General features: G+C 34.5%; 4 protein-coding genes and 1 non-coding gene across 7 annotated transcripts; 3 read left to right on the top strand and 2 right to left on the bottom strand.

Annotated features, from left to right (window-relative positions):
• Positions 1 to 18,373: 18,373 nt before the first annotated feature.
• Positions 18,374 to 18,494, top strand: LOC132268052 (small nucleolar RNA snoR111). Its single transcript, XR_009469193.1, has one exon. It is a non-coding gene; the product is annotated as a small nucleolar RNA snoR111 (small nucleolar RNA).
• A 4,357-nt stretch (positions 18,495 to 22,851) lies between these two features.
• Positions 22,852 to 33,723, top strand: LOC132316093 (uncharacterized). The gene is made up of 11 exons (XM_059814605.1): positions 22,852 to 23,448; positions 24,965 to 25,157; positions 25,261 to 25,346; positions 25,904 to 25,988; positions 26,462 to 26,540; positions 26,701 to 26,831; positions 26,959 to 27,045; positions 27,224 to 27,336; positions 28,663 to 28,793; positions 31,416 to 31,529; positions 33,207 to 33,723. Exons 1-10 carry the CDS (start codon positions 23,399 to 23,401, stop codon positions 31,526 to 31,528), a joined length of 1,068 nt encoding a protein of 355 aa, XP_059670588.1. The 5' UTR covers positions 22,852 to 23,398; the 3' UTR covers position 31,529; positions 33,207 to 33,723.
• Positions 33,724 to 34,543: 820 nt separating this feature from the next.
• Positions 34,544 to 36,732, top strand: LOC132316091 (uncharacterized). Its single transcript, XM_059814601.1, has 4 exons — positions 34,544 to 34,919; positions 35,372 to 35,645; positions 35,739 to 35,938; positions 36,218 to 36,732. Exons 1-4 carry the CDS (start codon positions 34,651 to 34,653, stop codon positions 36,546 to 36,548), a joined length of 1,074 nt encoding a protein of 357 aa, XP_059670584.1. The 5' UTR covers positions 34,544 to 34,650; the 3' UTR covers positions 36,549 to 36,732.
• LOC132316092 (protein MAO HUZI 4, chloroplastic) lies at positions 36,731 to 43,859 on the bottom strand. Of its 2 annotated transcripts, none has more exons than XM_059814602.1 (6): positions 43,519 to 43,859; positions 39,605 to 39,833; positions 37,703 to 37,803; positions 37,335 to 37,463; positions 37,098 to 37,186; positions 36,731 to 37,011 (listed from the first exon to the last, which is right to left on the bottom strand). In XM_059814602.1, the coding sequence occupies exons 1-6, from the start codon at positions 43,561 to 43,563 to the stop codon at positions 36,864 to 36,866; spliced, it is 741 nt and encodes a 246-aa protein (XP_059670585.1). In that variant the 5' UTR covers positions 43,564 to 43,859; the 3' UTR covers positions 36,731 to 36,863. The 2 variants fall into 2 exon arrangements, with proteins under 2 accessions (XP_059670585.1, XP_059670587.1); XM_059814604.1 differs by having other exon boundaries at positions 39,758 to 39,833.
• Positions 43,860 to 44,749: 890 nt separating this feature from the next.
• Positions 44,750 to 50,447, bottom strand: LOC132316089 (caffeoylshikimate esterase). Of its 2 annotated transcripts, none has more exons than XM_059814599.1 (9): positions 50,282 to 50,447; positions 49,955 to 50,148; positions 48,467 to 48,496; positions 48,026 to 48,152; positions 47,792 to 47,938; positions 46,140 to 46,270; positions 45,920 to 46,057; positions 45,588 to 45,686; positions 44,750 to 45,221 (listed from the first exon to the last, which is right to left on the bottom strand). In XM_059814599.1, the coding sequence occupies exons 1-9, from the start codon at positions 50,325 to 50,327 to the stop codon at positions 44,997 to 44,999; spliced, it is 1,137 nt and encodes a 378-aa protein (XP_059670582.1). In that variant the 5' UTR covers positions 50,328 to 50,447; the 3' UTR covers positions 44,750 to 44,996. The 2 variants fall into 2 exon arrangements, with proteins under 2 accessions (XP_059670582.1, XP_059670583.1); XM_059814600.1 differs by having other exon boundaries at positions 49,955 to 50,145.
• Positions 50,448 to 57,290: the final 6,843 nt, after the last annotated feature.

Genomic DNA, 57,290 nt, shown 5'->3' with positions numbered 1-57,290 from the left:
AACAAATGAAACAAGTATAAAGTAATTATTACAGTTATCCAAACATGGTAAACATGTAAATCATATTTCAAGGGTGATGACTTGCATTCCATATACTATCGGCAATATAATCGCGTACAATATCCATTGGTCGCGAGCGAGACTGCGACACATTAGGTTGAACATCAACTTCATCATCTCCAAAACTTTCATCCATCATTGCCTCCACAGTTGCATCATTAAATATTGGATCCACATGCGCCTCCTTTCTTATAAAGTTATGAAGTGTGCAACAAGCTAAAACAATAGCAACTTGAGCTTCAAACTTATAAGGGGGCATGTGCTTCAAGATGGGGAATCTCATCTTAAGCATCCCAAAACAACGCTCAATTATATTTCGTAATGACGAATGCCTGTGATTATAAATTTCCTCTCTACCTTGTGGTTGCCGATGAGCTCTACGGTACTCTTGGAAGTGGTACCGTTGGCCCCTGTAGGGAGCCAAAAAACCCGGTTGGTTGGCATACCCGGAGTCAACCAAATAATATTTCCCTGCCATTTTACAAACTATAAGGCACGTTTGGGAACCATGATATTTAAAATAAGTATTGCAAAATTATTAGATAAATGACATATACCTTCTGGAGGCATTGGGAAATGCAAATCCTCATTATTAATTGTCTCGTTCAGTATCTTAGAATCATTAGCAGACCCCTCCCATCCAGCTACGACGTACGTGAACATCATATCAAAATCACAAACAGCCATTACATTTTGTGTGGTATCCCCCTTCCTACCACGAAATGGTATTTGCTGGTCCACAGGCACGTTCGCATGGACATGAGTTCCATCAATTGCCCCAACGCAACCCTTAAAAAAAGGGTGGTATTTTTTTGATTTCCTTATATGGTTAGGAACTTTGGTAAAATCTGGGGCGACAATTATCTGTTTCCCTAAATCACAGATTTTTTGTAAAACCGCATGGAAGTATTTTGAAATTGTATACGTAGAGTGTTGAAATCTTTCTGCGACCACACGATTCCTTTCATTATGAGCTAAAGTAAGCAACAATATGCCAACTTGTTCATAAACACTTACACCTGTTGAGTCTTTCAACCCTAATGACTTAAGCTCCCCACACAACTTCAAAAAAACAGGGGTGGACATCCTGAAATTTTCAAAACATCTATTTTCATGTCCATGCAATATCTCCATTATATATGCTTCCCCGGTTAAAAGTGAATCCCTACAAGGTCGTTTCTCGTAATGTTTATTATAATAGTCCAACATGCATGCCATTATGATGACACACTCATTCTCCTCATCACCATCATCATACAAGTCAATTATTGTCCTAATATCCATCTGTATAGTACAACATTTAACACACATTATAAATTACAATAATCTCAAGCTTTGTTAAACAAAATAAAAATTATTAGGGCAATGCAACAACTAAAATCAGAACAAGTGAAATATTCATATTGTCATTACACTGAAACTAAATAACATATCAACGAATGTACTTAATATTACAATCACCCAAAGTCATAGCAAAAGATAATAACAAATAAAAGCAACGCACAGAAAGTCATAATATGTAGTAATACAGTCATCCAAATTCATAATAAAACCAACACGCCAACTCATACTCCATTGATCCAACCAACCCTCTTCTCATCCGGAAGGTCATTAAGAAAGAAATCCCTCCAAAGTTCATCATTACGTAACATCTGGGTGACCTTAGCATATTGTTTCATATCAACGCCCTCCAACTTATTAAGAATGTAACAACATAATTTAAAATCACCCTTTGTCTTATCTGGAGAATTTACTTCAACCTGCCCAGCTTCCTGCCCTGTTTTCATATTCGATGATGAAGAAGCGACTATGGCCCTTTCAATTCGCTCTGTTTTCTCTCTACTAGCCTCGTTCATTTTCTCCATGACACGATCCATTGTGGAGGCAAAACTCTCTCTCCTTAGTTTCTTCCCACGAGGGTCAGGAGAAGGACTGAACTCATGACCGCCTAACTCAGCAAAATCATCATTAAGGTCAAATGACGATTGTGTGCCTTCATGGTGTGCGGGGGTTTGGTTGAGAATGGGTGGACTGTAGGAAGTATGCACATGTGCACCTGTAGCGTGTGTGCCTCCAAATACGGTTGTGAGCTTATCAAAATGATTGCATGGCTTCTTTCGATACTTACCATATTGGGAATTCACCTACAAATTATTAAATTACTATTAATATTAATTGAAGTATAATTTATTGTAAAATCAACATAATTTATTTAAAAAACTAACCTTGATCAATCTAGTCCATCTTTCATTTTCAACTACAACCATGCCCGTCTCAGCATCATATCCCACGCCTGTTTCTCCTAACAAACTCATAAAGGCTCTGTAGTCTACCCTCAGGTGGTTGAATTTGCTCTTAAGTTGTTTCAGTTCATAGTTCTTGCCTGTACGCCTACTCAAGCCTTTCCGTATATTCTTCCAACCATTTGGAGTAAAAGTTGTGTTATTCCGATTACCGCCATAAACTTCTTCCTCCATACAGATGATGAAAGCTTCAAGATGGGTGGCATCCCATACTAGTTTTCCATCATCGGTATTCTCTGTAAGGTCCTCTATTTCTGAGTCCACCACATTGTCAGCATTGATATCCATCTAATTTTAATAAAAATGTGTTAAAAGGGTCATTAACAACTGTAATCTTAGGCAATAACATCGTCTTAACTACACAATTATCATGACGCCATTAAATGAAAAAACAATTTGAGTTGTGATACTGACATAGTCCGATAATTAGATACATTGTATTATACTCACGTAAGTTGGGAATGATGTCATCGGATATACCATTTTTCTTTCATATTTATCTCAACATTAAAGCAAAGATATATGCCTTTTTGTCTAGGCCGAGACTCGAACCTCAAGTTATACAACTACTCCAAAAGCAAAAAAAAAATAATTGATCTTTCATTGTTAAAGTGTATAAGATAGAATCCAAAAACATTATACAAGGGGTTGGATCTACGAATCATGTTTTTCATAATCCTTATTTCTCAAACAATTGCGAATTCCTCAAAAATAGGGTACAAGTCCTTGGCATATCAATACGGTTCTTGGGCCACTCTCTTGAATTATTGGAGCATGGTTTACTTGAGGTAAGGTATAGTTGTGGTTGGTTAGTGATGACTGCAAATAAGCAAAGTAATAGGGGTTAAAAGTAGTGACTGTTAGTAGTCATGTTATGATGAAGCATTCCTTTCATGTTTGGTTATGAAATTTATACAGGTGGTGGGTGAGGTGTGATGATCCTTGATGCATCTCGATCTACAAGGGTATATCATTGGTCATTGCAACCTATCGTCTGCAGGAACAGAATTTTTAATCCATTTCGACTTTATATTTATGTACAACTACTCAGCTGGACTTTTTGTATGGTACCTTATCTTTTTATGGACGATTTTATTTATGTCATTTGGGATTTGGTTCTACAAATTTATAGAATCGAACAACTGTTTTTGCTTCTCTGAGAACTAAGTTGTAAATGGAAGTTGTTACTTGTCACTTAAAATTATTGTAAGATGAAGGCCAAAACACAACTTGTTCACGGATAATTTTATCAGGAGTGTTTCTGTATGTGTAGATTTTTTCAAACTAGCAATCTACCAATAATTAACACAAAATATGAAAAGTGTGATTCTAATCTACCCTTTCATACATGTATACATGTGCCCTTACATTATTTATTTATTTTTCATTAGGGAAGTATTCAAACGCCTCCAACCTCTCCCATCGGATTTTCTGCACTTTTGATGCCCATCGGATAAGTTATAGTAGTGTAACTTTAAATTGTTGGGTTACAGGGCTTCGGCCCTCTATAATTTGTACCGGGGAGAGATGCATGCTAAGATTTAGCTAAGGAAGGGAAAAAAAAAAAAAAAAATTACCAAATCAAAGCGAGTTAGAAGCTTGATACAAGAGGGTTGGCAGTTTGATGGTCCGCCGAAGCCACAGTACAGTATAAATAGAGATACAAGACGGCAGAGCTTTACAAATCAGGCAACAAGGTCCTAGCCATATAATTTTTTTTTTCAGGCAAACAATAATTTTTCATCACTGAAATTTAAAAATACATTCTGAACACTATATTTTGAAGTCTTTCCATTAGTAACTTGTTTCATGATCACATCAGATCTAGAAATATAAACAAGAAGAAGTAAGTTTGTAAAATTGGGGGAAAAAAAAAATGTGCTGTTGCCATGTATGAAGGAACTGTGTCTCACCTGCTAAGGAAATGTTCTGCAGAGCTTTGCAGTCTTTCAACAAATTTGGAGGTATCTGGACAGCAAGAGATGCCAAAAAATCAATGCATAGCTTATACATGTGTTGTTACCTGAGTATACTTGCAAAATCCAAAAACTAATAACAAGTGACTTGAAATATGCAACACTACTTCAAAACGAAGATGCATGTGAAAGACCAGGGTTCAGGTTGTCAAACCCAAATGTAAGTCATGATAATAGGCATGGAGATTTTAGATATGAAAGTGTACAGTCTATAAAATGATTTCAGGAAACAGGTTAATTAAGGGGACGAAAAAGATTTGAACAGTACACTTTAATCTGAATACCTGTTTCACATTATTATTGTCTAAGCAGAGTGACTTAGGTGAACAAGATTGCAAACTGCAGAGGGAAGTTCGTCAATAGAATTTTCTGCTAAAAAAAGATTCACAATAATTAAAATGAGTGAGAAAAGGGGTAAAAAGATAAACAAGCATGGTATATCAGGAAAAACAAATAAATTGATCACCAAGGTTCAGAGCAAACAATCTAATCCCTAAAATTTCATGGCCGATACGAACCTCTGAAGTTTCAGAAGGCAGGGGTCATGTTTTACCAATGAAAGTTGAAATAGTTTTCCTATCAAGCAATTTATCCAAAATTCTTGCAATAAAACTAAAGAGAATGTATGTAAAATGGAAGAATGAAGGCATAAACAACCCCGGCTTCCATCTACTACAAAGAATTTGTAACCATCAAGAGAGAAACTCATATGAGACTTGCTGTCTCGATGCTAAATCTCAAAATTGCAATCAAGATTAATGGATAATTTTATCAGGAGTGTTTCTGTATGTGTAGATTTTTTCAAACTAGCAATCTACCAATAATTAACACAAACTATGAAAAGTGTGATTCTAATCTACCCTTTCATACATGTATACATGTGCCCCTACATTATTTATTTATTTTTTATTAGGGAAGTATTCAAACGCCTCCAACCTCTCCCATCGGATTTTCTGCACTTTCGATGCCCATCGGATAAGTTATAGTAGTGTAAGTTTAAATTGTTGGGTTAGAGGGCTTCGGCCCTCTATAATTTGTACCGGGGAGAGATGCATGCTAAAATTTAGCTAAGGAAGGGAAAAAAAAAAAAAAAATTACAAAATCAAAGCGAGTTAGAAGCTTGATACAAGAGGGTTGGCAGTTTGATGGTCCGCCGAAGCCACAGTACAGTATAAATAGAGATACAAGACAGCAGAGCTTTACAAATCAGGCAACAAGGTCCTAGCCATATAATTTTTTTTTTCAGGCAAACAATAAATTAACTCACCTGGTGTCGACGATGAAGGTAAATAGACCGAGAATCGCCTGTGAATCCGAGAGTGCAGAGAGCAGCGGCGAAGCTTGGTTTGCCGGAAAACGCAGAGGTCACAAAGGGGAAGTTTATCTTCAGATCTGCATACACAGTGGAACACCGACAAGTCTGATCTTGATTATACATGTGAGTAAATTTAGACAGAACTTGCAGACTCGTTTTAATGAAGAAGATGCATGTTTGGAACTCACCGGTGAGAAGACGTTGTCGAGAAGCTTCGTATTTACATCAATGGTGTCGATTTCAACCCAAGATCTCGGAAAGCTTCAGTACCTCCCAAGGGTACACTGTGAATCGCCTCAGTCGTAGAGAGAACCCTAGAACAAGATGGACCGAATTGATGTATTGTGTTCTCAGTGTTCCAACCAGTTGGGCTATTGTTCTAAATAATACAGTGAAAAGTGGGCCTTGCACAATTTGGGAACACTTTGGAACATGATTTTTTTGTTCCGGAAGTTGGCCCAAAAACTGAATTTGTTCTACAACTGTTGGACACAAAACAGCCCACACCAAACAACCAAGTTTGCTCAATAGTGCCCATTTGTACTGTAGGGAAGGGCATAGAACAAGATGGAACATGCCCCAAACAGGGCCTTAATGTGATACAGTAAAAGAGTTGTGAAGCCCACCCAAATTGACATCACAAATCTATCTTTTATATATATATTAATTTTTTATTATTTTTTATATATGTATTGTTTCTTTCTTTTGTATAAAATAACTATAAAATTTTATAACTGTCAAATTACACTAAAAATAATTTAAATCTGGGGTGCTGTCATGGTGTTTACCATCCCTTTTATTGATCTTTTAAACCAATCATATTAAGATTATTAAATAATGTATGTATTTCATAATTACTAAGAAATCTCATTTTTTCCAACTCTAACCTGCTTCTTAGTAGTTGTGAAGTAGAAATGAGACAGGTAGCTTTTATATAGGCATCATTTGCCTGACGTATTACCACTAACATCCTTCCTAAAAAAATCTATTTTAAAATATACTAGATATTAACCAATACTACAAAGCTCCATGCAATTTTAGAATTTTCTCTAATCCACTAAAGAATTCTCCATCTCTCCCCAATTCTTCCGTGTATATTGGGGCGTGACACAACCACAACCTCCCTTCATTTTAGGGGATGGGACAGATGGGACAACCATTGAAGTCAGATGACAATCAGAGTGTCTTGAGTTTCTATTTATATTTTGCCCCAATCATTAAAAAAAAAAAGAAGTTTTTAGGGGCACTTTACATATTATGTCATTAGTATATCATTAGTATAACGTAAAATTGTACGTGTTCGGACTTATAAAAAATAAATAAATTATATGGTGTTTGGAAAAGATATTAAGCGTTTTTGGTATTAAAAAGATATTAGACGTCCGTGGTGTTTGGAAAAAAATTTAAGTGTAACAGACATACCATGTTATTAGTATGCTTATCAAATAAAAATGCATTTAATTCCCATGTTAAAAATAAAAAAATAAAAAAAACAATATTCGCATTCCATTTTTCTCCAATTGCATTACATTTACTTTTTTTATTTTAAAAGAAATGACAAGAAGGTCTTTAAATTCATTAATGCACTATCTCTGAATTTATAATGTCATAACTACCATTTATATAACTTTATTTATTTTTTATCTTCTTTAATTTATTTACTATTTTTTCTAGAGGTCCTCTCAAAGAAAATAATTATTCTATACTAATAATTTAATTTTTGATTACCAAAAGAAATAATTTATTTCATAATGACTTTATTATTATTTTTTTTTATACAAGGATATTTATTCAACAAATTTTACTTTTTTCGGTCCAAAGAGGTAATTTTTTTATTTTTTAATTTTTGATAATTTTTTAATGGTCCTGTCAAATGAAACAATTTATTAGATAAAAATAACTTATTATTATTTTTGTTGGTCTTATCAAAAGAGATAATTTATTCAATATAGAAAAAAAATAATAATTAATTCTCTTCTTTTCATACTTTTTTTGTTCTCTTTTGGGGATCTTGACAAAAAAGATAATTTCTTTAATAAATATTTTTTTTTTAGGTTTTTTTTTTCATGTCAAAAGAGATAATTTTTTTAATGGTTACCTTTTTTTTTTTTTTTTTTTTTTTTTTGGGTTTGGTCAAAAGAGTCAATTTATTCAACATAAATTTTTATTTCTTGGTCCCGTAAAAAAATTTTTAATTCAATTATTCACTTAATTTTTTGTCTTGTCAAAAAGAGACATATAATAATATTAAAGATTAGATATAAGGAGAGAAAATCTAAAAAGACAGTTTTGTCATTTAAAAAGTAATAATTATTTACTTGTAAAGTTAGAGTTAAAATTACAATTTTATTTAATAATGGTATTGCAAACGTTAAAAAGTAAAGTACGAATATCTCCTCCCTATAATTATATTTGTAGAAGATTTTGACACCGATTGCTATATAATTCTCCTTGTGATATACCTCTGAATTTGCCATGTCAGGTGGGTCCCAAAAGCTAGTGGGGCCTCATGCGCTTATTAGGCCATGTCAGGGCCCATTGTATCCTTAGATTGAAGCAAAAAAATTTGGCCCTGCTTGGATCAGAACTCTCAAAACAGTTTTCTGTTTTGAGAGTTACCAAAATCTGAAAACTACCTTTTTGTTCTACTTAAATCTATTTTCACATAACAGTTTTTTAAAAACTGAGAACTTAGGGCCTGTTCGGAGGCCCATATCTGATATTGTTTTGGTGTTTTGATTTTAGTTTTGGGCCAATATCATGTTTGGAGTGGGCTGATATGGTATTTAACAGTGCCAAAACATTATCATTTTTGGGCCAAAACCCATATCAACATTTTGGTGATATATGGCACTGTCGGTGAATTGTTCTGAAACCAAAACCAAACCAATCCTCGTTTATACTGTAGCGGTGATATCATGTATATAAGGTCGCATATCAGATTTTAGGTCATTTTTCAGCATCGTTTCTCTCTCTTCGCGTAGCTCCCTGAAAGGCGACTTCAGTGGCGATCCAACCTTTTCCACCACCGATCTGGCAGAGCTCCTCCACCAGGTACGTCATTTTGTGTCTCTGTTTGTATCTATAGATCACATATATCTTCGCTTTCGAGATTTACATTTGGGAGGTCCTCGTGTTCACTTTCTCTCTCTAATATTGTGACAATCAGAGTCTATATTGCGTTTCCAAGTTCTGATCTTTATTCCAATCATGTTGTGAGTGTTGTAATTTAGGGCATTTGTGTCCAGATCTCAAGTTTCTCCACCACCGATCTGGCAGAGCTCCTCCACCAGGTACGTCATTTTGTGTCTCTGTTTGTATCTATAGATCACATATATCTTCGCTTTTGAGATTTACATTTGGGAGGTCCTCGTGTTCACTTTCTCTCTCTAATATTGTGACAATCAGAATCTTTATTGCGTTTCCAAGTTCTGATCTTTATTCGAATCATGTTGTGAGTGTTGTAATTTAGGGCATTTGTGTCCAGATCACAAGTTTCATGAGAGGGTTTGATTTTAGCCCTGTTTCTGGGTTGTTTCTTCTATCAACCATTGTTCTGATATAAGGGTTTATATGTCATCCATCGATTGTGTGTGTTGCAATGTGGAAGCAATTAGAATGTTGACTGAGTTAATTATAACTATCGATTTTAGCGATATTTTCAAGATCTGTTCTTGGTCCAAATTACAATTTTGCAAAGGATCTGTATTATGTATAAATCAACCTAACAGGCTCTTATATCATATCAGGCTTGATCGTACATTAAAAAGCAAAATTAAAATTGATACTAATTCTACATTTTTAGTTTCTATTAAAATTTGAATTAAAATTACAATTAAATTCGTGTCCTACTACTATTATCATTATTTTTATTTTTATTTTGAATACTAATTCTACATTTTTAGTTTCTATTAAAATTTGATATTTTTTTTATTCTAAATATGTTTTTTAAAAAATTTATTTTTAGAATCTTTCACGTTTGTGTGAAGATTGTGAAGTATAAAAGAATTAGAAAATGGTGAAATATTAGAGAGCTTGCAGTAATTGATAATGTTTTAAAAATAGATAGATGTAAATATGTAAGTAAAGAATGTGGAATGTTTTGGAGAGTAAATGTCAATAGTTGTTAGCTATCTATTAAGAAGAAATATGTCTATAAATATGTCACCTTACGCTTTATGTATTCATGTGATAATAACTCTTAACTTTGGTACATTTATGTTACTGAAGTACACAAGATGGTCCAACATTGAATGTCAACTATTTTTTTTAGTCACATAATATAGAATAGATATTCAATAACTTATACACCAGAAACTTAATAACACTTAGCATATACCAAAATGCATCTTATCTACCAGCCAAAAAAACTTTAAATTCCTGTGCCACTATTATTATTATTATTATTATTTTGAACACTAATTCTATATTATAGTTTCTAAATATGTTTAAAAATATTCTATTATAATCTTATTGATATTTAGTTAAAAAAAAAAAAAAAAAAAAACAGATTTTATAAAAACTAATTGGGTATTTTGGGGGTATAATAAATTTTTTGAAATGAAAAAGATAAATTCTTTAAATTTTTTTATTTTGAAAAGTGAAAAGATAAATTCTAATGAACTTGAAAATGAAACTCATAGATAATTCTTTTTAAAAATAATTTTAAAATACCAAATGAGTAATAGCCAAGTTGGTACAAACTTGTCTTTCTCAAAGGAGAGGTCACTGTTCAAGCTTCAGCAGAAGGTGTGAGTTTGTTTTATCATTCAAAAAGTTAAGGTTGTTAGCGTGATATTTGTGATTACATATATCCTCAAAGTAGTAAAAAAAAAAAAAAAAAAAAAAAAAAAAAAAAAAAAAAAAAAAAAATTGAATATCCTCAGATTTAGTCTTACCTTTTCTTCTTCTTGTCTTTCTTTTCTCGATCCCTAGGTCTCTTTGGACATTCCAGGTGACCTTTTCAATTTTTTTTTTTTTTAAATTTTTCCCACAGTTAATATAGCAAGTGGCTTCTTTGTTCCTACAGTGTTCTCTATCCTTAGAATTGCCTTTCTTACTAGATTTTGAGTTGAATTTAGATTTCTACAGATTTTTTTTATTATTAATTTTTTTATAGTACTAAGCAGGGCAATATTGTCCTCTGTTTTACTTCTAGAACTATTACTTGGTAGACTCTTCCCTTGGAGCTTTCTGGTAATTGTAATAATATCCTTTGAACAAGGTACATATGGAACCATTTTTCTTAAGACCTTTCATTTTTTTTTATCATGATAAATTAGAGTGAGGGAGATTCAAAAGAGGGCAAAACCATTCAGATCGCTCTACCAACTAAATTGTTTGAATGATCAATTTGTTGTATTATATTATTTAAGGACAAATGGGAGGACAAAAGATTCGACAAAAGGATAAAATTTAAACATTCATCAACTTTTAAATTCTCAAACTTAGGATGATGAAATCTACAGCCAATATATATATATTTTTTTAATTTGTGCATTATATTGGCTAGGCCCCGCCAATATTTTAATGTATGCTTCACAGTTCTGTAAACATTCAAACCAGTATAATTTAGACGACTTGAAAAAGAAGAATAAATACAAGTAAATCCTAGAATAAAATTTAAACTAGGGAATTCAAATATCAACAGAAAATGGAGTTTCACTATTATCTTTCCACAAGACCATAACCAACAAAAACAGACCCTAAATGTAAAAAACAGAACAAGACTTGAGAATACAAGAATTAGAGTACTAATCTTGATAACAGAACAACTTCCAGCTACAGCACCAAGAAATCCAAACAAAAATATGATTGTTGCCATCCAGAGGTATGACTTCTGTGAAATGTACTTGCAATAATATTTCCCTGAAATTTCGTAAAGAGATAAAGACAGTACCTTGTGTGTTGTACTGCTATATACCACTTTCCTTCACCTTGCTCTTCGTGAGATGAAGTGTTTTATAGACAGTACATTTTTTACTTATCATTGACGTGTTGAATTATGAGTCAAAACACAATTCAATATACTAAACTGTTCAATTACTTAATAATAATCAGATGGACATGAACAATGACAATGTTGAGCAATACCCATCAAGAGACATTCATTCTCTTGATGGTGACAATGGTGAGGATGTTGTAGTTGTTGAACAGGCCGATGCCGCTGTTTGGTGTAATGCCCATCAAGAGAAATTCATGCTCTTGATGGAGGAAGAGGTTGGAAAAGGAAATCGTACAGGCACGACTTTTAATCCAAATGGGTGGACACATATTGTGGACGCAATGTTATTAGAAACTGGAAAGAAGTACACGAAGGACCAATGTAGACAAAAATTCAATAATATAAGAGCATTGTACAAAGATTGCAAACAAATATTATCTGAGACTGGTGTAGGGTACAACAGTGAAACTGGAATGATTAACTTGGAAGCTGAAAGATGGGTTCGATTGTGCAAGGTTAGTATTTCAATACGTGTCTATTTACCATACATACAGTAAGTAATTAGTGATTTAGTATTAAAATGGTTTGATGAACAATAATTGTAAGTTGATAACGTGTAGGTTCTCAAGCATGGAAAAAAAATAAAAAAACAGGGGTGTAAGAATTATGAGCAGATGGTAAGGATTTTTGGGAATACACATGCTACTGGCAAGCATGTTCATCCTTCTACAAAGCCACCCAGACCTCACCAAGTGCTAACAATGCCTCAAGTGGCAACACATGAAGCTCAAATTCATAACATTGAGGGCAATGTGGGCATGACTGATGTAGAACGACCTAATGTAGAAGGACCTATTGACCTCAGTCCTACTCCCAAACCTATAGCTAAGAAACAGAAGAAAGAAACTTTTTCAGAAACAATGTCTTTAGTGATGGAATGTTTGACTAATATTGGGAACGCAAAAGCTGAAAAAATTGCAAAAGCCATAGCAGAATCATCTTCTAGTTGTCAACCATCTCGATTTACCGAAATGCCTGAAGTGACATCTCCCAGTAAAAAAGAAAAAGAAATGGATCCCCAGCTTGAAGAGTGCGTCAAGATCGTCAACACATTAGTGGGGATTGATGATACCCATTATGCTAAGATCATAAGGATGTTTGGTGAGGACAAGGTGTGGAGGGATATATTTCTTCGCATTCCTGATGAAAGGAAGGTTGGGTGGGTGATGAATCAGCCTCTATGATTTCTTCGGTATCTTACTTTTATGTGCTTTTGGATGACTGTTTTATAACTGCTTTTACATTACTGTTGGATGACTGTAATGAATTTTTCTTATCTACTGCTTTTACATTATTGTTGGAAGACTATATTTAATTCCTCTATCTACTGCTTTTAAATTAATGCTGGAAAACTATTTATGTTCTACATCTATTGCTTTTACATTGTTGCTGGATAATTGTATGATTTGGTATGTCTTTTCCATTTTGCTTCATTTTTGTTACAATAACTGCTTCTGTTTATTCTTAAATAGGATAGTAGCTATGGATATAAGGACAATATTAACCATTTATGATGATGATGATGAGGAGGAAATTCTTGTATTGATCGCAGCCGTATATGAGTACTATTATAAACATTTTGATAAACAACGTTGTAGGGATTCCATGTTACAAGGGGAAGATTACATATTCGAGGTCTTAAATGGACATGAAGATAGGTGTTATGAAAATTTTCGGATGTACCCCAACACCTTTAGGGCATTGTGTCGTGAGTTGAAATTGTTAGGATTGAAAGATTCAACATTTCTAACGGTGGAAGAACAAGTTGCAATTTTCCTACTTACCGTGTCTCACAATGAAAGGAATCGTGTCGTTGCTGAAAGATTCCAACACTCTACATCCACAATTTCATATCACTTTCATACTGTATTAAAGTTAATTTGTGAGTTAGGGACTAAGATTATTGTTCCCCCGGATTTGAATGAAATTCCTAAAGAGATAAAGAACAATCCAAAGTTTTACCCATACTTTAAGAATTGTGTAGAAGCCATAGATGGTACTCATATCCATGCTGTAGTGCCAGTTGACCAACAAATACCCTTTCGTGGTCGAAAGGGTGATACGACTCAAAATGTCATGGCCGTGTGTTCATTTGATATGAAATTCACATACATTCTAGCAGGGTGGGAAGGGTCTGCTAATGATTCGAAGATTTTAAATGAGTGCATTCAGAATGAGGATTTCAATTTTCCATCACCACCCGAAGGTAAAAATATTAAGTTTTCATATTTGTGCATTTTACATTACAAATACGTTAACTTTAATACTTAACATACTTAATATGACAGGTAAGTTTTATTTAGTCGACTCTGGGTACGCCAATCAACCGGGGTTTTTGGCCCCTTACCGAGGTCAACGTTACCATATGCAGGAATATCGTAGACATACTAGAGGACCACATGGTAGAGAAGAGGTGTACAATTTTAGGCACTCGTCATTGAGGAATATCATAGAGCGATGTTTTGGGTTGGTAAAGATGAGATTCGCTATATTGAAGCAAATGCCCCCTTATCACTTTGACACTCAAGTTCTTATTGTCATTGCCTGTTGTACATTGCATAATTTCGTAAGATCCCAAGGTGAATCTGATGAAATTTTTGATTCTGAAACCCCTCAATCTTCACAAAATGAACTTGATGTGGATGACGATGTTCAGGTGGTCAGTGCTACTAATACACAGATACGACAGATGGATATTTATCGTGATGGTATTGCCAACCTAATTTGGGAGCACTGTAATCACTAATTATAAAACTGTCTAATAGTGTGTAGAATTAAAATATGGATGCCTGTAATAACTAATTATATTACGTAAATTAAACTCAGATGCTCCTTATTTATGGATAACTGTAATAACTAATTATATTAGGATATCAAATATTAAATGCTTTAGTACTTGTAGGCGCACTTATGTATAGGCTTGAAGGTGAGCGACCACAATGTGCATGTGGTAGAGGTCCTATGCATCTGTATAGGGCTCGAACTCCAAAAAATGATGGTCGACAATTCTATAGGTGTCCGGCTCGGGAGGTATGGTCAATTACTTTTAGGTGCTATTTCTGTTACTGTTTCCTAATTGTATAATTTATATTTCTTGTAGTCACATATGAATGCATTTATGTGGGTGGATGAGTTGCACCAAGGTGCACAAGTTGAAGAACAGGTTCAATCTGACTTGGACAGAGTCATTGCAATGATTCAAAATAAACAATGTAGACAAAAGTACATGCTCTTCCTAGGTTGTGGATGTCTTGCTATCACAATCATATTTATTGTGATTGTCCTCTTGTTGCTCATTATCGTTGTTATTGAAAGATGAAGTTAGATAAACTTCCATCTTTTGTAATATATGACATGTAATATGTATTTAGTTAATTTCCTGTGTTTCATTTGGTATGTAATATATACTTAAATGGTATATTTTGAACTACGTATTAGTTGTTGTTGTGTTATCTTCTCTGTCATTTTGGGAGTGAGCTTTAGGGTATTTGTAAAATTTGCTACTGAGGTTATTTACACTCTATTTGCGACATTAGAGAAAAAAAAAGGTTAGATATATCTTGATTACTACTTCTAATTATTTCATTCCTACCGTGTGTTATTTTGTTTTTCTCTAATGTTGTTCATGTCTTTTGTTTTGCATGAGGTCATTTACACTTTAAATTTACAACTAAGCTTGAAAAAAGGTTAGATATATCTTATTTATTACTTCTAATTATTTCATTCCTACCGGGTGTTATTTTGTTTTTCTCTAATGTTGTTCATGTCTTTTGTTTTGCATGAGGTCATTTACACTTTAAATTTACAACTAAGCCTGAAAAAAGGTTAGATATATCTTATTTACTACTTCTAATTATTTCATTCCTACCGGGTGTTATTTTGTTTTTCTCTAATGTTGTTCATGTCTTTTATTTTGCATGAGGTCATTTACACTTTAAATTTACAACTAAGCCTGAAAAAAGGTTAGATATATCTTATTTACTACTTCTAATTATTTCATTCCTACCGGGTGTTATTTTGTTTTTCTCTAATGTTGTTCATGTCTTTTGTTTTGCATGAGGTCATTTACACTTTAAATTTACAACTAAGCCTGAAAAAAGGTTAGATATATCTTATTTACTACTTCTAATTATTTCATTCCTACCGTGTGTTATTTTGTTTTTCTCTAATGTTATTCATGTGTTTGGTTTTGCATGATGTCATTTACACTTTAAATTTACAACTAAGCCTGAAAAAAGGTTAGATATATTTGTTTACTACTTCTGATTATTTCATTCCTACCATGTGTTATTTTGTTTTTATCTAATGTTGTTCATGTGGTTTGTTTTGCATGAGGTCATTTACACTCCAAATTTGCAGTTTAGCCTGAAAAAAGGTTAGATATATCTTATTTACTACTTCTAATTATTTCATTCCTACCGTGTGTTATTTTGTTTTTCTCTAATGTTCTTCATGTGTTTTGTTTTGCATGAGGTCATTTACACTCCAAATTTGCAGCTTAGCCTGAAAGAAGGTTAGATATATCTTGCTTGAATTAAATTTGTGGACGGTGTCCCTTGTTAGTTGAATTTTGTGGGCGGTGTCCCTTATTGAAATAATTTTGTGGGCGGTGTCCCTTATTAAATGAATTTTGTGGGCGGTGTCCCTTATTGAATTAATTTTGTGGGCGGTGTCCCTTGTTAAATGAATTTTGTGGGCGGTGTCCCTTATTGAATTAATTTTGTGGGCGGTGTCCCTTGGGTTTATTGTGTTTTGAAATTTTGGAAATGTCCATTTTTAAGGGGAAGTCATGCCGGATTTTTTTTAAAAAAAATAATAAAATTTTAATTTAACTCTGCTTTATATTTTGCTACTATAGGTAATGTCTTGTTTTACATTCAAATTCATTTTTTGCTACTACATTGAAGGACATGGCAGTAAGTTGTAGGCAGTGGCACCAGCGGGATTGATAGGAAGCATTCTCTAGTTGCTGCAACTCCAGAAAGCTAGTGATCTCTAAGTTAATCAAATGGAGGCCTATGCAAGTATAAAAAAGTGGGTGTACATTTTATGGAATGAATATTAGTGATCTCCAATTATGTGTATATTTTTTGTAAGTGTAATGAAGTGTGTGTGTACTTTCAAATATTTTAAAGGAATGTCTAGCTTCTTATATGTGGAAGTATATATGTGAATGATGCAACACTCAAGTTCTTAAGATTGTGATGTATAAAGCAAAACTATACGTGGAAGTATATATGTGAATGTCGTTCAGTCTTGTAAGAGGGATCTTCCTTGATTGCTTACTTTTAATCTTTATTCATATTTATCAATTCTGCTTATGGTTGGATATTGTATGAAATATTCACAAGTCCGTTATCAAAATAAATACTCAACAAAAGGGGAAATGGTCTTATGACTAAACAAAAAAAAATATTACCAATTTGAAGGACCTCCACTGCAAAATTTCAAACTAATCTAAGTGAAGTAAAACTATTTACAAGCTTCAATGTTCACCAAATTTCAACTCTGACCAATTCAAGACGATTAACGTTTTGGCTTTGTTTCTTGTTAGTTTTAACTACAAGGATCTCTCTCTCTCTCACATTCTTCATGAATATATATATATATATATATATATATATATATGAAACAAAACAAAGTTAAATGGAATGCAAGCCAAAAGAAAAAGATAAATGGAGTGCAAAGATCTACTCTCATTAAAAGATTATTACAAAGTTAGATTTGTAATTTGGTTGCCATTAATCATGTTTATGCAGATTTATTCATTATTACAAAGTAGTTTGGTTGCCATTATACTTGTAAATTTAACAAAAAAAAAATTTCCCAACTCTAATGCAGATTTTTTTTTTTTTTTTTTTTTCCATAAATTATTTCAAATCATAAAGAAAAATGGACTATTTTACATATAAACTTATAATTGTATTCATATATATAATTTTTCAAAACAAAACAAAACAGTCTTTACCAAACAGGTATTCTGTTATTGATTCAGAATTTTTAATAACAAAACACTATTCTCAAACGTGTTTTGTTTTTGAATTTCTTAAAACGCATGACAATACCAAACGCGTTATCATGTTTCTGATATACAATTATTAAAAACAAAACAATCGTTACCAAACATGGATCCGATTTCTACTAAAAACATACCAATACCAAAACAGTTGTTTTCATATCGTACCAAACCATAACATATAACGTTATCGCCATCCAAACGGACCCTTATAGTATCAGTTTTTAAAGAACACCTTTTGCTATTTTGGGAGTTTTTGAAAACAGGGAGAAGCAATGCGGAGAACACTGTGCACTTAAAAAAAAATACGGAAGCGGCTCTCGGACATAACACCTTTTACGCCTCTTCCAAAATGGGCTCTATAACACCTTTCTTCTCTCTCCTCTCTACGGCTTCTCTCTCCTCTCCACCGCTTCTCTCTGCAAGATCGTTGCGCGCACTTTTCTCCTCTAGATCCAACTCTTGCTCATATTTTGTTAAGGTAAAAACAAATCACACTCCTTTTTTCTGTACCAAGTTTTTTTGGTTATGGATTTTGTTTTCTTTGTGGATTTGGTTATAGATTTGGTTGGTTGGATGAGTATGGTATGAAGATTTGATTGTGTATTTTGTTGGTTGTGTGAGTTTTGCTGTGGATTTGATTTTCAGTTTAGGGATTTGGGGTTTTCAGTTTAGGGATTTGGTTTGCAATTTAGGGATTTGATATGTGTATGTATAAATTAGTCTACACACATATATATACATATATGCTCCCCTTTGCGAGATATCGTTTCAGTCGTCATATAATCAGATTGATGATTCAATTGTTGCTCGTCTACATTTTCTTAGACTTTCATTATTTTCCTTTTTTTTTCTTTTTTTTTTCTTGATATTTCTATTTTTTAGAATTGAAATTGTGAAAAATCGATGAGAGATAGTGCAGATGATGATTCAAATTATTTCTTCACTTTGAACCTATTGGAGAGAAAATATCTTTCCTTAAGGATTCTGTGTATATGCTTATGCACTTTGAATCTGATTGTGGGTTCATCATATCTTTCAATTTCTAGGGTTTCTCATTCCTTATTTCACCTGCTTCATTTTTGCCTCGTTAACCAAAAATGTTTATTTCCTAATTAAGGAAAAGAAACAATCCAACAATATCCAAGCACTATGCTTAGCGGATCATAAATCAACTAAACATAACAGTTCCCCCCAACAAATAAACTAGAAGACCTTCCACCGTCTATTTTGAATCGAACAGAACTATACACTCTGAATAGTGCAGCCTAAGACTCAATTAATCATAGGCTTAGCCGCTCAGGTTAAGGAAAGAAAAAGGTAGAAAGAAAAGTTGTATGGTTTGTTAATCAAAAGGGGCTACAAATTGCTTGGTATAGAAAGTTTAATGGCTGGGACTAAAATAAATAGTTGCCAAAAATATTAAACAACATATAAATAAGCAGAAGATGAAACTAAGAATCTCACAAAAAAATTCCTTTACACTCAACCCTTAAAGTCGAAAACAGAAATTACAGAGCATCACATTCTCTCATCAACTTTAATTCAACTAAAGGAGAGAAATAAAAAAAACATATACATAACCTGTTGTAGTGCTACTACTTCTACTAGGACAAAGATTCCATAAAACAAATTTTGACCATCAAGACTAATCTAAACGCACCATATAGTAAGAACCACCGCCCCTACCATCCAATAACAGAACAATAAAACTCTAGAAATCACAGAAGATTGTTGATTTTCTTTTTCATCCTCTTTTCATTTTTGTTCTTTCTCACTTCCTGTAAAAAGGTGAGATAATTTTGTATTCTTTAATGTCTTTTTTTTCTTTGATAAGTTATTCTTTAATGTCTTCAGTGGTGATCATATGTTTTGAGTCATAATCTGACTGCAAAAAATTGACCTCTCTCCATCTCTTTGGTTCAAGATTTGGTCTATTTATTTTTCAAATGATTTTTATGTTTTTTTTTTCCTTTGTTATTGTTTTTTAATCTTTGCCTTTGACATTGGCTAATCACTTGGTTTTGGATGTTAAATTATGGTCTCGAGAGTTGAGGAACGCCAGTAGAGATGGTTTAGTTGATTTTGTTTGTGGTGCAATATGCAACAATCATTGTTTGTTGTGTGAGTTTTGTTGCAGATTTGAGTTTTGTTTCAAAATCCATGAAACTAAGAGAAGTGAATGAATGAGAAAATGAAGGCTACTAAGGTTTCAGATACAGAGTAAGCTTCAACATGCAGGTCACCCTATATTATAATACACACACACACACACACACACACACACACATATATTATATAGTTTAGTTATAAAGTATGTTAATTACCAACACATGTATGGTCCATTAATTCCCATCTAGAAATAATTTATATAGAGTTATACTGTAGATGAAGATTAGGCGGAGCAGGCCGACCTCCCAGCATCATTGTGGTCGAATCTGATTAAACATAAATGGATAATCAAATAATCGGAGATGAATTAAGCAAGCACACTGAATGAACTGCTACGTCACCAATGAAAATGCAGCCTCCTTTGACAAGGCTTTCAAAGCAAGGTGGTTTCATGGCCAGTTGTTTTAAAGAATGAACATTTCCCCATTTTGAGGTACCCAACCCTATGACTGATCACTAATAATGGCTTCAAAAAATATGTAGAATTTTATGTTACTTGGTATGTAAATTTGGACTGAATCTGGCGCTTTGGTGAGGCTCGTTATTTAATTTTGATCTTTCTGAGAGTTTGATTTTTAACCCCATTCCTTTGTTAGATCTCTTGTTTTCCAATTGGATTCAAACTGTTGAAGTCCACCCTAATTAATGGGCCTAATTACTGTTTGGTTGCCGAGAAAACCAAGGAAATGAGTGAGTTTTATTTATTTATTATTGTTTTTTTCTTGAACATCATTGACTCTGCTAAGCAATGCGAAATAGTTATGTGCTAGATTTGGTTGCTACCTTGGAATTTTACTGGTGTTTCTAAATATTTAAAGCTTGTTTGATTCTTAACTGTTGGATTAGCATTATCAATTTGGATTATAAATTATGTTTAGAGGTAGATTAACTTTATGGGTATGATATATATTTGAGTTGTGTGAAAATCTTTTATTGCTTATAATTCTTTGCCTAATGCACAAATAAAGGATGGCATCTCAAATTGCTGATGTCGAGGAGTCAGCTCTGTGGTCTACACAATTAGAGAGATGTTTTGTTGATATAATGATTGAGGAGGTCAACAAGGGGAACATGCTATATGGGATATTTACTTCCAAGTGTTGGAAAAAGATTAAGGAGGAGTTCAAAAACAAGACTAATCACGCTTATAATGTGAAGCAACTAAAGGCAAAATTTAATCGATAACGTACAAAGCATCGTGAGTTTTCAACACTTCTAAACGAGACAATTGGGTTTGGTTGGGATGCGGAAACAAACACTGTGACTGCTGATGAAGAAACTTGGCAAACATATTTGCGGGTAAAATATGTATTTAATTAATTATTTTACAATAGTTAGTTTAATTTTTGAACATGGTTATTCCTAACAATCTTTATATATATATATATATATATATATATATATATATATATATATATATATATATTTTCAGGCTCATCTAATGCTAAGTGTTTTCGCAAAAAAGGTTGTGAAAATTACAAACATTTGGGAGTTCTTTTTAATACGTCAACTGCTACTGGGCAACTTCACTATGCATCCACTCAAGATCCACCTAATACAGACGAAGAACGAGAGTAGGAGGATCAATTTATGAATGCAGGTGTCCATGTTAGTTCAACTGCTGAAGGTCAAGATGATTCAGATAATATTCTAGTTAAAGACAATAATCCTCATCGTCGTAAATCCACATCCTCTGATCGTCGTGCAAAAAAGGAGCATAAAAAAGATTCCATTAGTGATACTCTTGCTTGTATTGTTGAAGCTTCCAAAGCAAGGACTGAAGCTTCATTAGCTAAGGCAGAGACGTATAAGAAAATGAAACATACTCAAAAGGCAACTAGCCCAGACGCATACTCTTTAAGTAATTGTATTGAATGCCTCGAGGGTCTTGATGAGATAGATGATGACACATATTTGAAGGCAACTGAAAAGTTCAAGGAATTGCACTACAAAGAATTGTTCATTAAGATGAGTATTTCCAAGAAGTTTGCTTGGTTGAAGAGCTTGGACTGACTTGGGTGGTTACTGAATGCAGGGTTTAGTTTTTGGTTGCATATGACTTGAAACACATATTTGGTTTTATGTGTTATTGAACAATTTCCTTATGCCTTATTTGATTTTTTTTTTCTTTTTTCCCTATGCATATGACTTTATGTTATATTCGTGTGGGGGACAATTTATTATGTTTTATGTTATGAAAACTTTGTTTTGTTGTACCTTTTATTATGTTTAATTTATAATGTTTCATGTAACTCTTTTATTGTATTTAAATTTAGGAAGAATGTATATGGAGTCCCATGAAAGGGAAACAAAATATAAGCACCAAAGAGAACCTCCATTTTGGAGTTATGCAGAAAGAGGATTGTAATTAAACTTGATATATGTATTTATGCAACTATTATTAAGTTAAGAATATTAACTAAAATGAATTTACTTCCAACACTTATTTACATTAATAGTTAATATCAATAAAAAAATAAGGTACAATAATATTTTTATTTATTTTCTTAGTTCAGAAAACTATTTTCAAAAACTCATACAACCAAGTAATTTTATGAGTTTTTGTTTTTCGGAAACTCTTTTGTAAATTCTCTTAACCAAGCAAACTTGAAATCTGAAAAAACTAAAAACTGTTCTCTAAAAATTGTTCTCGAGAACTGTTCTCTGAAATGCAATCCAAGCATGGCCTTTGTTTCTCAACATCTTTGACTCTGATTGAAGTTAACAAAGCATTTATCAAAGCTCGGTAGTAAAAAGACAGTTGAAATGAATCACATGTGAGTAGTAAAAAGCAACAGAAACACAAGTTTGGTTTTTACTCCAATTCTCACAAGCAAGACAAATTATTTATTTATTTTTTATTTGAAATGTGGAAAGACACAAGTTTGGTTTTATCTCCAATTCTCACAAGCCAGACAAATTATTTATTTATTTTTTATTTGAAATGTGGCAAGGAAGACTTGTTGAGTGCAAAATGTGGCAAGGATTTTTGAATACACAGTCTGCAATGCGATAATGGGCATGGAGGCTGTTATAGCATGTTAATTGTATTGCCTTCATAAGTTTTATATATATATATATATATATATAATCGTCCCCTCAGTATTTAAACTAAAACAATTCACGGTCTATTGAAAAGGTGAGGATCATTCTACCAGCAGTGTCACACACTGGTACATCGTAATGGACCGAAGAGAAAACGTCCATCAAATATTGGATTTGGATGGATCTCTGAACAATGGTATTTCAAGCCCAATGTCGTAGCCATCAGCAGCAAGCACTGAACTGGATCAAGCCCGTTTTAGTTGGAATCAATGCTCGTCCCCAGAGACCTAAGATGGCTCAAGATCGGCCCTTCCAGGCCCATTCCTGAACAGTACACGTTTAGTTCTTTACTTGGGAGGTTCAACTCGTGTAGGAACTCTTGTACCGGAGAAGAAAATCAAAACCATTTCTCACTGAAAATTCATCGATATATATACATATAATGCCTATATTATATATATAGCTTCATAGAGATCGAAACTGTGGCGAAACTCGATTGTTTCGAAGATGATGCAGCCAAAGCAAATCTCTGATGATCGAGGCTCTTCTACATTTAGGTAAATCAGTACCTCTTCCTTTTTTTCAATTTGTGCATTACTAAAAACCCTAATGCCAACTTAAACCCTCTGTTTGATTCCAAAGAAACTGCAGAAAATAAATTGTAGAAAAAAAAATCAAAAGTTTTATAGAATAGTAATTGTGTTAGGTTTAGTTGAGTAGAGGATTTTATTATGGAGTTGAAAAGATTTAGAATTTGGAGTTTTTGTTTTCGCCTTTTTAACGCTTATTAGCAATCAAACTTTCTGGTTTTCATTAATATGCTCATTAATTTGCTGGTAATTATGTTGTTGGTGCATTTCAATTTTTTTTGGGTTCGTGGCACCTTCTTGAAGGACGATAATGTTACTTTTTCTGTTTGGTTAATTAGAAACTGCAGGGAAAAGAAAGTTGGAAGTATAAGTGTAACAATTTCACCAATTGAAAGTTGACATTTTCTTTTTTAAAGGAACAAAAACAAAACACTCTTTGACTACACATTTGGCTAGTTATTGCCCTTTTTGAATAAAAGCAACATGAAATATGGTATGTTGTTATCTAGAGGTTATCTTGTTTGGGTGTTAATGCAGAATGATATTGTCCTCTCCATCAGCAAACCTAGAAGAACACAATAACATAGAATTTTTTTCTTCAATTCTTTTCCTAAATCTCATTTAGTGTAGTGAAAACTAAAGGACTACAGGGTTTTAGCATCAGTAGAGATGTGTGGGGCAGAGCTTATGAATAGTCGGGCACGTATAATAAATAAGTAATGGTATGTTGTTACAAGGTCAATTTGATTTGTAAACTGAATGGAAACTTACTCTTTTTATGTATGATGTTTTATATTACCTTCAGCTGGTTAGAATAAAATCCCCAACCTTGAGATAGATTAGCACAGACTAACCTCATCATGATTCATGTGTTGGACTGATGGTAGACTGTGTAATTATGCTCTTTCATGTACCAAAGCCATGCAAATTTGAGGTAAAGTTGTGTTATCACAATGGAAAAACTGCTAACTAGGGCAACTTCGGTTGAGTAATCTGTTTCCCTGGAAAATAAAGTGTGGGATATGATCCATTTTTCGTAGGGTTGATATTTGCCGGCTCACTTGGCCAAATAGTGTGAACTGTGTGATCAAATTGTTTTCCTTCCTGTTTAGTGTTGGTGGTGGCTGGTTTGTGGTTGAGAAGTTGACTCTTTAGAGTCACTCGATAGTCTTATTAGTTTTAATAAACTCATGCCAACCATTGATTCACGTCTTTGAGTTTGTGTTGCTGCAAGTGTTGACCAATTGCCTTATGCACTCTTAAATGTGATTATGTGTATTTGTAATATTATGTGACAAATTATATCAAAAACAATTTTGGAATGACATATCACAAGGCTGGTGAGCGCTATCATTTGTGTAATTGTACACTAAAATAGAAGCCTTCTGTTCAGTGTTCTCTTGAATCCATATCCACTTATTTTCCACCTGACTTGTCCTTAATATTCTCAGTTGTTCATACTAATGCTCCTGTTACTATGTAGGAACACTCCTTTGCAGATAATCCATATTATTGGCAACTTCTTGAGAATATGGTCAGTTTACTCCATGTACCGCTACTTGTCCCAGACAGGAGCTTCAGTTGTACTTTTTATCTTCAGTTGTCTCGTTCCATCATCAATCCTATTTTTATTTTTGCAAAAGCCTTGGAAAGGCAGGCCGCTCTCTAATATACAGGTTGAATGCATGTATTCTTTTCTATAATGAAGTGAACCGTAAAATGAAGAGTAAATTTTTATGATTTTTCATTACATATTTTTTATTGAAGGCTTTGTTTCAGGTTGTACCCTCTATAATAAATGGTGTTATAACAGCTCTATACTTCATCCTGTGGGGAAAGGGCCTCAAAGCATGTGGGCCTACAAGGTAGATCTTTTATTCATGAAAAAGATTCCAACTATATTCTAAATACGTCAAGACTTGTTGAATACTGTCTTCTATCTTGTTATATTTTTATTTTTTTATCTAGACAATAAAATCCATTTTATCCATTTGTCAAAATTTAATTTTCTTGTTTTATATAATAAAATTATGTGGTGCAAAAAGCAGAGAACCAGCAGTAAATGATGGAAGAATAACAGATAATGCAATGGTTAATGAAAAAATGATGACTTCTAGATTTTCAGTAGGACCAAGACAGTCTCTCTATAGAGATTTTTAAAAATAGATAATAACTTCCACGGTTAAAGTATTTATGAGTTCTGCCTCGTTACTTCCTACTTGATATGGTCTAGGTCCCCTTTCTCAGCATCCATTTTCATGATATATTTGGAGGCTTGGTCATTGACATTCTACCTATGTTTCAAATGAAATGAAGGCTATTACCTAGTTCCTTCTTTTATCTTGGGAAGGATGGGTTTTTCTTTTTTTTTTTTTTATAATCCAATAGCCATTGTTGATTTTGATTTCTTATCAAATTTCAGGGCTATTATGGCAGAGTATTCTGGTGCTGTTCTTGGGGTACTATCTGCAGTATTGTATGGAAGGAGGGGCCATCTCTGGAAAAAGGTCTGTCTTAGATATGACAGATTTTTTGAGGTTTCAGTTTTATCAGCCGCTTGCTTTGACTCAAAAAGAGTACAGAGATACTGAATCTGAGTGAATCCTACAAGAAAATTTTCTTATTTTAGTATCATGGATAGCAATTAAGCATAGGGTTTGCATATGACGTTCCTATTATGATTAAGAATGGTGATGCCTCTGCTTCAAAAGTCATTGTCCATATCAATGCTTCATGAAACTTCATTTAATGCTTAATTGAGACGCGGGTGTTTTGTACTGATAGCTAATTTAATGTTGCATTGTCAAATGCGTTGTCAAGTTCTAATTTTGACTATAGCACTTAATTTGGAACTGATGAATGAGAACTAATGCATTTGTTCTTTTCTGTCAATATACATAGTTGAATTAAAAAGACAACATAAATTTTCTTTTTTCCTTCTTTTCCTTAATCAGTTGGGTTTTTCCTCATCTTTAATCAGCTGGGTGGACTCATTGCAATGTTGGCATCTTTCTACTTCTTCTCTGAAGGATGGGCCATAGCCACATATTCTCCACTCAATATCCTTTTGTACATTGAACTATTTAGTTCCAAGCTATAAAATAGGCGGTTGAGGATAATTATATTTCCTTTTTCCCCTTCCAATCTTTCGCCAGTTTTTTATTATTCTAAAAAATGAGCTGATTTTCTTGTCTGATAATTAACTTAACCAGACAATACCATTTAGCGATCTCCCTAATACTGAAGTTCAGACGGAACACGTTTTGGGAATGAAGGAAATGGCAGTTCCCATCTTTGCTGGAATCTTGTCAGCATTGAGAAGGGTGATTGCAAGGCGAGTTTCACTCAAGGTATTGACATTTGTCCATATACAATTATCATGTGCTCTTGCATGTTTTTTACCAGAACATTCTGATCAAGTACTTTAAGTTACTTGTTGACATCGCAACATTTAACTGTGCCATTCTTTAATTACAGAATCAACTTAAGAGGCGACTTAATGCTATAACCATTGCTTCTGCAACCTGTTTTCTCTTTCCCGTGGCCATGTGGGACATGATTATAGTAAGTTTAGCTCTAGCTCTTATGAATTCTAATCCAACATGTAAAAGTGCTTTAATTTCACTAGTAGTATATAATTCTGAAAACCTGTGTGTGTGTGTGAATGTGTGTGCATAACACTCCACTGGGTTTTGGTTTGATTGATGATACTCGTGTCTTGTGCTCACATTGAGTACTTCAGGGATCAACTGGTGGGAGCAGCATGGAGTTGCCCTTTTCTGCTTGGCCTTTTTTGAGCACCATTCTCTTTGGAATTATATTCATATTTTATGTCGACAGTATTGCTGAAGAAAGGTACCACTTTTGGCCTTATTGATCTGGTTTTGCTTGATTAATGGTTCAACAATTGATATTTAAGCAGGACAGCAGATTTTTCTTGGATGCTAATGCATCACAATTAACCTCCCACTTCATTCCTATCAAGATAGTCAACTAATCTGTCAATAATAAAATTTATTTAATTTGATGGTCAAAAGTTGGATATTGAAAGTTTGGGAGAATTATGCCAGAAATGTTTGCCAGATTATAGTGTCTATGTTGTATTTTTATACACTGTTGCTCCAGAGCTAAATGAGACATTCCAAGTACTCTCTTTTCTTTTTATTTTTCTTCTCTTTTATCTTGTATAAGTTGTTCTGTTGGCTCAAGTAAGAACCAACCTGATAAATCTTTATTGGAATGATTCATTCATATAGATTTTTAAAAAAGAAATATGTCTTTGTTATACCACATATTTCTTTATAAAAAAAGGAGCTGGCCGAAAAGGCCAGCAAAATGGGGAGCCGAAGGGCTCCCCCATTCACACATTTCCTGGTGTGGGACCCATGTTTGAGTTAACAGGTCCCACACAACCAACTGTGCGGATGGGGAGCCCTTCGGCTCTCCTTTCCGACAGCCTATCACTGCTCTATATATATTAGTATTTGCCATAATTTTATGATTTTTCTGTTTCGAAGTCAATGTTCCCATCCAAATTCAGTAAATTGATTAACTCTAAATTTATGACAGTTTCTACCTTGGGGTTTAAATGTTGACAAGAGAAGGACTGAAGGAGAAACACATTATGATTGATTTACTTTACTTGAATGAAATTATTGTACAATATATTCTTTTTATGTAAATCCTTTTGGTAGTAATCTAACTTTGGACAAGTAAGTTTGCAGGCTATAGAACTCCTAAATGACCCTGATTCTCTCTCCTGAAAGAATGAAGGGAAAGTGTCAAATTCCTATATATATATATATTCATTCTTGCATTGTGTTGATGCAATTGCTGCCATTTATATGATGACATTCTAAAAGGTGCCATTGTATCAATGTGGAGAATTGATTTGAAAGCCCCTCGCCCCGATCCCGCGGATAAGTAATTCCTCCAACCCCACTTTGGTACAAAATGGTCGTGTTTTGCCATGATGTCATCATGTTCACATTAATCTTATGGATTTGTTCACAAGGTTCATATGCTCCTCGTGCATCTTTGATTGCTTAACACCACCACCACAACCACCCCCCCCCCCCCCAATTATTTGTATTTGAGTATGGTTTGATTTTCAGAAAATATTATGACCATGGAATCAGCCTTAGGAGTGGAATAACTGGTAGAGCTTTGATCTCTTTGTAGATTGCATATGGTTTTCTCTTCTCCAAAACATTTAATGGTTGCTGGAGGATGCATCATTGTCATGGAGATTGTATACAGAATGGACTTCTCTTTACCAGGCTTTCTTATTTGCTCCACCATATTGGGCTTTGGTATGTACAAATCCCTTTGTTTTTACACTCTTCTTTATTGATTCTTATTTGCTCCACCACAAACTGTACCTTATTTGGTCTTTTCTAATTAGATAGTTGGGTAGACCTCATATATTGTTCTTGTGGGTTGTCTTTATTATTGTTGGCACCTCTAGATTGGCCTGGTTTGGTCAGAGTGGAGTTGCCATCCAATGTGTCGATGCTTGACGTCAAACTTGGGTTTGAAGACTCTAGCTTAGGTCATTGCCGTAGAGCCTATTTGGATTTACTGCTGAACCACTTAGAACGCTTCTATTTAAAAAATCGCTTTTAGATGCCTTTGCTAACCAAAATAAGCACTTTTAGATGGTCGAGATTTTAGCTCACTAGAGCTTTCGGTTGAAGCTAAAGTTTATAGATTTTAAAATTGCATTTTGGGTAGAGGATCTATATTTTAGGTAACTGTTTTTTCTTAAACAATTTTATCCCTTTTTATTTTTTATAAAGAGAATTTTATCCCTCTCTGCACATGCTTGTTGATGCATAAATGCAAGAATACTTCATTAAAGGGCAATATCATAAAATTAGTAATATAATTGCTTTAATCAATATTGCTACCAAACAAATTAAAAGTACTTTATATGATGCATCATCACCAAACACATAACATGCTTTTTAATGACGACAGTTTTATGACAGCTTCACTAATAAAAGCACTTTCTCCGTTTCAACAGCATTGCCAAATGGGCCCTTACAAGAGTAATGGTGATTTTGTTGTTTCTGGGAACTTGTTTTAAAAAAAAAGGTTGTCACACCGCCGCCCCCCCCCCCCAAATTCCCTTCTCTTTTTGGTAGATTTTTTAAACTAAAAATGAAAATTAGTTCCACTTCCATTATTAGACTGTTAATCTGCTATTATCATAGTACATGGCATGTAGTCTGCTTCATGAAATCATATTTATTTTCTCTCTTATGTATCCTTTTTTCCCCCCTCTTCTCGGTAATAATATCATTTCCTAGAGTTACATGTATTGGCTGTGTATAAAATACAAAGTTCCTGGTCCTTCACTTCACAACAAGGTTTGTGGAAAAAAAAAAAAAAATTAATGAATGAAGACCTTAAATTGCAATGACAAAAATGAAACACTTTCACGCTGGGGCTGACCTCAACTCGGTTAAACACGACAAATAAAAAAAAAAATAGGACTATCCTTCATATATTTTTTTGTACTGCTGTAAGTAGTTAAGCTACATTTCTAAGCTCATATATCAAAATAGAGGCAATAAGGGCACCATCTTGGATCCTTGGATTGCGTTAGGATTAGCATCCACCATAAATAGTACTAATTTCCCTTAAATCCTCACAAGGTTACCCTTTTACTAGTTATATAGAGTTCCTCAACTAATTAAACTTTGGGCAGATAGGTCATGCCACCACTTTTGAAAAGTCTATATCAGCAACCACTCTGCTTCTCCAGTGTCAAAACTGGAACTATTAGTAAAGGATAAGTGGAGGATTATCAAAGAGAAGGAGCATCACAATGTGTACAAACTTCTAGCATGTGCATCCATGTGTGAAGAACTAGAATTGCTAACTAGGAAATTTTTTCAAAATTTAAGGATGAATTATGGAAGTTTCAATTTTTGTACATTTACTTTTTAAAGCAACATATATTTTGAAACATCTCAAAAAGGAAAGAGGAAGACACTTACCTAGTGAGGGAGGTAGTAATTGCATTTGACTTTGAAGAGCTCATAGGAAATATATTCAACCTGTGTCTAGTTGTGACCATGTATTACAGGAGCTGTGGGTACTTGATGCCCTTGCAATGCCAATGGTGAGAGAACCCCAACAAAAGTTACCAAATCGAGAGATAGTATCTCGTTGCACTTGATGATAAACCAATATGCTAATGCAGAAGCATGAAAATAGATTATATTACATGTGAAACTATTAAATTCTGTTTTTTAAGTAATATGAAGTTCCATCATTTAGTACTGCTAAAAGGATAAATTTTGTATTGCTCCGACACATTACCCAAATTTCGAGTGTGAGCTATGGTCATCATTTTTCTAAATAAAAAAGAAATAGAAAATTAATTTTTATTTAGTTATTTTTTGAGAGTATAACTCCAGACTCAGATTAAATTATAAATTGACCACTTTGAAACGAAATTGATTTTCACTAAACCAGTAATCTGCTAGTTATGCAGGTTTTCTTTGACTGTCCAGTCACAAGCACACCTGTCGAGTTGGGATAAGAACTCTGTAGAAGTCACAGAATTATTTATTTGATAAAAGAGCATTGATGCGAACTATAGTCTGATGAATCATTCCTTCAGTAAGCTGATGCTTCAAGCTTTCATTTCAAAATTATTAAAATAACTTTTTGGATAAGTACCTCTTTTAGTATATGTAGCTCAGGATTAAAATGCTTTCGCTCGGCTTTATAAAGTTTCTTTTTCTAATTATTTGTTTTTTTTCAATTTTCTTTTGCCTGTTATACTGGTTTATGGATACCTTTATATTCTTGATTGAATCAGCATACACGTGATGTAATGATCTCCATGTGCACTTGTCAATTGTTGCCTCTGTTGTTGAACTGAACTTGGCTTATTGGTGAATCTGAATCATATTTTGTAGGGATATATGAAGCAACTTCTTTGGAACGTGTTGGAAAAGATTCTTTGCAAAAGTCTGAACGATCAAATGGGATTTTTGAAGACCAAATCCAGATGTCCAGACTCCCAACATGAAGTATGTGATTGATTTCTTGAAAGTTAATAGTTCGACATCTAATAATAATATAATACACACACACACACATCTTTGTGATTGTAAAATTTCTCAAGTTTGGTTTGGGCACAATCTAGATGGAGGTTAAGGAAAGCTAGATATTGATCGTGGGATTTGATTTTAAATCATTAGAAAAATCTTGGTGATGAGGAGAGGATCTGGTTTTAGCATATTAAGATATCCTAATGGAGCCCTATCAAAGAAGATTTTTCATCATAGAATGTAAGATCTGTGGATGCTATATGGGTTTAAAATAAGTTGAAAGATAACTAGGCAAGTCAATCATGGAATAAATGCCATCACTTCAAATTTGATCACAAAGAATTTTCATAATGAATTTTTTATAATATTATTAGCAATTAAGAGTATTCAAAATGGTCCTAATGGATGATAACCTAATATGAATCTATTTCTGCCTTAAAACAAGCACAACTTAATTAGCCGCTGCTGCAAAATGGGGAAATCATTACTTACTCCTAACATAGAACTAACTAAATGCTGGACTTTTAATGAATAAGAATTGAGGGGGGTGTACGTAATATAAACTGTTATTATTGACATCTTTGCTCATTGTGGATTTAAGTAAACCTGAATGAGAGGTTCCGAAATATTCATGTGTAGATGGATTCCATGTCAACTTTCAATATGCTAAAGCAGCAACCTTCAGGAGCTGACCTCATGGACCTCTTGTTGATGGTCGTAAAACTCTGCACCAAAGAAACTGAATGTGTACTTTCAAGTCATAGGAAAGTGAACCCACAGTTAATTGGCTGTTCAACGTAGTGCTACAAGTCTTGCTGTTCTGGACAATCTTCCCACTAGCTTGCAAGCTCTTCTTCAGAAAGACACACTGTCCGCATCTCTTTAATTCAAAAGTACATAATTACATATTATCGGTTATCATTCAAAGGATGGCTCACTTATGGTGTTGGGGATTGCCCACTCTGTACCAAACAATAAATAATTAAAATATATAGCATGAAAGAGAAATTAAAAAGAAAATTGTCCACCATCCTCCATCTTGTGGTATATTGCATGTTATATCTATTACTGCTGTATATGGAGGAGGAAGTGAAGCTTGCTCGAACAATTGTTCCTGAAGTACCTATTACATGTTAAAGGGATTCATTTATTAAATCTAATGGATTTTAAATGGTATCGTGTTAACTTGAAATAATATAATATAACTATTCTGTTGTGCTTGACTGCTTGTGAATCAGTAGTCGTCCCTTGGCTTACATACAGAAAGATAATAGAACCTAAAACCCTCCTACCACTCCACTCTCTCTCCTATCTGAATTTCATGTGTTATTAATAAAGAAATTAATTTATAACAAAATTTTATGTTTCGAGTGCTTTGACTTGTGTAGAGAGAGAAATTCAATTGAGTTACACCAATTATGTCGGCATTGTCCATGCCAAACCACTAGTAGATCTTGAAAGTGAAAATTTGGTGAAGATGTGTTTAATTAACTGTGAATTACATGAAGCTGTTGCTCTAGATTTGTAGCTTCAATGTACTCTCTCTCTCTCTCCTTTCTTTTTTTTACCTGTTCATGTTTTATGTTGTTTCGAAAGTGGGGTGGGGAGTGCATAAAAGTTTCTCATCTTTGCTCACTGCTCTATTTTGTGGTGCAGAAGCATACTTTGTGTTTATTAGGCGGTCTTGGCGGTGGCAAAGCAGCAAGTTGTGGTAGAAATTCTGGTTTGTTTAACCCTACTTACCGTAATCCGCTGCGAGAAAGTTGTGTTCGGGGAACACACAAGCAAATTCTTTGATTACTGGAATCATGGGGAACTCCAAGCGGATTACTGACTGCAACCTTATGTCACATCAAATCGAAGTATGTAGGAGATTGGTTTATCAAAGTTTATTACTTCGACATTTTAAGTTGCCCACTTTTTTATTTATTGTTTTTGAGTTCATAGCTGTGGGTGAAAGATGAACACTTGTACAGATGATTGTTGCAGTCAATTGATGAGTTCCACTGTTCTATAATTTGTTTCCAGTTACAGTGGCTTTTCCTTATAGTTTACCATCCATCACTTCACGAATAACCTTGGTGATTCAAGGATGAAAACAATTATGTTTGTGAGGGTTGGCTTTGTATTGAAGTTTTTATTAAAAAGCTAGGTTTTGTTGTTGGTTTTGTAATCACTTGGGTCTGAAGCAATGTACATAATTCTTCTCCTTGAAACAACCAAGAAAAGAAGGGTTTTCCCCTATTGATACACCATACTTCTCCAGGAAAGGACCTCAGCTTAGTAACTCTTGTTGAAGCATGTTTTCCTGCTCACAATGGACTATGGGCAAAGCGACAAAATTTAAGTCATTGGGGAATGGAGCGGGAGAGTGATAGACCCATTGATACCCAAAAAAATCGTATGACTCAGGTCTAGACTATAGAGTTATTAATTTTGCAAATTCATAAATTTGATTCCCCATTTATGCACAATCATAGAAATGAGGAGACTGATAGTAAATACAAAATATAAGTCACACACAGTGGGAGCGGCTATTAATTTTGCAAATCTCTAAATTTGAATTTCCATTTAAGCCCAAGTTACCAAAATGAGGAGACTGATGGTAAATACAAAATCGATATGTAAATCTCAATTGAGATATGTTAAGGGACAAAATTAGCAAATGAAAAATAGTTAATGACATATTTATTTAATGGTATGATTTTGAGCCTTAAAAGGTGTTATTTGATAAAACCGAAAATAAAGTACTAAAAAATTTAGAATATAAATTTAAGTGTTAAAGTTTTAAGTTTATTTGCAAATTATTATTATTATTATAATTGAATAAGCACTAATTCTTTGAATTGAATTATCAAATAATTACCTTAGTACCAAACCCAGATCCATTACTAGTTTACCACTCATTCCCATATCCAAACCCGATTTTCACCGTGCATGCATTTTTATTAGGTTCTGTTTGTTTGTGGGGAATATCGTTGGAAAATGTTGGGGAAAGCGATGACACCCAGTGACGGTGTGAGTCTGACCCAACAGATTTTCCATCGTTAAATAATTTTCTTTGAATTTTCGTCACATCCGAACAACCTCCATAAACCCCATGTGGCCTGCTCTCGTATTACCAAAACCCATTCCATGTCGTTGCCTGGGTCTCTCTCACCCTCTGCCCAAATCACCTAGAAAACCCATCTCTTCTCTCTGCAACCACAACAGCAGCATCAGCAATCAAGAACTGAACCTTAACTGGAAGGGTTTGAAAATCGTTCGTGGCGAGAAGTTATTAAGTGATCTGAGCACTTGGGGCATTGGAGGCCCTTGTAACTATTTTGTAGAAGTTTTTGATCAAACCCAACTCGTCTCTGTACTCAGGTTCAATTCTTGTTCAGTTCTATACTGATTATTTATATTTTGTTCATTTTTTTATTAATACATATGCTGATTATTTGTTATTTTTATGAGGCTTTGATTAAGAATGCTCTAGTTAACAACCATGACATTCCACATTTTCCTTGGCACGGCAACAAATTTACTCAAGAACTCACTTCAAGGCTGATTCAGAGAGCTTTAAATTGATGTTTATGTAATCACAAGCTTCTGAATTACCCTTATATGTGTTTGAATAAGTATGTGCATTTAGGTGTTAGCACGCATGCGAGTAGGGAATTGAATGTGTGCACAACTGCACATTCCTATGTGTGTCGGTGCTAATGTAGAACATAATTGAATTCTTTTTAATTTGATCCAAATTTTACAAGTTATAAGCTAAAATGGAAACAGTAACAGATGGTGATGACAATGGTTTGAATCTTGAAACAATGCAGATACTGTCACGAGCATTCCATACAATTCATGGTCATTGGTAAAGGCTCAAATTGCCTTTTTGATGATTTGGGGTTTGATGGTTGTATTGTTCTGAACCGAATTGAATTCTTGGAGAAGATTGAATCTGGCATATATAGAGTTGGAAGTGGTTTTCGATTCAATCGTTTGGGCATCCAGTGTTCGAATGAAGGATTTATGGGTCTTGAGTTTGCTGGAGGTATTCCTGGGACTGTAGGGGGAGCTGCTTATATGAATGCAGGAGCAAATGGGCAGGTAATGCTAGTCCTGACTAAGAATAATACACCAATCTAAAATTGTTTGTGGATGAAACTGCTAACTGGCTGTTTACCTATTATTGTGTTATAGGAGACTGCTGATGTTATTGACAGTGTTGAGATTGTCACAAATGAAGGCAAATTTCAGACACTGAACAGAATAGACCTCGACTTTGGCTACCGACTATCACCATTTCAAGATATGGATAACTTGGCTGCCATTGTCGCTGTCACATTCCGATTGAAGCACTCTGAATCAGCAAGGAGAAGGCAACAAGAATACTTGGAAAGGTAAGGCCCTGCTTGGTTCAGTTTTTTTATAACAGTTTTCTGATAACTGGAAAAAAAATAAAAATAAAAAAAAATAAAAAATAAAAAATTGAGAATTGTTTTCTGAAAACTCGGTTGAGAAAATGACTATTTTCAGAGAACTATTGTATTTTATAGTTCCCTGTTCTGAGTTCTTGAGAATTGTTTTTAGAAAACTAAACCAAGCCAGTCCCAACTGTTTCAAGTCTCTCTGATGCTTCTTGGGAATAAATGCTAGTGGGGGTGTGGTTTTGTTTACAGGAGGAGAATATCTCAGCCTCTGAGGGAGCAGAGCGCCGGCTCGGTGTTCCGTAATCCGTCAAATTCAGGGGTTTCAGCAGCAGAGTTGATTGAGAGAGCTGGATTGAAAGGTTATAGAGTGGGAGGAGCAATGGTTTCAAACATCCATGCCAACTTCTTCATTAATTCTGGTGGCTCAACTTCTCAAGACATGCTCCAGCTTATTGGCTTGGTTAAAGAGATGGTATATCAGAAGTTTGGAGTGCAACTAAAGGAAGAAGTGTTGTATGTTCATCCATATTGTAGAGTTTCAATCCAAACAGAGACAAATGACCAATCATGTAACAGTTGAAGAACTAAATGATTAGTGCTTGTGAAGTGTCAATCACACTCATGATTCTCTGAAATGATAATTCTTTATTCAATTCAAATTCAATGTTACTAATCTCCCTTGTTTGGTATTTGGAAGAAGTGCTGTATGTTCATCCATATTGTAAAGTTTGCAATCCAAAGAGAGACAAATGACCAGTCATGTAACAGTTAAAGAACTAAATGATCAGTGCTTGTTCAGTGAACAAACTGTCAATCATTCTCATGATTTTTCTGAAATGATGATACTTTATTCAATTCAAATTCAATGTTAGTAATCTTCATGAACAAATTGTAATCAAATCCCATGTCCTGCATTTCCAGCACTTTTGGTTAGTGCTTTGGTGATTACATGAGCAACAATTCCAATGGGACAAAAAAGCAGGCAAAGAGAAACCGAATGCCTGGTCTCAACTCTGTTCTCCAGTCCATCATGGAAAACCTGCCTGGTTGAATTACATAAAGTTGGAAGTGTTAGAATTTATAGGCACACAATGCGCGTTCGCACACAAACACGCACACACACACAGACCTTGCAGCAAAGAGATCCACAGCCAACAAATGAATCCATGCAGAAGCTAATGTCATCTCATTGGAGAACATCTTTGCTATTCCAGGTAACTGAAAAAATATATTAAAAATTAAAAAAGGAGTGTAAAATGTGTTAAATAAGAATCATTAGTTTCTTCCAAAACTAACTATTGAAGCCTTCAAGAACTTCAGAAATACACCAAACATGTATTGAATCTTCTGCCAGTTGAACACACACCTCTGGAAGCCAGTATTTACTTGCGAACATCATACGCATAGTATCAGGTGTCCAAGAGAGGTATAACAGATACGCATATAGAAGCCCGAGCACAACATATGGTATACTACTTTCCATAGACTTCTTAGTCTGCATTTAAAGAAATCCAAACCAATTAGTTGATTCACTGTCATATAATGCAAAGCTTTAACTTTTCCCCAGCTTAATGTCCTTCATTGTAAACCAAAACTATATAACAAACTCAACAGTTATTTGCAAAATTCATTAATTATACATCATGAATTAGATTTGAGATCTTCAAAAAAAAAATTGTCACAATGAATTAGGGTCGATAATTATAAAAATTTAAAACAGAAGGAATGTCATACCAGTTCAGCATTTGGAGCCAGAACCATAAGGGTGTAGAATGGAAGAACAGCTACTGTTCCCAAAGTAAAAACACTACTAGCAATTTGAGAGCTTGCCAACCCTGCACCAAAAATGAAGATCAAGTTACTTCAGGAAAAAAAAAAAAAAAAGTAGGATTCAAAAAAGCAGCTTTTGGTGCTTTAGAAAAATGAAAGGCGTCATAATTGCTTTGATTAGTTAAAATTCTCCAATGTTTAGCAAACACTCAAAAATTTACTGTAAATGCATAAAGTAGCAAGGATCTAAAAGATCTAGGAACTATTAGTCTCCAAATTGAGTGGAGATAGAAAATTTCAGACACTTAAGTGCATCATCTCTAAGGTTTTGATAATAGAAAATAATAAGTCTAAAAAAAAAAACATTTTTTAACAAAAAGAGGAGAAAAAGGGAGGGAAAAAAAAAAGAAGTGCCCTGGTGAAAACTGTCTTGACTAAATTTTAAGAAGAGCCTAGAAACCCTTGTTCAATGATAAAACAGGCAAGGAGAAAATTACAATTTAAATATATATGAATGTCCAGTAAAAGAGCCCGGAGAATAACATGTCTACAGTTCTGATTAGTCCATGTAATAAGTGAGAGAAAGAACAAACTGGAAAGGGAAGATTCTTCTTATAAATCCTACAGGCAACCTCACACAAGACTATATACTATTTACATACAATGTATAACATAGTGATATGCTCATTTAATACTTCTGTTACATAAGCATCTTTATCAGCTCAATACTTCATGCGATAAACAGCTCTTAATTCTTTATGCCAATTTGCACGAGAGTTTTTATTTCGTAGACATAATAGGATTGTGCTACCAAGCTGGTCCCATCAACCAGCTTTATGTGGAGGATGACGGCAAATTTACTCCAGAGAAGCCTTCACCATCACGCAATCAATCAAAGTATCCCCCACTAGATCGAATGGCATCAGTTGTCGATTTTGGTTGCCCTATACAAGACTCAACATGAAATGGGATAGGTGATTTGATAGATGGAGGAGAAGTGGGATAAAGGTCTTGAAAGATCAAATTTTCATTCTATCACCATCAGGTTGAGAAAACAGTATAAGCTAAAAACAACTTAAAGCTTTAGTCTTTTCCTTAAAACTATCATTTGGAAGTCCAATGCCAAGCTTGTAAGGCTTACACCATGAATTCACCTCAGAGCTACTTCGAAGCTGCCAGGCTTAGCCATATGTTCTTAAAATCCAAAGACTCGCAATGGCCCCATGGACTGCAGCTTGAGGTTCGTCTTAATTTTGAAGGGGGAAAAAAAAAAATCACAGCAGATATTAGCCTCAGACAAGTTTGTCCATCTACAAATAAGTTTCACTAGTTTTCAACGTTTTCGTGACATCGTTGCAACAATTTCTAAAATAAAATTACAGAAATCCATACTTGTATAAATTACACAAGAACTATCTATTTTAGAGGTAGGTATACCGATAACAATTAACAACAATTCGAAATCTTAATTGCAACTTTTCTCACCTCATGTCTATCTGTTTACTTCTAATGTGATGGTTAACCATTCCCATCATTTTCCGTATATATGTGTACACATATGTGGGTGTTTTGCAAGACGACTTTTGCGACTTTTATATTTCTCTCATTGGCTTTTCATTTATAAATGTGCTGCCAGGAGCTTAATTCTCACATTCAATAGATCCTAAATTCTCAGAACAGTCTCCTCTTCCTATAACTTAGTTAAAATATCGAAAAATGAAGGAAAAAAAACGGAAAATGAAGTTAACAAAGCTAAAATGGCAAGTTTAAGACATTTTTACCGAGCAGGATAAAGATCACTACTTCAAATTTGCACATAAAGTTACAGTAAATGACTGATAAGCAAGATAGGTTACAAAGGATTACATGAAGCAGACACGCCAAAGTTTTTGCTATGAAGAATGAATTTTCTAGGGATTGGTCTCATGGTAACTTGTGATCCTCCCATGAAACTCCAGTCATTGTTTAACTTGGCTCCAAATCCCGGAACTCTTTGGCCAAAGAGAACAGTGGTCATACCTTTAAGGGAAAAAGTGCATCTCCGATCCGTCCCAATATTACAGGAAGGGGTTATAGTTAACAATGAGCGGTCAATCTGTAAGAAGTAGACTAAAACTGTAAGAGCATGCGTTATGTTCATAGAATACAAAAAAATTAGCTAATATCTGATGCTGAATCGTTAATGTAATTACATGATTTCCACTTGCTTAGATATATATATATATATATATATATATATATATATATATAGAATAATCTAGTGGATATTTTTTATTGCTTATAGAAAAGTTTGTTAATTCAATAAAAGAAAATTGTATGAAGAAAGAGCAATGGACAAAGGTAAATACTGGTCATGTGCTTGACCACGTAACTTCATAATGCTGGTATCTCACAATCAGTGAAGCCTAAAAATGTGAAACTTAAGGAGCACTTCACATCTACACCTTGTGCGAGTTGCAACAGTGAATAATCAAAGTTCACATAAGCATTTTGATCTAGCTTCTAGCAGAAGATCTATCATTTACAAAATTGTAATACTTGAGAATGAGACATAGACATTATACACAGATGATCTGTTTGTTTCAAGGGAAAATAGGCCATAGTGGTGATCTATTTTTAAAATTTTCGGAGACGAGGGTAGTATATTTAGTGCATCTCTCTAAAATTGGCACCTCAAAAAAATAAGGAAGCCATCTTTCATCAGTTAGAAAAGACTATACAAAATGTGAAAATCAAAAAACCTAACCGTCTTAGTACAGAACCAATCACTTGAGTGAAAAGAAGCAATACAAGTTTCCACATGGGACATTTCCTAATGTAATGGTAAAATCTTGGGCCGCTAAGGATGGGAACATGAGTTTGAGTCCATTGTCGGGTCCAAGGGTGTTGTGACGTTTCCGATTTTTTTTGCCATTTTTTAATTTTCTAAAAATTTTGTTGCCACAAAGGTATTTCTGTCATTTCACGTTTTGCATACGGGATTGTGGTTGGGTCCAATTGCAATTGGTACATTTAAATTCATGTGGACTAAGCGGTATGTGCATGTGGTGCATTGTACATGTTATGTGGTGTAGAATTTTGTGACAAAAGAATAATGGAAAATCAAAATTTGAAGTGGAGGGACCCACCACTAATGCATTAGTGGTTTAGAGACCACTCCTTCTCTCTCATTTTTCTCTCTCCCTGTTTCTTCCTCTCTCTCCCTCATTTCCCTTCATTTTTCTTTTCTTTTGGAAGCCAAACTTTGAATCTTGATTTCTCTCTCATTACATGGTAGATTTAAGTGCCGTTTGAGGCAAAACGGAGAGCACGACGAACTCTACACGTGGGTACAAGCAATTTCAGTTTTGGTGCTCCCTAGAGACTTCGAAATTTGGACCCATTTTGAGGGTTTTTGCAATTCTAAGAGGTAGGGGTTTCTAATCCATGAGTTCTTGCCCCCTAGTGAATTAATCCTTGTTAATTGATGCTTAACATGCTTAATTGAGTTGATTACCTCTAATAATGATTTGGTTTTGTAAATGAGATTCATGTTTATGTGTATATGTGGTTTTGTGAGACAAACATGCTTAGATGTTGATTTTACATGCTTCAGTGTTTATATCTTGGTAGAATTTGTTATATGGAAAGCATGTCTATGTGTAGCTTCCATTATGCTTATGGTGCTAGTAATTTCTTTGTAAATTGTTGAATGGGAGCATGTTAAATTGTGTATTGTATGAATCTTTCATGTATCATGGCATCATGAAAGCATATGATGATCATGCATATCATTGGGTATCAAAATGGGAAAGAAATTGTTTGATACAAAAAGGGGAACTTTTGGGGGAAACAAGTTTTGATGAAAAAGAGTTTTGAGAAAACCCGATCACTGCGGAGTCACCAACGGGCCGGTAGGTTAATGTAACCTAGAGAGAACTAGGGAGATTGTCCTAGCGTGGTTGAGATATCTGGGCACCATAATGACGCTGCGGAGTCACCAAAGGTCAGGGACAGTAGTCAATCCTTCTCTCGGCGCTGCGGAGTCACCAAATGGGGTTACATTAACAGTTTGAAATTGGTGGATTTGAATTGTTGAAAATGGGGAGCGACATTAACATGCACTGCATTTCATTGCTCCATATTGATTGTGTTGAGACTGTATGTTATGTTGTATTTTCCCTACACAATATGACCCCGATTCCTATTGTCCTATTCCTTGTTTGGGTTCACGAAGACACAAGATGCGTGTCTTAGGTGCCACCTACTGAGCAATTTGCTCACCCCATATATTTATATTATTTTTTTTTCAGGTCTTGGAAATGAACCGGTGGACAACAATCCACCTCAAAGCTTGAAAGTTGTTAGAAGGTTGTTTACTATTTTGTATTTTGACCATTCTATGTATATTCATAGTTGTGGAAATGTAATTAAGTTAGTATTCATGGCCTTGTAATTTAAGGACGAACTTATCTTTTGTTTGATATAAATGAAACTAATGGAATTATGGTATATATATTTCCATGCAATTGTATCATGTAACGTTGTAAGACAGGGACTTTAAATCTCAACCATGTATTTTGAGACTGTAATCATGATAATTTAGATTAATTGGTGTGTGGATGTTCCACCATGAGAGGAACTAAGTTAAGGCATGGTGAATGGATGAAAGGGATGTTAGAATGTATTATATGTTTATTATGCTGGGACAGGTTAAAAAATTCATTTAAACAGGTTATGGTAGGCCCATTTTTAGCGGAGGTTATGCCAATTTTTTAAAAATTTTGGCATCAGCTAGGGTCGTTACAGGTGTAATGCATTTTAGCATGTTTCCACTCTAATTACGGAACATAGACCAAAAAGGCCATTACCGAGTACTAGTCCTGCTTACACAGGGTGAGGGTGGGGAAGACTGTAGACAAACATGTCTTGTGCATTATTTGTGCACTAACTGGCTGCTCTCCTACTTGAGTAGCATCCTCATACTTGTCTGTCAGAACATTTAACATTGCCAAGCAATGAATTCCCAGGTTACGGAGAATCCAGAAATTTTATATTTAAGCAAGTAGCTCAATTTAACTCACGAGCTACCTAAGCAACTCATCAAAACCAAACCAAATTCCAATTGCAGACAATAAAATGAAAAAGGAAACGAGATTGGAATTCAATGCGGGTTTATAAGAATGGAATCCACATACTGAAATTGGAATTGGAAAAAATTTAGTTCCGAGTCTCAACTAATTTAGTAAAGGCTGTGATCATTGTTACCTTTAAAATGCATACTGAAATTACTGGTAACTTAACATGAAATTCAGTCTCCTAGGAAGAGTTGAACACAGGTCTCAATTAGATAACGTAAACACTAAACCATTAATAACACCCTACTATTAACATGCCCAAATTGCCAATCAAAAAGCACCCATAACCCATCTCAGATCTATCAAAATCTTCACCAAATCAATTCTCTAAAAAAGATATTCAAAATTAGCCAAACACCCATTTCCAATCAATCAAAGATTTATTAAATTCAGTTGAAAATGGATGCATTTAAAATGAAAAAAATGAAATGAATCACGATTTAATACCCAGATGAGAAAACCAAAGCCAGCCAAACACCCATTTCCGATCAATCAAAAAATTGTTAAATTCAGTTGAAAATGGATGCATTTAAAAAGAAAAAAATGAAATGAATCAAGAAGTAATACCCAGATGAAAAACTAAACTACATATACAAAAACCTAAGTAATCACATAACCAAATTTTTTTATAAAAAATACATACAAATAGCAAAGAAATCATACCTTGAGTGAGACTTGAGAATGGCAGAAGCAAGAAGAGAAGGCCATCTCTGTTTGGAAATCAAAAAAACTATTCCAATAACAACAACAATAATAGTTTCTTCATTCAATTATATACATACACACACATATATATATGCGCTATAGATATAGAAAGATATAATAATGTGATTTGAAGAGGTGATGCGAGGTGTTTGTTTCATGAGAAACGTAATACAGACACGCAGCTTCGGAGTGGAAAACAGAAGGGTTGGTCATAGCTCACTCGATGCGCACTGACTCGCCAGATATTAGTGAGCACCTTTAGACAAATCCATTGCAAGAACAATATTATTGGGTGGAGGGTGTTAAGTTTGTTTGACTGTTGGATTGTGTTGTGTTTTTATATCTATGCCGTCAGTGGCTGTACACGTGGCGCACATGCAGTTGGTCGGTTGTGCACTGGTCTAATCTGACCCGATGAGACCTGTGTGGTCCCAGATTGAAAAGGGTCGGGTTAGGTCATGGACCCCACCGCCCTTGTGCTTGGTGGGGTGAACAATTTCACGACCTTTCCATCCACTTGGAAATTTGGAATCTATGTCTGGCCAAACTCGAATGTAAAATTTTAGAACTCGTATTTAGAAACAAAACTACTAAAGCATTAATCCCCCTCAAACAAAAAGTGTAATTATTATATAATACGGAGTATAAGATTTAAGAATAAAATAATATTTTTTATTATAAATAGGACAGGTAACCTTTCCGTCCCACACCCATGTGAGTTTTCACTATAAAACTCGTTCTCGCTCAAAATTATATTTTCAAAACTATTTAATACAAGACAAACTGTATAAAACTTGTTCTCGCCCAAAATCATACTTTCAAAACTATTTTATACGGGACAAACAGTGTAGGCGTATGATGGGACGGGCTATTTTGCCATTCCCGGGACGTAGTGTCACATATTTCATCATCTTTTAGGCATTTAGTGTATATATGTAGGCTGCAATTGATATTTGTCTATCTCAAATCTCAATGGAATAGCAGATACTACAAACAACTCTAAATTATCAAAGAACAAAATTCTAATCTTCTGCTTAACAAATCACCAGGTAAAAAATCTTTAAAATTATGAGCCCATAAAGTTGATATATATTTTTTTTTAATTCAAAATATTCTCATGTTATTTCTTTCCTGAAGTATTTTGTTTTATTTTTTCACAATAAATATTCTTATTACAATAACAACACAATGAGAACCCCGAAGCAACAACTGCAGGATGCATTGAAAAAAATCTTCTAACAACCTATTCAAAAAATAGTTACACTGTCCATATAAATAACATTTCAGATGTGATGCACAATACGATTCGTGTGCAATAACAACATTTATGTTCTTTTCTTTTCTTTTCTTTACTTTTTCTTTTTTATTTTTCATTCACAACAATCCAGGATTTTCTTTTTATCTCCGTGGGTTCGGGAAAGAAGAGCTGCAACCGATCAAGAAGTGGCTTTTGTGCTGTGCTCATCAAGCCAAGAAACGATATCACCAAAAACTCGAAGTATCATCTCATCTGTTTCGCCTTCAAGAAGGGAATGATAAGCATCCATATAAAGGTTGAGTTTCTTGTCCGAACAGCTAGCCTTTTCATACAAAGCCTTGCTTACGGATGGATCAGTCACTACATCAGCCTCCCCGTGCAGGATCAACAATGGGAGAGAGACCTGTAAAGATCATAGACACTGTCAAGTCACCTAAAATATGCAGTAGGTACTCTCCGCTAACAACATTTCTGCAGACACGTTAATGACCCCATACACATGTTTCAGTGGTCTAATACAGCCTCTAGCAAGTCAGAAGTAGCATACTTAAAATTATTGATGAAATTCATCTGGCTAGTTATGTTAGTTCCCAGAATTCATTTAAGCAGAAAGAAAGATTAGGACATGCCCAACTGTAGACCTCTGGATAAAGCACAAGGAATGAAAGAGCAGACAGAACAGGACAAAATAAGATGCAGTGTGAACAAAACGTTGAAACACTATTGTAGTTTTGGATAGTGTAATAGAAGTGCAGGGTAGTGAACATACATCTTGCAATCGTCGTTCAATCTCTTGGGTGGTTCTGAGTAACTGTACAGCAGTTTGTAAGCGTGGTTTATGCCTGTAAGCAATAACATTGTAGGCTGCCTGCATTTGAGACAGAACGGAAACATGTCAGCCACATTTTCACACAGTAAGTTAGAAGTGCATAATGAGTTGCAAAAAGACACATTGAACAAACAGCAGGGAGAGGAACAAAACGCCACTACTACACAATCCTACATTTAATATTCATATTCTAAGTTGCAACTGGCAACCTTAATTTTTGTGAAATTTTCTTTCTCGAAATGATTTGTTAGAGAAAAGGGAGAAAAACAAACCAATTTTCTCTTATTCAAGTCTCTGAATGCCATATCTGCGAAATCCTTTTGTGGAACTAGCTTTTGCTTTGGAAGAAATTGAGCTATACCAATTAGGATTTGTGTCAATAACCATGGTGGAACCATGTCGTCTGCAATCTAGACAAAAGGCTTTCAGTTAATTAAATACACAAATCACTCTGAAGAGAAGTATCTATTATAAGCAATTTCAATACATTACTTTGCACATAGGTGCAACAAGAATGGCTCCGTTCCATGAGTTGGGTTCTTTCAGGTGCACCTTCAGAGCAACTGCTCCACCCATAGACTGTCCAAACAAGAAGCTTGGGAGACCACGGAACTCTGGGTTCTCTGCATCCAACAACCAACAAAGAAGTTTGTATCCAGATCATTCAGAATTAATTGCCAGCATTCTGATCATGCTCAATTAAACTGAGAACTAAAAGCATATTAAGTACAGCATGATAGGTTGTATATGAGGCGTTCATCTCAAATTTAAGATGACGACATAGAAGCACTAGTTTAAAATTTCGGAGGCTCGCATCCTTTATCTATTTCTTTTATTTGTTGGAGATGAACAATTATAAGGAGCAAATGCTTCAGAAACCTGCTATCCAATTTGTTCATTTGGGAGGAGGAAACTGATTTCAGCAGGGATAAGATCAAAGAATGTAGTGGCTTTCTGTTTCCATGCCATAATGCTTCATGTGAGACATAAATGTCATGCATAAGGTAGGACACTAAAAGGCTAAGGCCTTCTGGAGACTTTATTATTGTTGTCGTTGTTTACTATTATTTATTAAGAGAGATATTAGGATGTTGATGTATGCAACGAGCACATAAATCTCTCTGTTGTCTAGGAATTTACCATGATATTCATGATCTAGTTGGGTGTAATGGTAGAAGCTTGGACTAGCAAGCATGAAAATGAAAGTCGAGTCCTAGAGCAACAATTTTGTGCAAAACAATACCAAAGATTAGTCCAGCACCTCTATAAGCAAGACCAACAGTAAGTAATGACAATCTTTTATCAGCTCATGAGCATGATTTAACTTCTAGAATCTGAATTTGCATCTTTGTTCAATTGAGAACGTAATAGAGCATCCTACAATGTGGTAACATTTAGAAAACATGAACCACCTTTGTCATAGAAGTAAATTTCATATGAGTAAACTAAGGCTAAAAGTAACAAAGGGTGCTGCTGTGTGCAAACACCGCGATACATAGGATTTGAAAATGCAACTTCTACAATTACGCCTATTACAAGTGCTAATCTGGCAGGCATTGGACATGATGGCAACATCTAATACTAATTATAGAATTGTGAAATGTGATCTCGATTTGATTATTGTCTTATATTTGAACTTTCAATTGTCTTCGGGGTATTTAAAATGTGTTGGATTTCTCAAGGTTGCAGGCCTGGAATGGAAGTTGCACATCTGAAGCAATGAGTGAAAATTGCAGAATAAATTCTATGCATTGGGTGTTGGCAAGGTATCAGGAATATATATGACATTTCAACCTAACACCAACATTGCAATTTTTCTAATTTTCTAGGAAAAGAAAAAGTGGCATACTTATGGAAAGTCAATCGTTGTCTTGGTCACGATAGAAAATCCCTGTTGGTTGGAAATATGATGATTTCAAATTAAAATAACCTCTTAGACATGAAACAACATCAACCCCCTAGTCCAGTTCACACTTGGAGCACCAAGAAGCTATCGGTTGCATTGACAGAAAATAGGATAACAAGAAGTTTTGTATTTAAGGAGTTGCAATCCTATCTCTGGAAACAAAGTATTTAGCTATCATAGACTTCTTACAAAAGGGTTCCCTTATGACTAAGCAAAAAAAAACTACCAGGTACCAGACCTTTCACTTCTGAGTAGTGCTCGATGACATCATCGACCAGCCTTTCAAAGCTTGGTATATAGCCATGAAGACCTTCTGAAAGACCAAATCCTGGAAAATCCATTGCAAAAACTCCATATCCAGATGATGCTAACTTCCTAGCAATTCCTGCAAGCGGTGCCATAAAACAATTAAGTTCCATTGATCTCACAATACAGAATATGCCACTTCGAATTCTTGTCATGAACTACATGCCTTCGACAAAAAATGTGCAAGTGTCTCCATAACCATGACAAAAACAAACCACTGCTTTGGGAGGACAGGAAACCGGAAGCCAACTCTTTGTGAAAATTTCCAAGCCTCTAGAGTTCACCTTATATACCTTTATAGCAAAAAACACAGTGAAAAGTTCACGTAAATACACGCCAATAGCATTCAAAAATACTAGACATGATGCCAAGGTTCCATATATATATCTAATACTAGTATAACAAGTGACGGCTTCAAAGATTAAGCATACTTGATTAGCAAAAATATATTGCAGCTAAAGAAATGTGCAGTTCTTAGATACAACAACTTCTAGAGATAACAATTTCAGCCACATGTAATAAACTGAAATACTCAATGCAACCTTATTTAGCTTCATTGTTGATGTTAAAAAGAAAAAAGAAAATATCAAAGTCAAAATCCTTTTACCTCCTCCATCTTTAACCCATCATATGGCGTCTGCAACACAGTTAAACACAAATAAACATTATTAGCCACTGAACACTGGTGTGAAAAAAATAAAACTCAGGAAGTAGCTCACAAATTTGATATCTAACATTTCATCAGGTTTCACTCTCACTATGGTAACTACAGGAATGAAATGAAAGAAAAGAAGTGGCAAACACTTCTCTCAAAAGTCCCAGAAGAAAAGAACACACATAGCCTCAAATTCACAAAGGTAGAAGATATACAATTGCTTAAAACGGAAAGAGATAAAAAGACAACAGAGATTCGTTTTGGTATTCCAAAAGATTTATGAATAAGGAAAGATAATTGCCTAAAAATAGCATCTAAGCAAGCATGATCAATTAATTATTTTATTTTTCCTTGTTATTTTCCGGAACACAGAGAGAGTAAAGGACACGAATTAATGAACTTACAAGTGTACCACAATACAAAAAAACTGAGTCAAAAGCATCATTGGTGGGGTATGTGAAATGAGAACTGCACATAGAAGCAACTCAATCATTACTAAAGCTGATATCTTCAGCTTCCAATTCTAACCTTTTTTTGCACTGCAATACGAGGGAAGAAGAAGAAGAAGAATAATCCACCGTGTTACATGGGCCATCCTAATTGTGAGAAGTATCCACGTTAGACACAGTGCTACACGGAAAGGGGAATAGGATATATGATCACACGTTTATTCGAACATATATCCAACAAGCTTGATGGGTAATGGTATGTATTCTGTTCCTTATACATTATTGCTTCAAAATGAGTAAACTGCAAATGGCAGATCCTCTATATTACATAAACACCATATTAGCTGTGTTCCTGTGTTGTTGAATTTGAGGACTAGATAAAGCCAGCATCCAGACACATACCGAGTCCTAATACTATGTGGAAATCTAGAAATTTGAACTGATACCCTGATTCTAATTACTACACCGGAACCTGTCTTCAAAATCCGGAAAAATTAGTATCCATTGGACCTCCCTGTCCTTAATCATTCGGAACAATTAATGCCGATTGGACATTGGACCTCCATGGTTCCAGGTACTACTTGACCCTTGTCCACGTGCTGTGGGGGTTTATAAGATATCCCCATCAATCCTCTATCACCATTACTTGTACAGATAACGACTCAAGTAACTTCAAATATCATAGTCATCGTCATCCTTGACTAATTGCACATGAATGGGGTCGGCCACATTAATTTTGTGTCACCAACGTTTTCTGTTACATGTCATTTCGCCTACTAATAACTTCAAAATCGGCCATTGAAATTCCAAACCATAAACAAAACCTAGTACCAAATACAAATAACTACATCTTCTAATTAAAACTGAGCTCTACCCATAATTCATAGAATCAGTATGTGCAAAACAAGTCAGTCAAATGCAAGCAAAAACCAATCTTTGAAGCCAAAATACAAACAACAAACACACACACATATATAGCGATATGATATACCTTGAACAAGCAATAATCAATTGACAGCTGAGTATCTTTGAATGCTTCACGAGCGCGACGCCTCGCCGGCGCTTGGTCCATGTTCGCCTCCAAGATCGCCTGCAATTCCTCAGTGATGCCTGGGAACTTCGCCGGCTTACCCATTGCTGCTCTCTTGATTTTCTTCAGAGAGCAAACCCTAGCTTTGAATTCTACTAGCAGAATTCAAAGGTTTCAGAGATTAACCAAAGCAATAAAAAATAAATTAAAAAAAAAAAAAAACAAAGAAAGAGAGAGAGAGAGGAAAAAAAACAATTAAATGAATTAAGTGGTTGGTGGGATACTTACGGGCTAATGGAATTTTACTGCAAAGCTTTGCAGATTTGAAAGCCATGTGCCTTGTGATGATGTAAGTCTAGAGAGAGAAAGTAGAGAGAGATGTTCCTGAATGGGTGGGAGATCTGACCAGATGCTGGATGAGTATGACTTGTCAAACCGGACAAGCCATGGATGCCAATCTCAGTGGTGGTATGGTACTATATGATTTTTTATTTATTATTATTATTAAAATAGGTTTGTTTAACACACACGTTTGTGGAAAATTAATTTTGTAATTACTTATTTCGTTCCAAAATTTTAGGTTATTTTTTTATTTTGAGATGTTTCAAGATTCATAATAAATTTAAAATTTACACATTATTAATATAATAAAAAATGTATTAAAAATTATTTTCATAAAAAATTAGATTTTCATGGAAGTTCAAGAATTTTGAAACCTTGTTGTGAATGGTTCACAAGAGTCCTTGTTTTTTTTATTGTCAAGGCGACTTTAGATCGACAATTAACTAATACTCTGTTTTATTATTTAAAAAATTATTAATCGATCTCCAATATGCAGTGCAACTAAATAGTAATAATTTAAAAAGAAAATACAATATTCATACAATATAATAACAAAATTAAATTGAAATAAAATTATTATATTATTGCATTATGTCTGGACTATCACTGTTAAATGAACTAAATTTGTAATATTAAGGTTCTATTTGTTTAGATGTAAAATATTTTTTTATTTTTTATTGTTTGATTGTTGTAAAATATTAATGAAAAGTAAATATTAAAATATAATAAAAATAATTTAATTATTAATTTTTAAAAAATTATCTGTAGAAACAATTTTAACCTCAATTTATATCTTTATCAAATACTAAATAATAAAATAAAATATATATAAACAGAATTTGTTCGTTTGTATGTGTCAATGGACGTCACGAAGGTGGTGGGTCGAAGCTGAGAGGGGAAAGTTAACGAGAAAGTAGTGGTGGTGGGTGACAAGGAACGAATAGGAATATTAGGGATGACAGGAATGGATGGCCAAGATTTGGCAGAGGGAGGACAGATTTGTTTACGTTTCGACACGCGTACAAATGAATGTTCAACACTTCAAATACGTGGTTTGACTAGCATCACGTAATTGTGACGAAGTTTGGGAGGATATTGGAAAAGTCTCCCACGTCTGGTCAACTGAGGTGGGCCCATTGCGTGCGCTGTAAAATTGACTAGTTAGAGTTTTTTTTTTTTTGGGAAGTTAAATTGACGAGTTAAGAGTTGTCACAACGCTTCCTAGTGCAAGAGGTTTGGTGGCATTTCTTTTAAATTATTTTATAGGTTATATTCGCACATGTGGAGCTAAGAAGCAAATATATTTTTGCAGGGAGTCCTATTGGTGTCGTAATTGTATTGGATGCTGACTGTAGTTAGATATTATTTAAATATATATTCAATATTTTATAATAAATAAAAATAAATTTTTATTATTTTGGATATTTTTTTATTTTTTTCGGACACTTCACCAATACTTAGACCGACATTTTTAAATATTTATAACACAAGCTTATTCGATGATCTTGAAAATAATATGAGCACATTTTAAAATGTTCAACTTTTTTTATGAAGAAAAATTGACATTATATACATATGATCACAAGCAAAATATTAAATGACATTTATTTATTTAAAATTAATTAATTATTACGACAAATTAGTAGAATAACTATATAAATATATATATAGTTATATATGTGATATAAAAGTTATTACAATTCTTAGTATAAAATTATCAATGAATTAAGTTTTATAATATTATTACTCGATACATGTATATAAATAAAAAAAACTCATATTTATATATAGTCGTCCGTGTTCAAGTTGTACTAGTGTCTTACTTTTGAAAAAATTGACGCGTCGATGTATCCGTATCTTGTTGTATCCGTATCCTGTATTCGTGTCCATGCTACATAAGTGGAAAACCATATCAGCCCATTGAGTTAACGTGACTCTCCACGTTTATAATAATTACTTTGGAGTGACGTGGCAATAAAAAGTTTGAACATAAATACCCGCTTATTAGCAAGTCAATGTTTGGCTAGCTATAATGCATCCACAACCAAGGGCGAAGCTAGGATTCAATGGTTAGGGGAGCCGAACTTACAATCAGTAACCAAATACTATATATATATATTCAAGGGTGGATCCATAATTGTATAATGGGGTGGGCTAATCTATTATGGGGTGTGCTAGTACTACTAAATTTTTTTTTTTTTTTTTTAAGTTGGGCTAATTTTTTTTTTTTTTTTTGGTGGGTTCAAGTCCACCAAAGCCCATCCCGGATCCGCCCTTGTATATATTATGATTATAGTCACACAAAAATTTATCAAACCAACCGTCAGCCAATTTGTGTAAAAAAAAAAAAAAATCGACCTATATCTAGTAAAAAATGACATAAATATGTACAAAAATTAACCAAAAAAGACCAAATAATTATCTTTAAGACAATAAAATTCAGATATTATCGTATAACCAATTAACCTGAAATTAATCAATCAATTAGTTATTTAAAGAAGCTTTTTTTTTTTTTTTAATCAAACTTTCATAACAAACACAAAGGAAAATGATATTTACGCCGATGGATTTAGCCGATTTGTTAAGCAGAATCCTAGGTGGCGTCTAGCTGGCAAAAAGAATGGGCTTGCGTGCAATCCGTTCATAGCTTTTTGTGTTTGGCGACGAGCAGCGGCGACAAGGATGGTGGCGAGCTCCACGGCGGAGTGGTGAGCTTAGAGGACGGCGAAACTGGGTTTATCATGGTGGAGGTGAGTTTGGTTTTCAAGCAATGACAAATCGCGGCCATGACGATTTGAAGCCTTCAACACAATCGTTGGTGAGTCCAATGATGGAGAAAAAAGCAAATCGGCGACGGAGAGACACCGACATTGGAGAAGAAAGTAGATCGGCAACGGAAAGACGCCGAGGACTGAGAAGACAGTAACTGGCTAGCGGCTTATGGTTGCCGACAATGAAATCCCTGTAATGATGAACTTGGAAGAAATGGGTCTTCAAAGTAAGCAAAAACTTGTGATAAACCGATTGTGACAAACCGACAGCAATGATGGACTGCAGTGAAGCTGTCTACCTGTGGGACTCTTTTCACCAGTGTGGTATCTATTTCTTGGGTTTGTTGTTGATGGGTGTGTTGAGAATGTTAGAGTGTTTCTCAAGTTCATCGTAATGCTTTATTTGAGGTGGAGAAATTTTCAGTTGAGGTGAAGTTATGAAGAGATCCTTATTCGAGGTGGAGTTATGAAGAAGCACGTAAAGATAGAATTTTGAGCCAAGGTGGAGATTGTTAGGTTTGTGGCTCAAAATTTGTGTGCAAAAAATTAGTTTCCTTTTTCGTTTTGGAAGCTACGAGAAATAGTTTCCTATTGGTTTTGGAATTTAGAAAACTTGGGGAAAAATGCTAAATATTTGGGAAAGAAATTATACCTGCTATTTTAGAGTTGAAGATGGATATGGTAACTCCTTGTAGGTAGTTAATCATTGTCCAACAAGGAATTGGATTTGAAGAATACTTGTCCAATAAGGAATTGGTTTTTTGAAGACTCTATAAATAGAGATGGGTATGAGGGGTTTAGAGAGAGAGAGAAAAGAGAAAAGATGTAAGGGGTTTAAGGGTGAGTGTTGTGAAGAGAGGGGAGAGTATATGTAATTCCTAAGTGTATACATGTAGCCTCAAAAGAGTGAGTGGGGTTTTGACATGTGGTTGTATATTCTCTTCCTTGATTCATAATAGTGAAATCTCTCTCTCCCATGGACGTAACCCTAAAGTTGGGTGAACCATGTAAAATATTGTATTGTGCGTTGATGTGTATGATTGTTATCTCCATATATGCTTGTGTTGATGTGATGTGATGAGGCTTCCGCTGTGTGTGATGAAAGAGGGATTTAACTCTCAACAACAGCCGACCATTGAGTGGGTTGGAGGGAGTTGATTTACCCCCAACAGAGAAGTGGCCAGAGGAGGATTCGCAAGAGTGAAGGCCCATTAATGATAGTGGATTTGAGTCTGAGGGTTTTGTGAGTGGTGAGGATGAGTTTGATTTGGCCTTTGAGAGGCCATTTACCGCAGACCCAAATGATGAAATCCTAGCAGATACTCCTTATGTTGAGGAATTTGTTGTTGCTAGGCCTAATCTAAACAGACCCAGATGAAGAAATTGTAGAACAGAGTGGTGGTGTTGAGGAACATGTTGTTTTTAGGCTTTTTTTTTTTTTTTTTCTAAACCATTTATGCCGTTTGCCCAATTATCTGGGGATAGTGACAAAGATGCTTTGGGCAACGAGGAAGTGAAGGATGATGGGTTTTTAGGTGCCGTTAGGGTCTCGGGTAATGGGGTTTGGAGAGGATCAATAGTGCTCCTAAAGTTAAGATTTAGGAGGTTGAAAGAGGAGAAAAATATGAGTCCAAATTCGAGCCGGCTTTGGATGTGGAAGTGGTGGAGGATTCAGCCTTGGAGCGGATAGTTGCAGAGGACTATGCTGGGGAAGGCTTTGTGAGATGATGGGACAAGACAATGATGGAGTCCGGCAGTGATGAGGTCGATGAGTTTGGTTTCGCCGGAAGTTACAGAGGTTTGCAGTTGGGCTCAATCTTGTCTTTACGATATTAGCCAAATATGATTAATTTATGCCAGGTGGACTGCCACATCATTTCTGCCTAGTAAATAGGCCAGACAATTCTGCCTGAGTATCACGACCCCAAACACAAAAAAGAGAGTTAAGGCAAAATTTAAAAAACTTTCAACCCTAAAGGAAAGTGAATATATTATCTATTATTGCAATTAGGCTTAGTTTAATATAATATAGAAAGTTAGAAACCATTTATAATTACAAAATATTATGGGGGAGCCAAGTATGCATTTATCTATACTATTTTTCATTTCAAGTTGTATTAATAAAAGTTAATAAAAATTTTGGGGGGCCATGGCCCCTGCTGGCCTCCCCCTACCTCCGTTCCTGTCCACAATGGTTGTTTTTGGTCATGTTTAAGTATACATATCATGTCGTTAATAATGTTTATTCTATGAAAATATACACCACTCAATGAAATTAGTCTCCCACTTATTTATAAAAACTATTGTCAATAAATTAAAACAATGCATTTTGATTAGGTGAGCTCACCCAATACCTTTTCATTAAAGTCCCATTTAAAATGATTAAAGGAATATGCGAAAGAAAGAAAGAAAAAAAAAAACAATCACACACAAGAAGATGATTGAAAAACTTAGGTGGTTTAGACATAGATATTATAGAACTAGAGACACGGGAAAAAATAGTTGTAATAAAAGACAGGGGATGAAAAGTGCAACAAAAAATAACATGAAATGGGTTTATTAATAATAACTGTTTTTAAAAAAAAATTAAACATAGTGAAAGAAATGACATGTCATGTAATGTTCCTGATTTTTGTTATTTTTCGTTTTCTGGAATTTTCTGATTTTACGAGGGTATTTTCGTCTTTTCTCGTTTTACGTATCGGAGACCGTGGGGTGTGCCAGGTGTGCCTGAGAGTTGTGTGGGACATTTCCTTGAGTTTAGGACTCTTGAAAATGTAGTGGTTGCCATTTCGGCATTTTTCTGTTTTTCGGACCGGGAGGTCCCAGGTGGGACCCACTACCTGGATTGTTGAGCACGAGAGTTGTGTCACGGGTCCATCGCATTTCATGCATATTTATTTGTGTATTATTTTATTGTTGCAAGTGAAGTTGTGTGGTTATAAATTAGTTTATAAATATATATATATATAAAGAAAATGTGGGAAATTTTTTTGTAGTGGGACCCACCACCACTTTACCTTCATTTTAATGGCCAATAGACCATTTCTTGACCTCATTTTCTCCCTCAAATCTCACGTCTCTCTATCTCTTTCTCTCCTTCCCTTTTTCTTTTTCTTTTCACACAAATTCAGGGCTTGATTTAGCCTAGCCCTTTTGGAGTTTGATCTTACCACTTGAAGTAAAGTTGGAGAGCTCGTTGAGATCTTCAATTTGATCTGAGCCAAGTCCCTTTTGGCCAACCTTGGGATTTTTGAAATTAGAGCTTGGATTTGGAGATTTTGGGGTTTTTCTTCAATTAAGAGTTAGGGGTGCTCTAATTTATAACTTCTTTGATTCTTTGTGAAATTTTCCCCCTAAAATTGGTTATAAGCATGCTTAATTATAGTTATCTTGACTATGGTTATTGTAGGTAGTTGTGGTCATGATGATAAATGATGTTGATGTGTTAATTTCATTCTGATGAAAAACATGCTCAATATCAACATGTTGTATGTTATATGATTTTCCAATTACTACGCAAAAATTGAGATTTATTAGTTATGTGGAATTTAATTGTTAGGTTGGCATGTGGAAGCATGAGTTCATGCATGCATTCATTAGGAAGAAAAAGGGGAAAAATGTTTTAAAAACAAATGAAATTGTTTATTTTGGGAAAGATTTTTCAAAAAATGTTTACGAAAACCGAACATCTAGGAGTCGCCTAGTGGTCCATGGCGTCAGTGCGGTCTAGAGGGGACTAGGGAGAGACCCTAGCGTGGTTGAGCTAACTAGGTTGGATACGACGCCTTGGAATTGCCTTGTGGTCGTTGATGGTTAGCCAATCATCCTTTTGTGATACCTTGCACTTACGATTTGGAAGGGGAAATGGTACCGTTTCGGAAATGGGGAGTGACATTGCATAGCATAGCACATCATTGACATACCTTGTGTACTTGGTAGTTGGGTGACATATATATGTGCTTGTTGATGATATTATAGCTTTACTTATTTCCCGAGGCATGACCTCATACTCTTTTAGTCTATTCTTTATGTGGATTCACGGAATCATTAGAAATGTATCTTAGACGCTTCCTACTTATAACACTTGATATTATTTTTGATGTAAATTGAGACTATGTAGATATTTTATATTGTATGGGGAAAATGACGTTGTATTTTTGGGAACCTATTAATGTATATAT

This window comes from Cornus florida, unplaced genomic scaffold (assembly GCF_030987335.1).
Source record: "Cornus florida cultivar Cherokee Brave unplaced genomic scaffold, ASM3098733v1 CherokeeBrave_3.0.0_Hap2_Chr07, whole genome shotgun sequence".
NCBI classification, from domain to species: Eukaryota; Viridiplantae; Streptophyta; class Magnoliopsida; order Cornales; family Cornaceae; genus Cornus; species Cornus florida.
The sequence above is the reverse complement of the archived record's forward strand: the minus strand, read 5'-3'. Positions and strand labels throughout refer to the sequence as shown.

Coding starts and splice junctions, on each gene's coding strand:
- LOC132316093 (XM_059814605.1), top strand. CDS start 23,399: ATGATGCAGCCAAAGCAAATCTCTGATGATCGAGGCTCTTCTACATTT. Junction 25,158..25,260: donor GGCCGCTCTCTAATATACAG/GTTGAATGCATG, acceptor GCTTTGTTTCAG/GTTGTACCCTCTATAATAAA. Junction 25,989..26,461: donor GGGGCCATCTCTGGAAAAAG/GTCTGTCTTAGA, acceptor ATCTTTAATCAG/CTGGGTGGACTCATTGCAAT.
- LOC132316091 (XM_059814601.1), top strand. CDS start 34,651: ATGTGGCCTGCTCTCGTATTACCAAAACCCATTCCATGTCGTTGCCTG. Junction 34,920..35,371: donor CAACTCGTCTCTGTACTCAG/GTTCAATTCTTG, acceptor GAAACAATGCAG/ATACTGTCACGAGCATTCCA. Junction 35,646..35,738: donor ATGCAGGAGCAAATGGGCAG/GTAATGCTAGTC, acceptor ATTGTGTTATAG/GAGACTGCTGATGTTATTGA.
- LOC132316092 (XM_059814602.1), bottom strand. CDS start 43,563: ATGGCCTTCTCTTCTTGCTTCTGCCATTCTCAAGTCTCACTCAAG. Junction 37,804..39,604: donor CTTTGGCGTGTCTGCTTCAT/GTAATCCTTTGT, acceptor TTTTTGGTGCAG/GGTTGGCAAGCTCTCAAATT. Junction 37,012..37,097: donor GTGGATCTCTTTGCTGCAAG/GTCTGTGTGTGT, acceptor TAATTCAACCAG/GCAGGTTTTCCATGATGGAC.
- LOC132316089 (XM_059814599.1), bottom strand. CDS start 50,327: ATGGCTTTCAAATCTGCAAAGCTTTGCAGTAAAATTCCATTAGCCC. Junction 46,058..46,139: donor TTGTTGCACCTATGTGCAAA/GTAATGTATTGA, acceptor CCTTTTGTCTAG/ATTGCAGACGACATGGTTCC. Junction 45,222..45,587: donor TTGAACGACGATTGCAAGAT/GTATGTTCACTA, acceptor TGATCTTTACAG/GTCTCTCTCCCATTGTTGAT.